Source organism: Euleptes europaea, chromosome 16 (assembly GCF_029931775.1).
Source record: "Euleptes europaea isolate rEulEur1 chromosome 16, rEulEur1.hap1, whole genome shotgun sequence".
Taxonomy (NCBI): domain Eukaryota; kingdom Metazoa; phylum Chordata; class Lepidosauria; order Squamata; family Sphaerodactylidae; genus Euleptes; species Euleptes europaea.
Window position 1 is genome coordinate 38,213,732 of NC_079327.1, and position 72,089 is coordinate 38,285,820.

Consider the following 72,089-nt stretch of genomic DNA (forward strand, 5'->3'; position numbering starts at 1 on the left):
AGGTGCCAACAGGATTAATGCCAGTCTGGTACGACTGGCCATTTCCTCCTTCCTTTGCTTTTAAAGGGACATTGATGGCCTTTCAGCTGCCTGACAGCTCGGCAGTTAATCAGCATCTCTGGTCCCTTTAAGTTTTATGGGGCAATCATTTTATATGAGAGTAGATCTGGCCTACGGAACACCTAAAATGTAAAGGGACCAGAGACCCCACCTAACAGATGTTTGCCCAGGGCCACCTTCCTCTTTCTCCCTCTGCACTCCTGGTCTCCAGAAATGCTCTTGAAATTCCAGGAGATACTGTAGTTACCAGAATGCACTAGGATATACTAGGATATCTTAGAATGCACCAGGTATTATGGAATGGAGGAAGGTATCAGGCAAAGTTTAATTTATTGTTGTTAACGGTCACAGACCGCAAGTTGCAAGCCCATTACCATAATATTATCTATTTTGGCATGTCAGAAATAGAATTGTTTTATTAATAGATCATGAGGTTATATAAACAGGATCATGGGATGTGTGTGGTTTTAAAGATTTGTACCAGGGCCAAAGGAATAATGCTTGGGCCCCACACAGAGATATTGTGAGGATAAAATGTCAGGTACACTGCCTTCAGCTCCTTGGATGAAAGGTGGGTGGGAAAACAATGTGATAACTAAAGATATCCTGAGCTGTATACATCTGAATAACATTAATAGTTTTAATTTAAACCTGTGGTGATAGGCAATCTATTGTAAGATTAGCTCTGCTGACATGAGAGCTTTATTTTCATTTTTGGTATGCTATGGTCCATTTCCTCTTTGCGGCATTTTAATATGGTGCACACTATGGAAGCATTACTTCATTCTGAAGTTGCTGCCACTAACTTGTCTGAACTGTCTTGAAGAGGCAAGGCACAGATGGAGGATTTCCTGGTCAAATAAAGAAACCTGAGCCCTCTGGATGTCACTAAATGTTAGCCCGAGGGGCATCAGTGTAGCAAACATTTCCAGAGTAAATGAAGAACAACGAAGTCCTGATCTCCCTAAAGTATACCACACAATGAGAAAAACATAACTGGGATAGGAGCAACACAGGGCAATTTAGTTATTAAGCCATACCATGTGGTTTTCGAAGAGTATTACTTACTCTTCTGGACAGTGAAGAAAGCTGATAGGAAGAAAATCGATTCCTTTGAAATGTGGTGATGGAGGAGAGTGTTACGGATTCCGTGGACTGCCAAAAAAACAAATCAGAGGGTTATAGATCAAATCAAGCCTGAACTGACCCTAGAAGCTAAAATGACTCAACTGAGGCTGTCGTATTTTGGTCACGTCATGAGACGACAAGAGTCACTGGAAAAGACAGTCATGCTAGGAAAAGTTGAGGGCAGCAGGAAAAGAGGAAGACCCAACAAGAGATGGATTGACTCAATAAAGGAAGCCACAGCCTTCAATTTGCAAGATCTGAGCAAGGCTGTCAAAGATAGGACATTTTGGAGGACTTTCATTCATAGGGTCGCCATGAGTCGGAAGCGACTTGACAGCACTTAGCACACACACACATTACTTACCACAATACAGTTATTGTTAGAAAAAATATGCAAAAGAAAAAGTTGGGATAGCACGTGTTTTGAGAATCATGGACTGTTTCCCCTGACTTTTGAAGCTTTTGTCTTTTCAGTCATTTCAAAGCGTGCCAAGAAATTTTAAAGGTGTTATTAATGGACTGGATTTCCCTACAATTTTAAAAGAAACAGCGTAAGAAAAAAGGTTGGTAGCTGATATTTTTCTTCTTTGGTTTTTTCGATGAATGAAGGAAATTAGTTGACCATTTTGCAGTAAAAATGTTTGCGCACATTGATACTAACTTTACTAGATGTGAAGTTTGAATAGGGTTATGTGATAGTTGGGCTTAAAATTGGGGAACACTGTACCACTTCTGAATATTTTACTCTCTGTGTGTGTGCTGTAAAGTCACAGCTGACTTATGGCAACCCCATAGGGTTTTCAAGGCAAGAGACATTCAGAGGTGGTTTGCCATGGCCTACCTCTGCGTGAGCTGAGAGAGTTCTGAGAGAACAGTGACTGGCCCTTGTGGAGGAGTGGGGAATCAAACCTGGTTCTCCAGAATTCAGTCTGCTGCTCTAAACCACTATTCCATGCTGGGTCAATATTTTTTTACCAGATTAATTTCCTGGACTGTAATTAAAGCTTCTTGGGCCAAGGCCCTTCCACTGATCCATAAATTACGCAAGTATCAATATATCTAATTCTCAACATAGCTTAATCTGTAGATGCTTAAATCCAGACACTAGAGCCATGGACAGAGCTTTCTACAAACCTGAGAAATCCTCCAGGTTTGCAGAAAAATGTGAAATCTAAAAAAGAATACATTGGGAGGATTAAAAAACTTACAATACTGGCAATACTTACAGTTGCAAAATCTGTTGGTATCTAAATATGGCTGCTCAGCCTTAAGTGTCTCAGAATCCCCTTTGCTCCTGGAAGCTCTAACTGAATCAAGGCAGAAAATAAAACCTACAATGTTTTTTTTTAATAAAAATGTGATGTCAATTAATAAATATGATAAGCAAAATCTCAGGAATGAATGAAATAAGGAGCTAGATTGCTCTGCTCTGCCAAAGCAATGGGCTATGGCCTTAACGCTTATACCTACTCTCTCCATGTATCTTAAGCTGAGACTGGACAGTTCCATATGTCATCCCTGCTACAAGATGTCAACTCAGATATAACGTATTCAGTTGCTAGATTCTGTGTCGCTGCAATTGACATACGACGGAGGAGGGGCTGTGCTAACCAGCAGTCTTGAAAATGAAGGCAAACAGTTATATTATATGTGCTCTCCTTTCGTACCATGTTGTTCATTCATTATACTAACTAATGAACCAGCATGTTTTATTTAGATGTTTTTTTAGATGACTGTAAATTGGTATCTTACCTGTTTTACTTGTGCTGGTCATGGACTGTAATAAAATGTCTATATATATATATGCCGCTTTTTTCCCGTTTAAATTTGCCCGTTTGCCCTCTGACGAAGAAATGACCAGTCCATAATTTTAATGGTAGGTTTATTGTAGCTGTGAGAGACAGAATAACAACTGGAAAAACCCCAGAAACCCAGAAGACAAAAGTCAGAGATTGATGTGCATTATAATGAGTGAAATAACTATTTGATCCCCTATCAACCAGCCAGATTAGGGTTAGGGTTCTGCTGTCGACAGAAGCAATCAATCCATCAGATTCCAAACTAGCCACCATGACCAAGACCAAAGAGCTGTCCAAGGATGTCAGGGACAAGATTGTAGACCTGCACAAGGCTGGAATGGGCTACAAGACTATTGCCAAACAGCTTGGTGAGAAGGTGACAACCCTAACCCTAACTGTCAACCTCCCTCGGTCTGGGGCTCCATGCAAGATCTCATCTCATGAAGTTGCAATGATCATGAGAACGGTGATGAAGCAGCCCAGAACTACACGGGGGGAACTTGTCATTGATCTCAGGGCAGCTGGGACCATCGTCGCCATGAAAACAGTTGGTAATACACTACACCATGAAGGACTGAGATCTTGCAGAGCCCGCAAGGTCCCCTTGCTCAAGACAGCACATGTACAGGCCCGTCTGCAGTTCGCCAATGCACATCTGAATGACCCAGAGCAGAACTGGGTGAAAGTGTTGTGGTCAGATGAGACCAAAATCGAGCTCTTTGGCATCAACTCAACTCGACGTGTTTGGAGGAGGAGGAATGCTGCCTACGACCCCAAGAACACCATCCCCACCATCAAACATGGAGGGGGACATTCTGCTTTGGGTGTGTTTTTCTGCTAAGGGGACAGGGCACCTTCACCGCATCGAAGGGACGGTGGACGAAACCATGTATCGTCAAATCTTGGGTGAGCACCTCCTTCCCTCAGCCAGGGCATTGAGCATGACAATGACCCAAAACACACGGCCAAGGCAACAAAGGAGTGGCTCAAGAAGAAGCACATTAAGGTCCTGGAGTGGCCTAGCCAGTCTCCAGACCTTAATCCCATCGAAAATCTGTGGAGGGAGCTGAAGGTTCAAGTAGCTACACATCAGCCTCGAAATCTTACTGACTTGGAGAGGATCTGCAAAGAGGAGTGGGACAAAATACCTCCTGAGATGTGTGCAAACCTGGTGGCCACCTACAAGAAACGTCTGACCTCTGTAATTGCCAACAAGGGTTTTGCCACCAAGTACTAAGTCATCTTTTGCAAAGGGATCAAATGCTTATTTCACTCATTATAATGCACATCAATCTCTGACTTTTGTCTTCTGGGTTTCTGGGGTTTTTCCTGTTGTTACTCTGTCTCTCACAGCTACAATAGACCTACCAATAAAATTATGGACTGGTCATTTCTTCGTCAGAGGGCAAACGGGCAAATTTAGCAGGGGATCAAATACTTTTTTCCCTCACTGTACCTTGAAGATATGCCAAAAGTTGTAACCAAGTTATGCCTAAATGCTCATCTGCATACAGCTCTTTTTGCACTGGATTGGAACTTACAGATGTTCATCTTGCCTCATGAACCTTGCCCATTTTGAATAAATTGATTTGATGGTAGAGAAGAGCAAGAGTCCAGTAGCACCTTAAAGACTAACAAAAATATTTTCTGGCAGGGTATGAGTTTTCGTGAGCCATACCCTGCCGGAAAATATTTGTGTTAGTCGTTAAGGTGCTACTGGACTCTTGCTCTTTTCTACTGCTGCAGACAGACTAACACGGCTACCCACTGTGATTTGATGGTATAAAACATGTCACTTCAAGGATCAGCTTCTTTCTCCGCACATACTGAGGGTAAAATCCTGTAGCAGAATACTTCTTCAGATATGAAGGGTAAGAATGGGTTGCCAATTGCTTCTGTTCTAATTATAAGCGCTACATAAAACATTAAAACTACTTCCTTTTACTCCTGCTTTCTCTTAAAGAGTAATTCATCAATCAGTGGTGATAGAAACTCTTATGATTACAAAGATACAACACATTCTTCTCCCATGGCTCATTTTATCCATCATTTTGAAATTATATGAAACAGAAAGGAAAGCCAGTTCTTGGCTGCTTCACTTGTGGAGCATTTTTTAAAAGGTGACATTTTGATGTGAGCATCATAATTTGCCATGAGGTACTTTAAAATTTGGGCTGGGATCTTCCAGGGCCATAACTATTCCTGGCCTTCGACCATATGTGTTGCTGACAGATTAAAATAAATTCAAAGTGAGGTTTTAAATAACTTCCAGCGTGCCTGTGTCAAAGCTATGTGCACTCCTCTGGCATCTCTCATCCAAGGCTTCTTTTGATGTCATTCCACAGCCTGGGAGAATACCCATTATCTCTTTCTGTTCTCTCAGAGGTACTGTAACAGGGTTATTTTTAGCAAAGGTCACACTATACATAAAGACAGCATCAACATCAGAAATGGTGTGTTATGGGAGCCAAGTATCTTTGGAAAGGTTTAGACTATTTTACCCACTGGAATTCCACATATCATCATGAATATATCTAATTTTCAACATGGCTCTATCTGCAGATTCTTAAATCTGCGCATTGGGGCCATTTAAAGAGAGAAAACAGATATTTCTACAAACATGGGGTATCCCTAAGATCGCAAAAAACAAAAAACCTAACTGTAAAAATAGAAAGTGGGTTTTAAATGCCCCCAAACAGAGCAGCATTGTCTGTTCTTGAGCAAACAACATGCTTTCACTGGCCTGCCATCATCTGTGGTGGGCACATGTGGGGAATCAGCAAGAGGAGACAATGGGGCTGCAGGATGATGGGGAAGGGGAGGGGACAGTAGGAGCTGCTGCTGCCTGCAATGACTGGTGGGCAGGCAGGCAGAGGCAGTGAGGTGAGAAGGGATGACCAAGCTTCTCTCTCCCCATGAATTTCTCATGGGTCCCTGCTGGTGTGTGGAGTGTGTGAGGTGGGTGGGTGAGTGGGCAGAATGGGTAAAGGAAGAAGGAAAGGATGGGATTCCCCCTGGCAGCTGCCTCCCCCACTACTGAGGTGATGCTGCAGGTGGGCAGGGGTGGAGGAGAAGGGCAGGCAAGGAAAGCTGGGAGGCTCAAGAGCCAGTGCGGTGGCTGCTGTTGAACACCAAGTGAGCAGCTGGGCCTAGGTGAGTCATGGAAGTCAAATTGTATCAAGTCACCAAGTGGTTGCTGCTTTTTACAAACAACAAAAAAAGGACAGTGTCCAAACTCCCTGATCTAGAATCACAAAATCGCTAAGAAAAAGCGATTTAAAAACCTGCCTGCTGTGCATTTAATCTGGCCATGGGAAAAAATCTCTATATTTGGGGACATGTAAAAATTTACAATACACAGGTAGGATCTTTGGAATGGGGAGGCCCAAATAGTACAAGGAGCATACCCTGCTGCTCCTCAGCCAGTGATCCATTTGTCAAGGTGGAACACTCTAGATCTAACCAGTTTACATGCAGAGGGATATTCCATTCCTCAAGAGACAAATTCAGTCTCTGCAATCTATCATCAACTAATCTTTGTCATGAACTCTGAAAGCTATCTTTAGCAAGTAAATGCAAATAGCATTTACTTGAAGAATAAAGAATTTTAAATGTAAAGATAAATGTTGCAACCCAAACTTTAGCTTCCAAAGATGGTACCAAATGAATTGCTGGACCAGAAATACATGTTGGCAAGTTGGACATGGAGAGTAAAAAAGAAATTAAGCAGAAGAAGGGCGACCTGAATCAGCAAGTTGCGTGTTGTGGCCTCCCGGGGGGCTCCTGGAGGGGAAAAGAAGTCTTACGGGAGGGGCGGGTCTCGCGGGGGGGGAGGTCTTGGCCTCACCCTTCTTGCGAGATCTTCAGTCCCCGCAGCACAAGAGACCGTGCAGAGAGAGGACATCGGGGCGATGGGGTTCAGACGCCCCTCCTGCGTGTATTTAAGGGGGCCGCCTCTTTCGTGACCGGATGTTTGTATATGCCAGGAACCAAATTTTTTGGTCTCAATTATTGGAACGGCGGGTGAGGCGGAATGCAGAGGTACCGGGCAGGGTTGACGTTGCTAGGAGGAAGGTGTGCAGGGTAATCAGTTGCTTCGTAGAATCGATCGGGGGCATGGTGATCCGCCACCCGGACATCTCCTTCCAGTATGCTCAGCTGTTTCGCCCAGACGGGTTTCACCTGTCCGACGGGGGGGGGGGGGGGCAGGAATTGTGGCTTCAGGATATCAAGGGCTCCTTACTTTGTTGGTTGCAGCAGTAGGAGTGTTGGCGGGAGCAGGGCTGCAGCCCTTGCTCTTTGGCGGTTTGGCATGTGGACTGATCCAGATGGGAAGAGGTGCTTTTCCTTCCCATTGTTGGGGGATTCCCACAAGGGATCTTGGGAGGGAGCACATCATCGTTGCCCAGCTCAGGAGCTGGCTTTGGGTGCTGCACTCCCAGGTAGCATGGGCCTCGGACAGGATCTGTGTCCTGGCGGGGTCTTTTTAGAGCTACTCCAGTGCTTTCCAAATCAATGGGATTTGGGGTTTCTTGATGCTTTTGATCATCGGACAACAGGGTGGTTTTCTGATCCCTGGATCCGCCCCCATGTTCCGCCAATGCTCTGTTCTGTTGTAATCAATAAAGCGGTGTCCATTAATTACCCAAAAAGAATGTGGTATGAGTTTTCATTGGGTTAGTCTTCCCCGGGGGAGCCTTAGCCCGTGGGACCACAAATCATACTTTGCATTAACTTTGGCAATAAGCAAAGTTACACCAAAAATAATGGGGCTAAAAAAAATGGAATACTTCATGAATTTGTGTGAAGCTTTCTCCATTGTGCTTGCTTTCTATTTGCACCATCTTTTTATAGGAGGGAGGATTCTAAGCTAGAATCTGCCACCTGCAATGGTACAGTTCATTCTACCTTCTTTTTCTCATGCATGTGTAAATCAAGCCTATATCTTTGGCACAGAATTAAATTGTAGACAGCCAACAGGGACAGCTGGACTGTCACTAAATAAATCACATTAACTGGGGAAGGATAGTGACCTGGAAGATGCCTCACCTTTTGCAGTCCATTCAGACTATCAGCCAAAGACCTCACGTAATTAATTGGTGTGCCTTTATCTGCTAGAACCTGTCATTCTTAGCACTTCCATTCCTTAACACACAATCCATGCACATGTACCTCATATAACACACAATCCATGCACATATACAGGTAAGCCTACATTTAATTTCCTGCCTTAAACTATTTGTCCAGCACATCCAATTTGTACAATTGAAATTGAAATTGTCTGTCAAGATCTCACTTTGCTAGCCAGGATAAGACTATCCCAGAATGCCTCCCTCCTTCCCTCTCTCTTTCTGATACCTAATCTGTAATTCCCTTGCTCTGCCCGCTCAGTCAAGATACACACTTGAGCTTCCACTGGTCTTTGAGTCCACAAGTAATTTTTCTGCCACTTGTCTTGTCCTGTATCTGGATTAAACCACTGCACTTTGGTTCAGTACTTTTTCCCAAAGTGATGGCACTGCCATAGTCACAAAGATCCTATATTACTGGCATGTGAGTCACTGGTGTGGAGTGAAAGGAAATAGTTGGGAGATATCTTTAGATATTTAACAACAGCGACAAGAATCATTTGGGCAAAGAAAATGGAGAACAGAAGTACCACCCACATTGCATGAATGGCATCAGAAAGTTATGGAGTTGGCCAAAATAGCCAAGTTAAGTAAATATATAGTAGCTGGGTTTCAGACTTTAATATAAATTGGAAGGTATGGTCAATATATATAAATCAGTATTTTAGGGATAGAAAAATGACCCTAGGTTTTAGAACCTAAACTTACTAAACTGTAGACTAAGATGAAAATAGTTCAATAATAATTAAAGTAAAAGCAGATAAAATTAAAGTGTTATTCACAAAAGAAATAATATATATAATATTCTGTTCTGTATGAGGAGTTAGAAGTCGGTTCATGAATTGTTTTATATTTCACTTTTTCTTCCCCCCCCCTTTCACTTTCTTTCTTTTTGAGAACTATGTTTTGTTTATATATTTGTATATTTTGGTATATTCTGTAATATTTTGCATATTTCAATAAAACTATTTTTTTTTAAAAAAGAAAGGAAAGTAACTTCCTTTTACTTTTGCTTGGTGTGGATTTTAGTTCAAATTGAAAAGCAGGCCATATACACCCATGTTATACCTACACCTCATTGGATAATGTGTTGTTGTTGCACTACAGCAATTATTCACATCCTGAATTGCCTTGTCCACACAGGCAAATCCAGTTGCAAATGATTGCTACAGCACGATAGTACAATATTCAACAATGAGCAGCCTTAGACATCTGATTAGGGTACTTATGTCTTCTGATCACATAGTTAACTTTACATCAAAATTAACATTACTCAATATCACACTTGTGCTCAACAGTGCCTCAGGGGCAGGGACACACATCACATGGTGTTCCCTTTTTTTTTTTTGCCTGCCTTCATCATCAGCTGCCAAGAGCCCTTTTATTCTGTTTTTACACACACCTAAGGCGTACTGTTTCTTTAGAGAGTCCTAAAATATCTGACAATAGTGATCTCCCAAAAACGTTCTTAAAATGAGTACTATTTTGTGATTTTATGAGAAATTGTATAGGCCCATTGTTATATCAATTTGCTGTAGACTTTATGAGATATGTGTACTTTATTGGTTTGGTATCTTGTTCTTTTTTTAATTCTGTCATGTAATATTGGGTTGTCATTCTGTCATGTTATATTGGGTTGATAGTCAGCTTGGTGTAGTGGTTAAGAGTGGTGGTTTGGAGTGGTGGAGTCTGATCTGGAGAACCGGGTTTGATTTCCCACTCCTCCACATGAGCGGCGGAGGCTAATCTGGTGAATTGGATTTGTTTCCCCACGCCTACACATGAAGCCAGCTGGGTGACCTTGTGTGAGTCACAATCTCTCAGCCCCACCTACCTCACAGGGTGTCTGTTGTGGGGAGGGGAAGGGAAGGTGATTGTAAGCAGGTTTGATTCTGCCTTAAGTGGTAGAGAAAGTCGGCATATAAAAACAAACTCCTCTTCTTCTTGTTGTCTGTTTTGATCTGCTCTGATGTATTGGTTTAATGCTCAAGACCTTTGGTCATATGAGCTTAATAGTAAAATGAAAGGAATTAGAGTCCTCAGTCCCTTCCTTAGGTTTGGAGCTTTGGTTGCTGGCCCTGCCTCACCTAGGGAGCAGCTCTGCCTGGTGCTGCTTTCTACTGCCTGGTCCTCTTTGTTTCCAGTGCCAAAGCTTCTTCCTCCATTGAGAGTCATCTCCACACCTTCCTTGAACAAGCTGCCTGTAGGTAAGTATTCCCCTGGTCTTCCCTCAGCAACCTCCCTTCCTTGCAGCCTTTCCTCCCCTCTCCCAGCTGGGTCCACTTTTTTTTTTTAGATTTTTTAAATTGTTTTTATTACAAGACATGGAAAAGGAAAACAGGGAAAGGGATTATCAATCTTTGTTCATATTACATTTCTATTGCGCCGGCGTACAAACACTTCTGGGTCATTATCTCTATCATAGTCTTACTTTCTCTTCTTTTACTATGGTAACATTCATATAGCAATTCTCTATTTGATATCTCTATTACCTTTTGATCAGTTACGAAAAACAATCACTTGTCATAATGTCTTCTGAAATATGTACTTATGAACTGTCATATTTATCATAAAAGGATTGCCATTTCTGTTTATGCTCCTCAAACATTTCATGATGTAGCAAGGTAGAGTTTTGACATCATCGCATATTCATGCATTTTTGTAATCCACATGTTTAAATCTGTTATCTTCTTATCTTTCCATCTTTGCGCCAATGACAGTCTCGCCGCTGTTGTAGCATATTGATACAGCTCTCTCTGATTAGGTGGGATTTGAGGTGGAATAATACCCAGTAAGAAGTATTTAGCTTCTGGTTGAAAATTGGTGTTAAGTCTTGTATTTCCTTGTGTATTTCCCCCCCCCCCAAAGTTTGTACTTTCTTGCATGTCCGCCATTGGTGGAAATATGTCCCCTCTGTATCTGAACATTTCCAGCAGTTTGCCTGATTTGATTTGTACATCTTCTGTAAATCTTTCGGTGCATAGTGCCATCTGTAAAACATCTTATACCAGTTCTCTTTTACAGCCTGTGATCTAGTAAACTTAATGTCTATATTCCAAAGTTTCTCCCAAGTTTGCATCGGGGTCATCTCCCCTAAGTTCTGCATCCACTTCACCATGCATGTTTTTACTTGCTCGGGTGCAGTTTCTGTAATCAGCAATAATTTGTAGATTTTTGACAGGAGATGATCTTGTGTTTTGGTAATCAAAGTTTCAAATTCTGTTAACTTCCTTTGTTTACCTTCTTGTTCGTAGTCTTTTCTGAGAGCATATATGATTTGGTGATATACAAACCAAGAAATCTTAATGTTCTCTCCTTGAAGTTCCTGTAATGTTTTCACTTGGTCATCTTTCTTGATACAATCAGTATAAGTGAATAAATCGTTATTTATTCACCCCCCCAGCTGGGTCCACCTTTTTATCAGGTTCCAACTTGGGGGAGAGGAGGCCACCCCACTGTTTTTAAACTTGGCCAGAGAAGGGGAAGCACAAGGTCGACACACAACTCTTGTGACCCTCTTCCCTCACACTCAACAAGAAAATTATTTTTAACAGCAGTGGTGTACAGGTATTAAGCAGATGTAAAACCCTGGAGGCCAGTCTCTTGCAATGGTGTAGTGGCTAAGAGTGGTGAACTCTAATCTTGACAACCAGGTTTGATTCCCCCCTCCTCCACATGAAGCCTTCTGGGTGATCTTGGGACAGTCACAATTTTCTCAGAACTCTCTCAGCCCACATAAAGGCAGGCAATGACAAACCACCTTTAAACATCTCATGCCTTGAAACCCCTATGGGGTTGCCATAGGTCAGCTGTGACTTGACAGCACACGCACAAAGACACAGAGGGCGAAAACACATGGCCGCTTTAGCCTCCTTTAATCCCTGTTTCAGCCAGGATTCAGCCAAGATCGAACACATGCGTTTCACCAAACGTGCATTCGATTTTGGCTGAATCCTGGCTGAAACCAGGATTAAAGGAGGCTAAAGCGACCATGCGTTTTTGCCCAGTCTCTTTCCAAAGAAAAAGCCAAACGAAAATCCAAAATACTATGCAAGTAATTGCATGCTTGTCCAAATCATTCAGTTCACAATTTGATGTTTTATATGTATTTCTTAATAACATTGTAATATTTTTTTTTAATTCCAGTTGTTCGGTATCATTTTTTATTGTAATGCCTTTTATATTGGGCCTACTCTTGAAGACTATTCATGGTTACCACCACTAGTGACAGCATCATGCAAAGTTTGGGAAATCAAACACAATCGGATAGTGTAGGAATTTCACTTGCAACTCTTTGGTTCCCAATCAAGGTTTTGGTATGGCCTTAAAACATTCATGACTTCAACCTGTATGTTGCAGAACCAGTTTTGCTGTACAAACTTCATTGCTGCCACTCAACATGTTTTCTAATGAAAGCAAATTGGGGGTGGGGGCAGCACAACCATGAGCTTCCCAGCAGGAACAGAGGCACTCTGGTGACCAATTTCACGAGAAAATGCATCAGTGTACTTCCTAACTGAAACACACAGCACACATGAGACTATTGGCCTGATAAAGGCTTGAGATTTAAAACAGTTATTTTCTCCACTGGGAGGAGGTACAGACATCTTTTCTTCATGGAAACCCATTATACTCCACAATTATAATGCAAAATTGAATGATTCTAGAAGCCAGAGTTATTTTATAAATCAAACAGCAAATGCATTTTTGAACTAAGTTTTATTTACAGATCACAGTGATTTTCATTGTGCAATGAGGACTGACATATATTTGTACAGTATTTATACACATTAAAACTAGCAAGCAACTTCTCAGACTTCCAAGGCTGACTTACAGATGTCAATGTAACAAATTTGGTTTTGTACACAGATGCAAATATCCCTTACTTTCTGTACAGCAGGATATTTATAAAGCTGTCATGTTTGCCATAGAAAAGTGCAAAACAGGAAATCTGTACACAGTACAGTACAAAGGAATCATGCTACAGTTCTTGAAAGCTGAAAAATTCTGTAACGTAGGAAGCTCAACTCTCCTGTATGGCAAGAAGATTGCTTAATTTTTTACCACTACTTATTTTCTTTCCAAAACTTGCTCATCCCGTTAAACATTGTTAAATAGCTCTTCTATAGCAGACCACTTTGGTTAAAACTCAGTGAAACTTTCCTTTCAGTCAAGGGTGTTTAGAGGACAATCTATGGCATGTTCTCCATTTACAGTGTATCATAGTTACAATTATGCTAATTATCCAAGTTATAACAAGGGCTTAACTTGGTTTTGTCTATTGATCCAGTACAAAAGTTTGACAGTTACAAAAAAGTTGTGTTAGAAGTTCCTTAAAGAATCCTACTGTTATAGAAAGAGCTACCTAGTAATAAAGATCAGTTCTAGTAAAAACGATATATAAAAAATCAGGGGCTACGTTGTTTACTTTTAAACATTTGCACGCATGCTTTCATGAACATTATGCAAGGATGTATTTGTAAGATTTTGCAAGCACATTTTATTCCCTCAAAATAGTCTACTCTGGTGGAAATGCATAATGATTTTATTATTAAAGTAGCAGCACATTTGTAATGAAATGTAGGTATATTGTCCTCATCCAAATGCTTATTTGCTAATTGTTTAGTGGCAACTGATTCACAGGTCTGTGTAGTATATAATTAGGCCATCAGTTCTGCATGTAACCTTTTGGTGACATCCCCCCCCATTGTTCCAAGATAAAATCGTACAAATCAGGTGCTCATATGGTAGAGGAAGGAATGCCTGTACATTATGCCAGTCTAGGCATCTTTGAGCTTGGCTCAAGTATGTCTGACAATCTCCTTATTGGCTGTTAAAAGAACCTAAAGAATTTAAAAAGAAATCTCACACAGCACAATTATCACTCCAATACCAAACAGAGAAACAAGTGTATTTATACCTGTAAAAGTAAAGGTAGTCTCCTGTGCAAGCACTGGGTCATTACTGACTCATGGAGCGATGTCACATCACTACATTTAGTAGGCAGACTTTGCCATTGCCTTCACAGTCATCTACACTACGTACTCATTTTACCAAGCTTGGAAGGATGGAAGGCTGAGTCCACCTTGAGCCGGCTACATGAAACTGACTTCCGCCGGGATCAAACTTAGGTCATGAGTAGAACTTTGAGTGCAATACTGCAGCTTACCACTCAGGGGGAAATGATATTCAAAGTCCAAAAGATTAATTATTAAACATGCATTTCCCAAAGCTTTGAGTTGGGAAGTTCATATCAGAAAGGCATAATATTCTAAAAAATAATTAGTAAAAATCAATCACAGGAAGGACCAGCATTTAAAATAATCTTTGAACTGTTCTAGAAATGGTAGAAAGTTGTAATAAGGCTTTCCCCCCATGTAATTTTGTTTTTATCATTTTAAGATGTAAGTGTCTCAGGGTGCCTATTGCTCATAAAAATAGTGGGTCTGACCGCTATTAAATATCATACCCTGACACTTACAAGCCATCCTGAAACTGTGCCGGTCCTTATGCTAATTGGTGCCTGTCCAAACTGACTGAGAATCATGATCAATGCGATGACCGAAGCATTCCTTGGTATCCCACTTCATTGAGTGACCTTTTGTCCAGCATAAAGCCAAAGAGCAAAATTAACTGTAGGAGAAGCTTCAGGCTTCAGTATACTCAGTATTGTTTAGCATTATTAATATCTTGTGAAGTGACGTGTCAACGACACCTTTCTGTTGTATTATGCTAAGAGAAATTACCTTCACTCATGCAGCTTGAATCTTTTTAAAGAATTTAATGCACCAAATGAAAGCCACAACTCTGGTCTATTTTTTATAGCTACATAATAATCTTTTCAACAACTGGATACTTACAGTTGAAATATAACTGAAGTGAGAAGCAGTACAATTTCAGTGGCTTGGCAACCAAGTGAATGCTTGAATTTATTATATGGTATACTATGTTATTAAACGTGCAAGGTCAGTTTCCAACAGCTATCAATGATTCCCAATAGTAATACAAAGGTTAAATTGAACAATGAAGGCAAAGAAGGATAACCACCACATTAGCTCATCTATTAGAGCCAGTTAAATCAACACTGGGATTCTTCAGACTCAACATACTTTGAAATAAAATTACTTCTATCCTTAATATTCCATTCTCTAAAATGTTACCTGCAAACGTTATTGGGAGCACTATTATTTTTAAAGTCCAATATTACAGAAGTAGAAGATTTATGGAAGAGTTTAGTACTGGTTTACTGCATCCATTCTCTTGCTTATGGCATTTCCAATAGTTAACAGCTGGAGAGCAGATATGAACAGGAAGTACAACGTATCCTATTAGAAAGAACCTTCATTTACCACAAGTCAAACGGCAAGGTTCTGCAACCAGGAATGCCAACTTTGGCAGATTCACACTGAAAAGAACAGTGTAAGTCACACAACTGCGGTGTGTTCAGAATCAGCAGAAATAGTAACACTGCTGCTTGTTCCCAGAGAAGTACTCTATGTACTGATATCAAATAGCATATAACAATACAGAAGAAAGAGGAACAGAACTCATGTGGATTCTGGGTAGGGGAGCATTGAAATATAAGTATTTTATCTACTGCTAATTGGAAGACCCATCCAGAGACCACCTCTGACTGATAAGGCCTATGCACAATGTGGCTTCGAAAGATGTTCTTGCCACCAAAAGTGACAACTGAAATATTGGAGAAGTCTCAGGCCTCTGAATGTCTCTTGCCTTGAAAACCCTATGGGGTCACCATATGTTGGCTGCAACTTGACAGCACTTTCCACCACCACCACTCTGGCTCAACAGATCAGTGTGGTGTACTGGTTAGAAGTTGCAGACTCTAATTTGGAGATTTGATTCCCCGCTCCTCCACATGAGTGACGGACTCTAATCTGGTGAACTGGGTTTGTTTCCCCACTCCTACACATGAAGTCTGCTGGGTGACTTTGGGCTAGTCACAGTTCTCTCTGAACTCTCTCAGCCCCACCTACCTCACAAGGTGTCTGTTGTGGGGAGGGGAAGGGAAGGAGATTGTAAGCTGTTTTGAGACTCCTTAGAGGTAGAGAAAAGCAGGGTATAAAAAACCAACTCTTCTTCATCATCGTCACATCTCTGATCTATGAAGATACCTGATCAAGTGGACTAGAAACCTGGACAAACCTTTAACTTTATAAATTAAATATATGTGAGGCTCTTAACAGTACATATTTACAAAATGAAAAGAAGTAATTTTGGATAAAATAAATTAAGGTGTACAATGGATGGCACCTTCAGTACCAGATTGCAGATGTTATATCCTTTTTTTTTTTTTTTTTGAGAAAGCTTCAAACATAAACAGAAATACTTTGAATTTAGATCTGCTGGAATGTTATTCTTCAACATATGCCAGTTCAAAGTAAAACTTAGAAAATTTAAGTATTGAAACATCCTAAAATTAGTTCTAATTTTAAACAGCCCTGTTTAATAAAATAATTTTAAACAGCCCTGTTTAATAAAATAAAATAAAACATTTTCAAGGTAACTCCAGGATATGGTAAATGCATCTTACCACTGTTCATATTTTATATTGCCTGGTTTATCCCAAAAGTACATGATGTAAATTTATGAGACAGGAGATCAGTTGATGTACAGAAGATTCTGTTTTGGAGTTACATATGCATGCACATAACTTGATGACTCAAAAGACTAAACTGTACTGAGCCTGAGATGATGTCAGATAACATTAAAGCTTTAATTGTGCTGCCCAGTTATGACTTTTTCCAGACGCCATCTCTTAATGCTGTAGTCACCAAATGATAAACATTGGTATGTGATTTCAAATTTAAGGTTGAAGATTAAATGATGTTTAGGCGCCTGCAAATGCAATAAATTTAAGTTAACTTACAGTGCAACCTTAAGCAATGTTATACTTTTCCGAGCCCATTGACTGCATTGGACTTAGAAGGGTGTAACCCTGCTTAGGACTGCACTGCTAAAGTCAGAAAAGAGATTTCCACACTATCAGCAAAAGGTGCTGCAACAGATGACTTGCCATGATTTCATATATTTAAGAAAAACAGAAAAACACATTTTACATAATCTGTAGTTTAGAAGAATAATGATGTGCAAACACATCATTGTAACTGAACTTTGAAGAAAACATTGTGATGCAATCTAAAGTGAAAAATAAATAAAGCAAGGCCCTTTTATCTTTCAGCTTTCAAGTATTATGGCTGCAACTGTGAAGCACTGGAAATTTTTGATTTCTGCAAAACGTATTTGTATATTTCTTTTTACAAAGAATTATAAAACGTATATAAGATGCTGAAAAATCTATTTATCATTTTAAGTTTTTTTTTACTTCTAGAGAGCATCTTGAAAAAACATTTAAGAATAAAAACCATAGACTCTGTAAAGTACAAAAATTTACATTTCTGCACAGCTTCTGTGCTTTAGCTGTCTTGATTTCTTTATATACATATATAATAATTTGTGCTTCGAATGACAACTTTAGTCAAACTTATAAAATTAGTCTATGATATAACTATGCAAAAACATTTGGGCATAGCAAGGTCAAACTAAAAAATAAACTTTAATTTAAAAAAACCTATAGCAATTTTCAACGAGGCTACATCAGGGTTGGTGCTTCAGTATTTGAGTTTACCGAACTAATGCCAAATCTGAACTAAAAATGATAATCATCAATTCTTCCAAATCTTAAAATTATTCCTTTAAAGACTGTGCATAATGTAGTAATATTCACTCATTTCAAATAAATTCTTCATTAATATTTTCAGTTCTTCTTTGTGAGTTCCCAGCTATGACGATCTTCCAGTTTCTGGCAAACAAACAAACAAACACATACACGGGCTTAATTTATGGATTACTAAATTTACATGTAGTACATATCTGAATCCACTTACTATTTATTTTACCCTGATCTGGATGGCCCAGGCTAACCTGATCTCATCAGATCTACAAAACTAAGCAGGGTCAGCCCTAGTTTGTATTTGGATGGGAGACCACCAGGGAAGTCTAAAGTTGCTACACAGAGGCAGGCAGTGGCAAACCATCTCTGCTCACCTCTTGCCTTGAAAACCCTAAAGGGTTGCTATAAACTGGCTAGAACATCACAGCAGTTTCCACTTCCACTACTTATTTATTTCATTTATACCCTGCCTTTCTCACTGAGACTCAGGGTAGATTACAACTTTAAAAAATGCAGTAGGAACCGAAATACATGCAACCAACAAATTAGAGAACAATGCAAAAATGCAGACTTCAGTTTAAAAAAAAAAAAGCCAACCAATTTAGCCCGCTGGATGACTGTGCATATCTTTGATTTGTATGGTAGCCAATAAACAATACATGGAAATGTGCTTTATTAATACTTAATTAAACCATTGCCAGTAAGTTTATGCTCTCTTTCTCCAAGGCAGTCAAAAGATGCAAGAAAATTATTTTAAAATGCCTATCTTGCCTGTCAGCCAAAGAGGATCTCAAATACACTTACATGGGGGGGGGGGGAAGAAAAACAATATGATTGTATAAAATATCACAGTAGATGTTTTGAAACACTGGTTTGTGTCTTATTCCAAGACACTGAAAGACTGGACAATTCTACCAACTATTTTGTCAGATTGCACAGAGAAGCCATTGAAATCCATAAACAATCAGCACAACTTTAACAGAAAAGAAGAGAGTTTAAGAATGAATAAGGCTTGGCTTCCTGCCCTGAAAAACCTCCAGACTAACAAAGGCTACAGTCAACAATAGCCATGCAGATTAGCTTTGGATTTCACACATTACCAGATCACTTCAGGATACAATGCTTCCATATTAACATACCACACTCTCATTAGTACATTATCTTGATACTTACAGGACAATGATTAGAACATTACTTCGGCAGGACAGTACTCAGCTCAAACTCAACCCATCTCTGACTCTTCCTACACACTTGACACTGAGAGACACTGTCCTTCAGTGTTACTACTCTGAAGATGCCTGCCACAGCTGCTGGCGAAACGTCAGGAAAGAAAATTCCAAGACCATGGTTACACAGCCCGGATAACCTACAAGAACCACTGGTTTGTGTGTTGTGATGGGCTAAGCCTTCTCAGGCTTGCTTGCAAACTGGACTCAGATAAACGGAGTGTTGATGGCACATGTCTTGTATCACCCTAAACCTGATTATAAGCACCTAAGGTGGCTTGGAGGAGCCCCGTGGTGCAGAGTGTTAAGCTGCAGTACTGCAGTCAAAAGCTCTGCTCACGACCTGAGTTCGATCCCGACGGAAGTCAGTTTCAGGTAGCCGGCTCAAGGTTGACTCAGCCTTCCATCCTTCCGAGGTCGGTCAAATGAGTACCCAGCTTGCTGGGGGTAAAGGGAAGATGACTGGGGAAAGCACTGGCAAACCACCCCGCAAACAAAGTCTGCCTAGAAAACGTCGGGATGTGATGTCTCCCCATGGGTCAGGAATGACCCGGTGCTTGCACAGGGGACCTTTACCTTTAAGGTGGCTTGGAAGTCCCTGACTTGAAAAGAGTTTTTGTTACTCAACATACTGGCTAGGGGAAGAAGAGCCTTTCTCCCTGTTTCCCTCTCCCTGTAGTTCCCAGGGTACTTGGCATTAGGATTTCAGATGCCCTGAGAACTACAGCACCCAGTATGTAATGGGTGCCTCAGCCACAGATGAACAGTGCAATACATTATTTCTTCCACCCAGGCATCCACCAAGATACAGTGAGGGAAAAAATTGATCCCCTGCTGAATTTGCCCGTTTGCCCTCTGACGAAGAAATGACCAGTCCATAATTTTAATGGTAGGTCTATTGTAGCTGTGAGAGACAGAATAACAACAGGAAAAACCCCAGAAACCCAGAAGACAAAAATCAGAGATTGATGTGCATTATAATGAGTGAAATGAATATTTGATCCCTTTGCAAAAGATGACTTAGTATTGGTGGCAAAACCCTTGTTGGCAATTACAGAGGTCAGATGTTTCTTGTAGGTGACCACCAGGTTTGCACACATCTCAGGAGGTATTTTGTCCCACTCCTCTTTGCAGATCCTCTCCAAGTCAGTAAGATTTCGAGGCTGATGTGTAGCTACTCGAACCTTCAGCTCCCTCCACAGATTTTCGATGGGATTAAGGTCTGGAGACTGGCTAGGCCACTCCAGGACCTTAATGTGCTTCTTCTTGAGCCACTCCTTTGTTGCCTTGGCCGTGTGTTTTGGGTCATTGTCATGCTGGAATACCCATCCTCGACCCTTTTTCAATGTCCTGGCTGAGGGAAGGAGGTGCTCACCCAAGATTTGACGATACATGGTCCCGTCCACCGTCCCTTCGATGCGGTGAAGGTTCCCTGTCCCCTTAGCAGAAAAACACCCCCAAAGCATAATATGTCCCCCTCCATGTTTGACGGTGGGGATGGTGTTCTTGGGGTCGTAGGCAGCATTCCTCCTCCTCCAAACACGGCGAGTTGAGTTAATGCCAAAGAGCTCGATTTTGGTCTCATCTGACCACAACACTTTCACCCAGTTCTCCTCTGGGTCATTCAGATGTGCATTGGCAAACTGCAGACGGGCCTGTACATGTGCTGTCTTGAGCAAGGGGACCTTGCAGGCTCTGCAAGATCTCAGTCCTTCACGGCATAGTGTGTTACCAACTGTTTTCATGGCGACTATGGTCCCAGCTGCCCTGAGATCATTGACAAGTTCCCCCCGTGTAGTTCTGGGCTGCTTCATCACTGTTCTCATGATCATTGCAACTCCACGAGATGAGATCTTGCATGGAGCCCCAGACTGAGGGAGGTTGACAGTTAGGGTTATCACCTTCTCACCAAACTGCTTGGCAATAGTCTTGTAGCCCAGTCCAGCCTTGTGCAGATCTACAATCTTGTCCCTGACATCCTTGGACAGCTCTTTGGTCTTGGTCATGGTGGCTAGTTTGGAATCTGATGGATTGATTGCTTCTGTCAACAGCAGAACCCCAACCCTAACCTGGCTGGTTGATAGAGGATCAAATACTTATTTCACTCATTAAAATGCACATCAATCTCTGACTTTTGTCTTCTGGGTTCCTGGGGTTTTTCCTGTTGTTATTCTGTCTCTCACAGCTACAATAAACCTACCATTAAAATTATGGACTGGTCATTTCTTCGTCAGAGGGCAAACGGGCAAATTTAGCAGGGGATCAAATACTTTTTCCCCTCCCTGTAGCAGCAAGTAAATGGGGATGGGGGAGGGGAGGAGGTGGTGAGGAAAGAAATCTTCTTTGGTTCAGGCTGTTGCACTCACTTTGCAGTGGAGATGAGCATTAACAAGCTGCTAAAATTCAAACTGATGCCCAGGGAGTGCAAACTTTAGCAGGCTCTTTAATTGTAGCCAAAAAACTCTGTTAAGAAAGTAACAACTAGGGTTGTTTCACAGATTCTTTTTCAATAGCTTGCACAGAGGTTCATGCAGTGCTGCAACAGACGGCTTCTATTGCCATTCATAATTCTAATTGACCAAGAGGTTATACAAGCTTTCACAAGATTTTGTGTAAGCAAAAGAACATTACTGGACTTCGTTTCATTTTTGTGAAGCAACACTCTAACAAGAATTCTTCTGACTGGAAGGTATCAGCTACGTGTGAAGTACCATTTTAAAAAATGTATTTATTTACTTCATTTGAACCCCGCCTTTCCCCCCAATGGGGACCCATGGCAGCTTACATCATTCTCCTCTCCTCCATTTTACCCTCACAACAACCCTGTGTGGTAGGGTAGGCTGAGAGTGTGTGACTGGCCCAAGGTCACCCAGCAAGCTTCCATGGCACGAGTAGGGATTTGATACCTCCCAGATTTGATATCTCCCAGATACTAGTCTGACACTCTCAGCCACTACACTACACTGGCTGGAACCAATTCATTCTCAGGTCATCATGCTCATCCTTCAAGTGACAAGAAAGAAAATTTTACATCAAGCTTATCATGTAAGTTTGAATAATATCTTAAAAAAACCAAATATACAATACCTTAAATAAGCTCTGTGCCCCCACACTTAAAAGTTTTTGAAAATTTCTAAGTCTCTAGCAGATACAGGAGGTGTTTTGTTCCAGTCATCTTCAGGATAAGCTTCAAAATTAGAGGTATCACCGTCATTTGATACCTTCGGCACTATAGGAGGCTGAATAAGAAAAAAAAATCAACCTTGAGATAAATGCACTTAAAACTTTGCTGTGAGGCTTACCCAAGACATTTTTCCATAGTACATTTTCCTATAGTATAGTACATTAGCTCAAGCTGTTTTGATTTGGCTTCAGATGTACTAGTATCAGATTTCTGAATCTGTTCTGTCCCTCACTTCCTGCCAAACACTAACATAAATAAAATGGAATTTGCAGCAATTCATTGAGGATGATCCTGGTTTTAATGTAAGCAACTGGACTGAATTTGCCTGTAACAACTTAATGACTATCTTCACAAGCCTATATGACTATCTTCATATAGCATTAAAATATGATAAATGAGATGTCTAAAATTATATAAATCATAGCAAAAAGGCTCAAATAAAAAAAAAATCAGTTCACCTTTAATTTTCTTTGTGGTACAGCATCCCAGTCTATAGACCTGAACCATCGGTGCCTCTTCACATCATCTGCTCCATTCTTTCATGAAAATACATATATGGATTTATTTATATACCAGGAAGTTCCAATTTATATCATTACACCAATAAACTACGCTCCTATAAACCTTGATGACTCAATCTGATTTCTTCATCTGCGAACAATGGACTTTTGTGTTCGTATTCAAATTCATCCAGTTTTTTTGGTATTACCTTGAATATCTGATTTCCCAGTGGTGTCTCTGTTCCAAAGATAGATTCCATTTATTTCAAGGTACATTGGCCAAAACCCAGATTATTTTTGTCTAAAAAGCTCAAGTAATATAACCATGTAAGAATTGGAAGATACTTCTACTGCTGGACAAGCACCCCTGAGTTCAATACCAAACCAATCGACACTTGAAAATACCTGATAGGCACTGGGATTGATTGGGAAGGCTGATAAAATTAATTGAAACCACCCCCAGTAGGAGTCATGCTTGGATAGTCATAAACAGTAATGGGTGAGAAAGATAAACGTGTCTTCTATTTAAAGAGTAATCCTCTATGGCTGATTACCATCTCCCTGTCTTTTAACTTAAGGGTTGTGACTTGGAAGAGAACTGGGTAGTGGCAGCAGGCATTTTTGTAAGCCATTTTGAGTTGGGTATAGATTAATTACAGGAATGTTAATATTGAGCTGCTCTAGCTTCTGGTGTTGTGAACTCCTCTCTCAAGATCAAGTCATATGTCAAGATCCTGCTTCCTCAGGAAAAGCAAGCAATAATTCAAACTTGAATTTTATTTTTGTAGCCAAATAAAAGTACTTCTAGAAATTCCAAAATATTATTCAAGGAGGCCATGCCACTGCAATTTGAATTCACCAGACTAAATGAATTCTACCCACTGAAAATATGGTATTGCTAAACCTTTTATTAGATCCAAAGGTCATTTATTAAGAGTTCAGATTACAAATACCACATATTTCCTATTATTTGAAGGATATATAACAGCAAATACATATGTTTTTTGTGAACCCTAATATATTAGATTTTGGTCTTAAAATCATTTGACAGACTAAAAGAAAACCATGCATGTCTGTAATGGTTTGAATAGAAAGGTGAATTTCTGTCTTTAATATTTAAAACTTACCTTCATGTTTCCTAGCCGTCTTGTTCTGTCAACCACAAGCAACTTTTTAATAAGGTCCCTATACAAATGGGAAAAATATTAGTTGTATTTCATATTGAATACATTTAATGTAGTCACCTGATTTTGCCTTGAGAGAAACTGTAACACTAGAACACAGTGTACTGCTTTTTTTCCTTCAAAGGCCAAGTTTACTGGAATTTTAAAGACAACAATGACCAAGGGGTGAAGGAGGAGAGCCATGAGCAATGTTTGGACACTGAACTACAAACTCTTGCTAGTCTTGCCAAAAAATCTTGTTCTCTCTTGAATTATGAAATTCTCCTAACCACTGGTCGACTGGCTTCTTATTTGTCTACCCTACATACCCCACAAATACGCAGAGCATTTGCACTAGCTAGGTGCAATGCTCTTCCTTCAGCTATTATTTTTGGCAGATATAACCAAACCAGATACTCAGCGAGGCTTTGTCCTTGTAATTCAAATTCAATCGAGTCGGTTTCCCATATCCTTCTTCACTGTCCTCAGTATAATGTCATCCGCTCCAATTTTCTCGATTGTATCTTAGCTAATATATCAGGCCACTCGGAAGCCCTGAAAATCTATCATCTCCTTAATGATTTATAACCCGAAACAACTGGAAAAGTAGCTGTTTTCTTAAGCTTAATAATCAAAGACAGATTGGATAAGGTTTAACGATTGATGGCTTTTTAATATGTTTTTGTTTCCTCTGACCGTTTATTATCTGTATGGACAATCTGTTGTATTAAATCATATGCCAATAAAGGTAATTGTATTGTATTGTGAGCAATGATCACCTTTCAGCTTTGCAATATATAATTGAATTTCAACCACATGACTTAACATGATCTAAATTCTTCACAAATCTATGCAAACCACTTCATCAACAATCTAATTTAATTAACTGACACACTAGCTGCACTCAGATGTTATAGTAAGCCACACCACAGTTTATAAAATATCCTATATTCTAATAGTGAAGTCGCCAAATCTTTGGATACTTCAATCCAGTGACTGGAGCTGTAAACAGGCAAGACAGATCTTTCTACAAACCTGAAAAGCGGCCCAGGTTTGCTGAAAAATCAGAAATCTTCAACAGAAACACACAACATAGTTTTGCTACATTGCCACTAGAGTGCGGAGAACTCTGGTTAGCATATCAAAATTGTAATTCTGACTCTGTACTGATCAATTTTAACAATGTTTATCTGCTGGTCAAATGACCGTAAATAAATCAACTGAAACTTAACTGAAACCATGGTTTGCATTGGGTTTGTTAACTCTGGTTATAGTAATTGTAGTTTATCATGACATTTCATAGCAGAAGTCAGGTTGGTTCAGTAGCATCATCTCTCTAAGGGATGGATCCAATCAGCTTTTCCAGTCTTCAGCATACAGGTAAGGACATACAAAACAACAGAAAAGTCTGCAGCTGCAGACAACTTGCTGGGGGTATTTTCTCAGGACTCTGCTTCCTACCACTTTTTTTCCATGACCCAACTACCTCCCCCTAGTGATGATTTAAAAAAAAATTAAGAGATGTTCAGGAAGTCAGTGAAACAACTATTTTAATTTACAAATTTTATAGACAGATAAGAGGAGAGATGATACTTAGTGAAGAACAAGGAGGAACAGATCATGTAATTCTCATGTGGTAGAAACAACAGGGTTTGTGCAAATGCGGTTTAAACAAACCAGGTTATTGTACTGTACTGTACATTACTGTACATTACTGTACTGTAATGGAAAGCAATATTACAGTTAAAAACTGTTTCTACTATTTATTTTATACAATAAGATATATCATTTTTCAGCGACACACAATTGTAAGTTATCGTTTTCATCCCCCCCCCCATTTTTTTTTTAAAAAGCAGCTGAATAAACACAGGACTAAAGGAGCTAAGCAATGCCCCTGAGCTTGTTGACCAAGCTTGAAGAAGCTCCTCGATCCAAGTGAGCTAAAGCTTCGACAGAATTTCCTTATATACGCTCTGTAAGACTTTTATTCACGCCAATGCACTTACTTAACGTATAAATCCAAATGTCTTGGGAAATCTATTTTGCCAGCAAGTATCTTCTGATATATCCCAAACGGGTTATCATCGAAGAATGGAGGAAATCTGTTCAGAGGGGAACACAACAAAATACAGCTGTTAGTTTAAAAAGAGTCTGAGAAGCACAATACAAGGAACATAACAAAGTATTTTCTATCTTCAAGTATTAGGCTTTTTCATGCAGCTCTACACCACCTAAAAGTCAGTGATGTGAACTTACTAAATATTTCACCTGTTCCACAGAAACAGAGGAATAACCTTCCTAAAACAATCTTTCAACAGATATAAAATTGCTTTGTGAAATGATTATCTAGGTCCTCAGAACTTCACCAAGATAATTTATACAAATATTTTCTGTCTGCTCTACTCTTCTGGCTTACTCTACTTAGCTGCTTGCCAAACCAGCTCCCTTGTTGACTTCAATGTATTTCCTTCCAAATATGGGCTCTGCAGTCACTTACTCTGCAGCTGCAAAGCAAAGGTAAGGGGAAAGACATTGTGGAAGAACCACTGCTAGGTGGTCACACTACTATTTTTTTTTAATTTTCTTTTAAATGTATAATTTAAACATTATGCATAAGTTGTTCAGAGCCTTGAGAATAGAGTAGGACAATCTGCAAGGACTTATAAGGGGCGGCTCATTTCCCCTCCCCCACTATTTCCTCTTTCTCTTCCCTAAAAGACCCCACAGCCTTTCCCTGCTTCCTTCTCTCTGTCCCACCCACCAGATAACCTACCTTTTATCCCCCCCATTATCAGCTACATTTGTTAAAATTTATACCCCACTTTTCTCCCCAATGGGGACCCAAAGCAACTTTCATAATTTTCCTCTCCTCCATCTTATCTTCACAGCCACCCTGTGATGTAGGTTAGGCTGAGAGAGAATAACTGGCCCAGGGTTACCCAGTGAGGTTCCATGGTAGAGTGGGGATTCAAACTTGGGTTTGAAACTCTAACCACCATTATGGCTCACTGACTTTCATTGAGTGGCTGCTGGGCAGCATACCCAGCAGCCACTCAATGTGCCACCTGAAAAACAGCAGAAAGGTCTTCCAACCCAATTCCGGATGTTTCCTATGTTTATTGGGAGTGAAATATTCAAATCAGGAAACATTGGGTGAGCCTTTCACAGTATTGCATTGCTGATCCAAGACAATCCCAGAAATATTGGGCATTTTATAGGGTCAACAATATCCATTTGCATAACCCTAACTTTGACCCAAAGAACCCCGTTAGCATTGCAGCTAAAGGACTGTATAGGGTTTTGATTCAATGTTGTTCAGCTGCAGCTCACTCTACTGTCAACTTGCCTGAATGGAAGGAGACTTTAAATAATACAATGTGTGTGGAACCCACATTGTTGTCCTTTGAAGTAGGCCCTACATCTTCAGTCATAGAAACAGCAACTTCCAAATGTAACAGAAATTTCTGAACTAACACATAAATATGTTTGTTCAAACTATCAATTCATAATACAACATTGGGATGAATCAGCACACAGTACTCAACAGTTACAAATTAAGAGTTCTTATCTGTAAGGCTTCTACAAACTACCTTCAAAAATGGATAAAGATCAAAAGTAGCCTAAGTATCAACTGCTATTTGGTATCAACGCTATGTATCAATGCTATGTGGCGTTCCAAGTTCCTAAAACAGGTTTTCATATGCACCTGAAAATGCTGTTAGAATTCTTTATACTCCTATCTTAAAAATATTTGTATTGGTGTTATTAGTTAAAGTAACAGCGTCATGACACAGGGCATTCTATTACTGCAGGAGTTGAAATGTGCCATCTTGTGTGTTAAAATAGCACATTTTATAACCAGTTTCCTATTTATATTGACACTCAGTTGCCATTCATAATTAGATAGTGATCCAAATATCAGGCATATTTCTCAAACAGATGGCCTACAGCTTGTGGGAGGCACTCTTTATGCAGAGTGTTTACTAAGGCAAACTGTTCCCTGATTGCCTTTCACAGCCTTAGCAGCCTGTACAAACCACAGGTCCAGCCTTTCCATGAAGCAAGGTTAAGAGAACTGTTTCAGGAAGCAGGCGGCAGAGAACAGCAGACTGAATATTGCCAAGAAACCAGAAACAAAAATCAAATTCAGTATTATTTTTCTCTCTCTATGCACACATGAATAGGGCACAAGCAACTGCTATATGACAAGTTTGAAATGCTTGCACATGCCCAGACAATCACATTTCTGAGACAGACAGAGACAGGGTCTTGTTGAAGGTGCCACCACGGAGAGTGGCTCACTGTCACCACTTGTCCCACTGCTCAGACTAAGTGTCAGTGACATGCTCCCACACGGCCTCATACCTATAGACATCATGGCTGAAAGCCAAGCACAATACCATTTAAAAAATAGAGATTAGAAAATAATCACATATCTTGAATAAGTAGTAAATAAAGATAAATTTCTTGAGTATAAACACTCATTCTTGCAAATTCAATTAACAATAAGATATCGCTTGAATGAACCAGCTTAAAGAAGCCTATAGTACAATATTTTTCAGAAAGCCAATCCCTTTAAACAAATCAAGACAAAAAAACTCTGTCCTGGAAACTGATTCAGATTTTCTATAGCTGATTTTATAGCAGTTTTGTAGGAATGTTTTTAGAGGAAGCACTTGGACAGGAAGCATAAGACTATATGTAAAAGTTCAGTTTTTGTCTAAAAGGGGGGCCCCATCAGAAAGCAAAAGAAACATTTAAAACTAAGACTGCCGTCTGATGTGCCCAAGTACTCAACTTTAGAATGATGACTACAGTATAACATTTAACTAGACTGAACACATATTACTCTGTGGACATTAGTACATATTTAAGGCCCGACAGAATTTTCTGTTTGTATTATACCGTATTTTTCGCTCCATAGGACACACCTGACCACAAGACGCACCTAGTTTTTAGAGGAGGAAAACAAGAAAAAATCTTGTTTTCCTCCTGTAAAAACTTGTCTTATGGAGTGAATGCCGGCTGGGCGCGTGCGCGTCGGGATGGCGCGAACCGGAGTTCCCCGCCCCGACGGCAAGCTGGGAGGCAGGCGGGGCCGCACAGAGCCGGCTGGGCGCGTGCGCATCGGGAGGCACGAGCCGGCGCACGCGCCCAGCCGGCTCTGTGCGCCCCGCCCACCTCCCAGCTGGCCATTGGGGCGGGGAACGCCAGCTCGGGCCTCCCGATGCGCACGCACCCAGCCGGCATTCACTCCATAAGACGCACATACATTTCCCCTCACTTCTGAGGTTGAAAAAAGTGCGTCTTATGGAGCGAAAAATACGGTAATTTGGGAGGTTTCTAATATTAAATTTGTAGCCATTGTCAATTATATCTCTTCTTCATAACTAGAATCGATCTGATCCTAGTATCAGATTAGTGCACTTTACAGGTGCAGGAAGAACAAAATTTACTAAAATATATGCTTTGGTAAACACATTTATATGAGAAGAAATAAAGTAGTATCTGCAGTAACTTAAAGCACGCTGAGTGATGGCATGCAGAACTTCTGTCTGCAGTGATGATGAGCATTCAAGTGTAATTTTGGATGTATTTCAACCAGAACAACAGAAAGACATCAGAATAGGAGCTGCACATTATTATACAAAGTGGCTCCTAGTCTGAAAAGGGATGAAAAGTAATAAATGCTCCTGGTTTCCATATATTTTATTTAAACATATGCTGATAGTTTTGAAAGCAATGCTTTAGAATAGTATAAACTGCTGCAATAACCCCTCAGTTAAATACAGGAAAATGAAATAAATTTCATATTATTGTGAATAGATGTAGTCAAAAGGGAACATATATTTTAGAGTTTTAGAAGATAGCATATAAGCTATCATTCTTGCTCATGTAATTATCAAGAAAATATTAGGGAAGGCCTTTGACTGAAAATCTCAGCTAATAATTGGGCAGGTTTGTATTTTGTACTCAAGCATTTATTTGTACAATTAATTTAATGCAGGTCTTCTAGCGACAAAGCAAATCAGAACAGATTACATTATTCTGAGAATGCTGCCATCTACTGGATTCAAAATATTTTCCAAAATTAGGCTTATGGGACAGAAAGAATCAAGTCACAGTCATATACACACACACAAAAAAAAAATTAAGGCAAAAAAATCTTATAGCTAGTGTGTAAAACATGGCTTTAATTTCAAAGTGAACAAGAAATGCTAATAAAACCAACCATCAAGAATTTATTACTCTCTGTATATGAGCCTAATGTGACAGGGAGACAGTATGTTTCATTAGAAACACACTGGTGTAAGTACACTCCAGTGGGGAAGTCTTCTCCCAATATTCTTCCTGAAAGGTGGTGGAATGGGATTAGGATATTTTTGTCTTTCCACTAGTGGAAATAAAATTTAGCAGGTAGTGTACAAATCTGAATACAGCTTTCACAACTTGTACTAAAACAAATAAAACACACAACAACAATGGAACCAACCACCTAGAGCAGCTCTCCTTCACTGGAGAATTTCAAGCCAAGGCTGGACACCTATCTGCCAGGGATGCTCTTTTGTTTGAGTTCTGCACTGAGCAGGGAATGGACAAGATGGCATCTTCCAATTCTATGATTCTATCAGTATCATCCTAAACACAGTTATTCCCTTCTAAGTCCACTGAAGTAAATGTCTTCCAGCTGCATGATTAGGAATTCCTAGGAACCTTCACATATATTAGAAAGTTTACTAAAGCTAGTTGTTTTCAACAGAACTTTTGCTTTGATTAAAAGAAACACAATTACCAATCATTAATGAATGCACACACATATGTGGTATAAAAACGTATACCACAAGACACAATAATTTATGTGTGTATGTTGCGTGCATGCTTGTTTGCAGGACACATGATCATGTACAGTTAGTAATGTGATCCAAACTGACTTTATTGTTGAATACAATTAAATTTCATTTAGCTTCATTTAAACACATTACAAAATCTATTTGCATCAGTGATACAGTTAAGTAATTTTAGAGTCTGGATTTAAGGATATTATGGGGACTCCCTTCAGATGATTACTTTAGATGCAAAGCTATAGCCTGGTTTGAGGCTCCACTGCTGAGCGTTTAAGCTGGGCCCTTGGAGCTCTTCCCCAAAGTCCAGCCCTGGTGGCACCACTGTATCCCCCTCTCCCCACAAAAAAATACATCCTTTTTTGTGTGTCTGGGTTAAGGTTAATGACACTTAAAAAAATAAAAGTAAACAAGGCACAATTTAAAACTTTCTTCAACAACATTGGCAAATTAATTCAAAAAATTACTTAGTCACATGGGCAGTGCTTCCTATGTAATCAGTACTCTATTGGGAGAGAGAGCAATTATTTTGTACAAAAAAAACAAAACTCAGGACATAAGCCCATCCACACATTGCTAGGCCTTTTAAGCCAAGCCTCCAGTCATGTGGGAACCAGTTATAGGTCAGCAACACCTATGATGCTGTTTCAAGGGCACCATTTTAAATGTTTCAAGGGTACCATTTTCATACAACGAAATTAGTTTTTTATCAATTCTTCTAATCTTTAAAGGGCAGGCATTCAGCTTGGTTACATTCTCTGATAACGTTATAAAACATTAACTCTCACTTTCTTCCTTCAGTACATAGTACAAAGGAACTGAGACAGTTAGCTACAGAATTGATTTCCTCATCCCATTTTTCTCCAAACAATGAAAAAATGACAGAATTTGTACTTATGTTCCCCTTTCCTTCTCTTGAACTTACCCAGATAACATTTCAAATATTAGAATTCCCAGGGCCCACCAGTCTACTGCTCTTCCATGACCTTTACTCTGTATGACCTCTGGGGCAAGGTATTCTGGGGTCCCACACAGTGTCCACGTCCTAAGGAAAGAAACCAGAAGAAACCTACGATTAACACAGTTGTTCTTATTTTTAAGGACTGAATTTCAATCCAAATCTGGCTGTGCAAGACATAAAGCAAACAGCAACCGCCAGAAATGGTGTTGGACATCTCAAAATTTACGAAAATTACAGCTATACATTAACAAAGGAATTGCTTGGATATTTTATGAAGACGGCAATTCTCAGTGAATGCAGTTTATGTTTTCCTACATATAAGAGAAGTATCTGCATTCATGGGACTTTGAAATATGCTTCACATTGTATGTGATAACCATTTATAGGTTAACACTAGCATCCTCTTTAAAGAGCTCATATGAAGTAGGAAATAAAAAAAGTTAAATCTCCTTAGGCCACAGATACATAGGAAAGGGAATTCCAAATCATCTCAATGACTACATTGGTTTGATCCTTGTGACTGTGTAAATGGCAGGTAAGATTGTCCAACCCTGCATTTGAGCCATTTATAACTAGATGATAGAAATCAAATAGCTTTCAATTCTGTTGAAAAGCAAGTACTGAATAATTTAACCCAGCCCTCAACAAATTCCAGGCACCTGGCCACAAAGGCGACCACAAGTTTGCTCCTGGCAACTGGACCTGCAAACTAGCGATCCCCTGCTGCTGTCAAAGGAATAGGGAGGGTCCCAGCCAGGGCAGCCCAGCTTGTCTCCGACCGGCATCACTCTGCCTCTCATGCTTCCATCTTGCTCTCTCTCACATACATACTTCTGGACTTGTGGCCAAGGCCCTGGTTGCTCTAGTTTTGGTGGGAGACAAAGAGGAAGCTGGTTGCCTGGTGACAGCCAGGCACTCACATCCTCCATTATAACTTCTTGAGTTTCTGGCCACTGTGAAGGGGTGAGAAGGAGCAGGTGAGAGGAGCTTGGTGCACAGCTCCAAGGGAAACAGAACCACTTAGAGGAGTGGGAAAGCACTGACACAGGCGTAGAGAAGGGCACTGATAGGAAGGAGTGAAGGGAAATCAGTGCCCAGTGTTCACCTTGAAGATTAACAGCATTTATTCCAGTATGAGCTTTCAAGAGTCAAAGATTCCTTCCTCAGATGCAAAGGAGCAAAAACAGACTCTAATTTTTCTGTGTTGTGTTTAGTGATGGGATCAAAGCCTGCTAATAGGCTCCCAAAGAGTAGTCTGTTTAATTAAGAAGACTTTTAAAAGAATATGAGACTGTCCTCCACATTCCGCAATGCAGGCAGTCAAAATTATGTAAATGTAAATACAGCACACATTTAATAACTGTGTTTTTCACCCACCCTTTAGGCAAGGAGTTCAGGATAGCATATAGGGATCTCTTCATCCCTACTGTATCCTTGCGAAATCAGTTAAGCTAAGACTGATCCAAGTCAACCAAGATTCAAGTTTTATAATGGATGGGTTTGTTTTGTTTACCAAAGTAGAATCATAGAATCGTAGAATCACAGAGTTGGAAGGGACCACCAGGGTTATCTAGTCCAACCCCCTGCACAATGCAGGAAATTCATAACTACCCCCCATACCCCCAGTGACCCCTACTCCATGCCCAGAAGATGGCCAAGATGCCCTCCCTCTCATCATCTGCCTAAGGTCATAGAATCAGCATTGCTGACAGACGGCCATCTAGCTTCTGCTTACAAACCTCCAGGGAAGGAGAGCTCACCATCTCCCAAGAAGCCTGTTCCACTGAGGAACTGCTCTAACTGTTAGGAAGTTCTTCCTAATGTGGAAACTCTTTTGATTTAATTTCAACCCATTGGTTCTGGTTCGACCTTTTGGGGCAGCAGAAAACAACTCGGCACCCTCCTCTAGATGACAGCCCTTCAAGTACTTGAAGATGGTTATCATATCCCCTTGTCAAGGCCTGACTTAACCCATTTTTTTGTGCTTGCTAAAAAAACTGATACATTAACTCAGTGCAATGGGAAAATATATTACATTGGGATGCAAGCTATAATTAACTACAACATACTTTCAAGTACCACATGCTAAATAAACAATTAGCTAGCATTATAACCTCCTCCACCCCAAAAAACAAGCACAATTCCATGCAACAAAAACAACTTTAATTGGAGGATAATACTATCAAACGATCAGATGGCGGGGGAGGGCTGTGGCTCAGTGATATAGTGTCTGCGTGGCAAGCAAAAGTCCCTGTTTCAATCCTTGGCATCTCTAGTTAAAAGGACTAAGCAGTAGGTGATGTGAAATACCTCTACCTAAGTCCCTGAAAAGCTGCTGCCAGTCTGAGTAGACAATACTGATCTTGATGGACCAAGGGTCTGATTCAGTATAAGGCAGCGTCATGTGTGTTCATGTGATGGAAATCCCTGTACTATGTAAATATTACAGTATCTTTTTTAAAAGTCAAGAACAAAAGTCCTATATCTCCCGGTGAAGAATTATATTTTCCTGAAGTTAAACAGCGAATAACAAAGATACTTGCATCTCACAATAACTCCACTTCTGAAATATACAACATTCTCCGTTTTTAACATTATTGCAACTGAAATATTAACAAAAATGCAGAATTTAATGTAGTTCCTTAGACATGTACCAGAACACATTAACATACAAGAAGACAGAGACAACATGTGTTGCATTGCATACAAATACACTGATGCAATCTTACAGATCAGGATGTTTCTATAATTACCTTCTGAAAAAAAACCAACCACTAATCTGAACCTAATTTCCTTCTTTTTCTAGTAACAGGAAGAAACTATAGTTGTTTATGAAGTCATCCTTACCAGGCAATAGTTAATAGAACAGCACTGTGGCTGCATTTCGCTGAAAAGGCCATAATTTTTGAAGTTGGAAAAAAAAAACTATTTTTTTTCTTAAATAGAAATCAGCATGTGTTAAAAACGGTGAAAAAGCTGGCTACTGTAAATTTTCAGTTTATGAAACCTTTCCCCCTCTGCAACCAAAACAGAGCACTCTAGCACCATCTAGCAGCAGTTAAGGATAACATTAAATCTACTTTTAAAACCATAATATCAGCTCTTTGTAAGCTCCTGCAGTAGTCAACCTGATATCACCCCTCACCCTCATTAAGACGTGCACATTAACATGTGACACAGAAGACTTTTAGCACATTAATGTTTCTGTGCATTCCATGTGTTTAAAAAAAGAAGTGTTATCGTGATGTTTGAATCTGTTCCATCAAGGGCCACTCTACTGATTACAACAGCTACATAGCAATCACTTTACATCATTTCACATGGAGACATTACATGCTAATCTGATCATATGAACTGGATAATGTTTATCCTAAAACACAAGATGATTAAAAAAATCTTCTTGGATATTAAAAGCATAATATTAAGCACAAAGAACATTCTATGCACTTGAACAAGCAGTCAGAGCAGAAGAGTTTACTTCCTTAAAATGGTGGATTGGATCCAACCAGCTTTTCCTATAGAGAATATAAGATTCTCCCTTTGACGGATTTATGTTGGAAATGTGGAAAGGAAAGAGGTACCTTTATGCATGCATGGTGGACTTGTAAAAAAATTAAAAAAATTTGGAAAAAAGTTGTTAGGGAAACTAACAACTTGATTAATACTACCGTGAAAAGAAAACCGGCATTTTGTTTAATGGGAATCCCACAAGGAAATTTGAATAATAATGATAGAATTATATGTCAATATAGTTTTGCTGCTGCAAGAATTGTAATCGCAAAAATTTGGAAGCAAGTGAATAAACCTTTAATAAATGATTGGAAAGAGAAATTATGGACATATATGAGGATGGCCAAATTAACAGAATTCCTTCATGGAAAGGACATGGAAGAATTTAAAAACATGTGGAAAAAGGCCGCCTCATATTGGGATAAACTGGCAAAAACGGATTTTATTAAATTACTTAGTGAGTTATAGAAATTAGCATTTTTAAAATATTTTTATATTTTATAGTAACAAATAAGTTTGAAACTGTCATAGCACTTCTTCGGAAGTCAGGTGAAGGGTCACAAAGGGTGGTGGGTGGTGGGAAAAGGGGTATCTTAATAGATTTAATAATGATACTTTTAATTGTATTAGTGAATATATATGGATACTCCTGGTTTCTTATTGTTACTTTGGTTATTATATTTTCTTCTTGTTGTTATTTTTCTTTTCTTTTTTTTCTTTTCTTTTTATGTTATAAAAATTAATAAAAAATTTATATATATATATAAAAAAAAGATTCTCCCTTTGACCACGAAAAAGCCTATGCTGGAAATCATGGGAGCTGCGTGGACTGAAGGCATTTTGGATGGCATTTGTAGTAAGGAGGGGAATTAGGTAAGAATGAATGAGAAAGCTTGTTGGGTCCAACCCAATAGTTTCAAGCAAGAGAAACCCAAGAATTCAGAACCCATGTATGTGCTGGCCAATGGTACGTAAATAAAAGGTAGGGAACCCAAAAGGTCCTACTGAATGATGCATTCTGCCACTCAACACTTCTCTGCTTGAGTTTATCCAGAACTGAAGCCAATTTAATCAGAAGGTGATTACCCTGCAGAACTGTTACTGAATACATGTGGGAATTTCATGCAAGCACTTTTGAGAGTTGTTCACATGGCTACAATTGTATGGCTTTGAAGAAGGACAAATGTTCTTTCAAAAAATATGTGCTGATGGTCACATTTAGCTATTGTGGTTGCTATGTGATAGCAGAGCAAGTTTGTCACCTTGTTTTCCTCTTAGTTTTGTTCCCATGTGAGTCCACTTTGCCTGGAACAAAATGGTACTTGTGGTCATCAAACCCATATTCAATTTGATTCTGTAATAAAACGAGTGATGACAGAAGACTGACAGAGGGACCACAAATCTACTTGGGTGGTGGTGGTGGTGGTGTGTTTGTGAAAATGATCACTGTTCTAGGAAAGCTACTGACTGGACACAGGATCCATAAATAGAATGCTTGTTCCTTTTTCTAGCTTTGTATTGTTTTCCTTCAGCCTTCATGCTTTTACAAAATGATTTTACCTGGAACATTTATAACAAATTGCTCCAAAGGCTAGACACTGTCTGGGATTTGCGTGCAGCTTCCCATTTATTGCAATTCTTGTTTATGCTTGCCAGGACAGCTGCTTGCATAGGAAATTATGCTGGGAGTTTGTCTTCTTTGTGCAGGGAGGTGGGGTAGTTACACATTTGCTGAATTGCAGGCAATGCTGCTTCTGCAGACATGGTTCTATCCTGAGCATTGGTAAAATCTTTCGTTCTGCAAATATTCATAGCCTACTTAAGGGTGAGTACAGGTTTTTCTAAAGGTTTTTCCTGAAAGTTGCGATCAGTTATGCTGAACACAATCTTGTCCCTTAGTATAAAGTCCTCAGATGGGCCAGACTTGCAATGCTGGGCTTTTTTTTTTCTTTTTTCCTTAGCTTGGTAAGAAAATAATCTATTCCAGCAACCTCATTATGTTGCAATTGTCAGAACTGAAATGCTCAAACACAGGGTTTTTCCTGGGTTTACAATAAGATTTGAAGACAGTTAAAAACTCTGTTAAAGTTTTATTGTCAGGATCCAAAAACACCCCTTGCATATTATTATAAATCTCAAGGGCTTTTCTGCTATGCAGTGAAGCAAGAGTGCAGTTTTATAATCCTCAGATTCTTCTTGGTAACAGCTAGGTACATTTTTAATTTCTGTCCCCATCATCTCTAGTTCTCTCCTGAATTCCCTACAAAGGATAATTCTAATGGAGGCTGGCAATGCTCCATTATTGAATAATCTGGAATCTTATATAGTGCTGGAGACCCAAAAAAAGTAACAAGACAATTTCTGACCCCTTGTGATGTTCCCTTTTGCTTGCAAATCAGGAATAGGGTTCCTGCTCTTAGGTGCACACAGCAGAGGTGGGTACGTTCAAAACAACATCTATTTATTAGCAAGAAGATACAGGGATGGGAGCAACTGGCTTCAGGGCAAGGGAGTTCATGCAATCTATAATTCTAACTAGCAAGCAGAACTAAGGAGAAAGGACTCCACCCCATGAGACTAAACCAACACGGACAAGTGTTTGAAAGGAAAGCAGAAATTTCCACTGTAATGTATACTATATATACATACACATACATACATATATACACACACACCACAGTGTTACTGGGGAAGGAGGAAACAACAGTCAGGACTGTGCTTTGAATAGTGAGGCTGTGGGCCTATATTGCTCAAAGTCTTGTTTGACCAAATTCCTGGCCTGAGGTCTTCAAGTGAAAATGGAGCTAACTTAGGCTCAGCTCCCAGCTAGACCAACCAACTACAAATCAGGGCAAGCAAGATTGTAAGAGATTCACTCCATGAGATCAGCTAAGATTTTTTTTAGCACTTAGGGATCCTGTTGCGGCATCTGCAGAGCATGACTTTTCTTGTAATGCTTGATCATCAAGCCTTATGACTACCATTCAGCATGGAGCAGTGCTTTAGGTTTACACTCAGAGGCAGCATACAGGCATGGGGATGATTCCCAGACTGGCCCAACTTTAAGGCAGTAGGAATACTAGTGAAGTTCATGGGGAGCACTGTGTGGGCGACAATTTGTCCCCATTTTTTGGGAAAAGGGTGTTCTAGGCTACTGTACCTCTGCTCTACTGGTGATGGCAGCTTTCTCATTAAGAAATTTATTATGACCCATATTCTTGATTCTACAGCATCCAAGACTTTACCCTTCCCCTCTAGATTTACAGAAGCAAATCCTCTTCCTTTAAGGCCCAGGGCACATGCTCAGTAATGCTTCAGTCTCATACACTACAGCAACATGAATGCAGGCACAAAGGGCTCTTTGCAATCCATCTACATCAAGCGATAAGAAATCCCATTCTATAGTAGCAGAAGTCACCACTTGAAGTCACAACACCTGCCAACCAATATCCTCTCATGCTTGTGCAGATTCAGTTAGATCACAAATATGTAGTCTACTATCATGGGCAGACACTGAAAGTACCAAGCCTTAAAGACATGAATCACATGAAAATGAGATCTACATTTGTGCATCATAAAAACAATTCTCTCCTACTACAGATTAAGAAGTCAAAATGGGTGTGGGTTTATTTATTTTATACCCAGCTTTCAACCGAAATTGTTCCCCAGCTTTATAACACCCCCCCCCCCCAAGTAATCCCCATTCCTTTATCCTGGGAAAGAGACAACTACTAACTGAAAGGGAGACACCAACAGAAATGTATTAAAACTTAAGAGGTCTGAACCTATGGCTGGAGGCAGACACACTGCCGAAAGTCCTCCTTCACGAGAAAACAGTCACATATTAGTATTGCTTCCTAATACCTCTTCCACATCACTATTTATATCTCAGGATGCTATATGTCATGCACACAGCCAAAGGACTTTAACTTTTCTCAGTCAAAAGAGGTGCTGGCAGTACTGGGTAAACAAACAAAGAAGAACAAGGAAGGTGTATGATGATTCCATTGAGAAAGTGGATGCGAGCCCTCTTTTTATGTTATACCTGTCTACAGAAATTTTGAGAAGAAGCTCCAAAATAACCAAATATAAATTTAGTCTGCAAAGCAGCTGGTTAAATATCATACTGGATGGATGATAGTTCAGGTGAAGACAGCCCAACTTTGCCAGGCCATCCTCAGTGCATCCTCATACATCCTCTGGTGGATGGCATTTTGCATACATCGTAGCAGAAAACACAAAAAAGGCTTTTCAGTTGCTGTCAATACTGTGGCATTTATAGCCTTAAAAATTCTCTCATTGCCACAATCTGTCCTCCTCAGCATGAGTCAAACACCAACTGCTCTCTAGTCAACTACTGTCCTGTTTCGTTCCCTTCAGCTGTCATGGAAAGTAGAGGAACCTGCAGTGAGAAATAAGGGGTTTGCCCAAGAGATACCATGTCAATAGCCCTGCTCAAACGGCTATTCCACAAAAGGTAAGAATACATTCTAACAAATAATCCAGAGGCCCTAACCTTATAAAAAATGGATGTACTTTATTTTTATATACTAGCTGTCAATTGCTTCTTTCTGTTGCATAGTAACAGAAAGTTCTGAAATGTGGACTTGCTACTTCTTTCCACTTGCTTGTATTGCAACAAATCTCCAGTTTCATTAAGCTGGAAAAGTGTATTGTAGAAAGTCAGTTAAATAAACAGTATTTCTGTGATTCATCTCACAATCTTTCTATTGGAGTAGAGTTGCAGAACGTCTTGTTCGCTAATTATGGCCCTGCACGAAATGAGAGCGTGCCCTAATGCAGGGGTGGGGAACGTCAGGCCCGGGGGCCGTATAAGGCCCACCAAATCATTTGGTCTGGCTCTCCATGGGTCCTGGCTTATCTCTAGCTCAGAAGGATGCTGCCCTGCCTGAATCTCTTGGGCCCAGCTGGGGACGGCAGAACTCAAAAGCAAGTTGCTCTACCTGGCAGACACTTCGAACCATCTCCGGCTGTGCCTCTTGGCTAAATGTTTGACCAAATATAGAAGGCTAATTTTTAAGCTGATAATTTTGTATGGCCCGCAAATGATGTCATAAATATCCAAATGCCCTTGGCAGAAAAAAGGTTCCCTACCCCTGCCCTAGTGCAACCATTAGGGCTGGGCTGTGGGTCAGTGGTAGAGCCTGTGCTTTGCATGCAGAAGGTCCCAGGTTCAATCCCCGGCATCTCCAGTTAAAAGGACTAGGCAAGTAGGTGATGTGAAAGACCGCTGCCTGAGACCCTGGAGAGCCGCTGCTGGTCTGAGTAGACAACACTGACTTTGATGGACCAAGGGTATAAGGCAGCTTCATGTGTTCATAACTCCTCTGAACATTACAGGATAAGATAGGCAATGGTGGACACACTATTTTGAGGAGGAGTGCCAGTTATTACTAATCTTTTCAATAGGAAAAGCCCCATAGTTCCCTAGAACAGTTTCAAAACTACTGAACCCCAGGAAATTTTAATGAAAGACATTGGTCAGGATCCAAAGACTTCCCTCTGCTTAATGAGAGTCTTCCTTCATAACTAGTATGGATATTCTCACTTTCCCAGAACTAGACCATTTCATCACAGGCAGAGGAGAAAGCTGCCTGGACCCAAGCTGATTTGAGAACTGCCTTACTCCAGCCTCTACATTTCAGAGTGAAGGCCAGCAGGAAGGAAGGCATCTGCCAGACACCTCTCTACATTGTGCCTGCACAAAGGAAGAAAAACCATTGTGGATTAGGGAGAAAGCAGTGAACATCTGCTTACTTACTCTGTGTATGTGTGTGTGGTGCTAAACTGCTATATTTTGATGCACTTTTTAAGCCACCTTTGAGGATCATGTAATGGTAGAAAGGTGGAGTAAGTATCTGTCAAATAAATAAACAATCATGTGAGTGCATGTATGATCAGCCTTTGGGGAAAGAAAAGGGAATAGAAGACAGACAAAAAGAGAAAGGGAGAATATAGGAAGAGATCATGAAATACCTAAGCTTCAAGACGAACACACTGACAAAACTGGAGACATTATCATCACAACTGCCAACACAGTCTAAGATCAAATCAAAAGTGAAGCATATCAGTCCCAGTGATTAGGCAAAGGTCCCCTGTGCAAGCACCGGGTCATTCCTGACCCATTGGGTGACGTCACATCCCGACATTTACTAGGCAGACTTTGTTTACGGGGTGGTTTGCCAGTGCCTTCCCCAGTCATCTTCCCTTTACCCCCAGCAAGCTGGGTACTCATTTTACCGACCTTGGAAGGATGGAAGGATGAGTCAACCTTGAGCCGGCTACCTGAAACCAACTTCTGTTGGGATCGAACTCAGGTCGTGAGCAGAGCTTGGACTGCAGTACTGCAGCTTACCACTCTGCACCATGGGGCTCCTGTGCCCAGTGATTAAGCATACACTTAATTCTCACTGAAAACAAGTGTTTTTAAAATGTGCAACTTTGGCTGCATTACATCCACTGCATAACTTACTGCTAGGCCAGTGTTCTTTGTTTTGTTTTCACAAACAAAACTTGCTCTCCAAAGATGTTTTGATGAAGTTTAATAATGGCACAATCATTTTACTGTAAAAGTTGGCTAGCTGAATCTCATCAGATCTCAGAAGCTAAGCAGGGTCAGCCCTGATTAGTACTTGGATGGGAGACCCCCAAGGAAGTCTAGGGTTGCAAATGGAGACAGGAAATGGCAAAGTTCCTCTTTTCACCTCGGCACACAAGGGATTATCAGCAATTTATGAAGTTCATATTCTTGGAAAAAGGGACTACTTACACAACAAACACAAGGTTTGTGCTATGTTCACTGAGGGTAAAAGCAAAACTGACTTCATCCTTTCATCATAATCTTGTCATAGTTACTGAGACAAGCCTTATAATAACCAGTAAAGCAGTTTGATTAAGAACGGGATTAGCAATTTTTTCTTGCTAGTAACTATAAAGCTCAAATCCAAATTTTTCAATGAGACTGTGGTATTAATTGCTGTACAGAAGTCATAATTTAATTAAACACAAACATTAATAGACTGTGCAACATCAGGGGCAACTTCAGAGTTACGAACAGACGTATAAAGATGCTGAATCTTTCTTACAAGAAGGACTAGTATATGTATTTAATCTATACAGCAAACATATGCATGCACAGGTGCACACACACACACTCATTTTGTAAACAGGAGTATTTTTTATCCTGCTTTGAAATTATCTGGCAAAAGAAATTATCTGGCCAAAGGGGAGGGTTGGGGTCACTGGGGATGTGGGGGTAGTTGTTAATTTCCTGCATTGCGCAGGGGGTTGGACTAGATGACCCTGGTGGTCCCTTCCAACTTTATGATCCTAACACCACAAAAAATGCTAATTCTGTAACAGGTATGCATTTAAGGCAATCACACTTTTTTCAAGGAGAAGAGAAGATGCCAGTTTATACCAATGTTCTCCAGTGTATCTGTAGAAGAATGTAGCTGAGTATCAAAAATTCAGAATATTTTCTACTCTGTAAAGAATGGTCTTCTTTCTAAGAGTTTTCATATTTTAGCTCAGCCTCCTTCAAAGTCCTCTAAGCACATCTTCAAGAGTGTACAAGATATATAACTATAACCAGTTAATAAGTAAGTTAAAACTGAGAAAGAACCAATTTCACAGCTAACACCACTAGCTCAATACAGTTTCCCCATATGTACTCCCCCAACCTTCTTCACTACCAAAAGTAAATACCTTTATCTTACCTATCAACCAGTTTTTTAGCAAATCCAAAATCTGTAAGCTTGATATGCCCCTCTTTGTCTAATAAAATATTTTCAGGCTTTAAGTCTCTGTAAACAATTTCTTTTGAGTGGATATATTCTATTGCACAAATAATCTCTGCAGAATAAAACAGTCCAGTACTATTATTGAAGCGTCCCATGTTGCGCAGATAACTAAACAGTTCTCCTCCAGGTACATATTCCATCAACATATATAGAAAGCGTTCATCATGGTGAGTCCAATATCTGTAATAAAAGATAAACAGAACAGTTCCTTAGTAAATCATAAAAGATCTGAGCATTTATTTACAGACTGAATATACAGCAAATTTTCTGTTCACACACCTAATGGTCTCTCAGAATAATTTCCCCACTTACTATGACAAGACCACTAGACCAAGGTTTGTTCATTAGGTGGCTGAAGGATAGACAGAACTATCACAGCTGGAAAGTGAAGAGGAACTCCTGACAACCAAAGCAAATGGAGCAGGAGAATTGGGGCAAATACTCACGCACAGCAGCTTGGTGAACTAGGCCAGTCAAGGCAGATATCAACTAGAAGAACAATGGGATAGTCCTCTGGGCCTGCACTGCTTGGCAATTCATATGAAAATCCAGAGAAAAGCAGAAAGAGCTACCCAAAACTCAAGGCTGTTGAGTAGGGCAGAGCGCCATGGGAAGACTGGTGTAGCTCCATGACCAAAAGAGCAAAGACAGTCAAGCTCACACACATACCCCCCTCTCTTAGAGATGGGGGGGTACCTCTATATATTTCCAGTATGCTGTTCTCTGAGTATATCTTTGAAGTATCAAGGGCTGCTGTCTAGAAAATGGGATACTGCACCTGAAGAATTTCAATTTCATGAAACTTCAGGATGTAGGGTGTGACAGGACAAAAAGATTATCCAAATTTTGTACTAACGCAAGACCCATTACGCCCAAACAGTTTGAGATAACTGGATTGTAGATTGTAACAAGTCAAACGTTATTTATAGTCTTCACAGATTTGCTTGTTATAGCTACTGTGACAATGTTAGCAAGTTCTTCGTGGAAGAGAACAAACTCCAAATTCTAGGGGCAATGTCTATCCCTATCATCAAGATCATTTGAGGTTATTTACTCTTGATATATCTGATATTCTACAGAGGAAACATTAGTAAATGTTCATTTGCACCATATTATAAAAGAACTTCTTGGAGAAGTCATTCTACTCAATAATTATGTACCATGGATCCAATTGTCTAAGAAGTGTTTTGAGGTTTAAAACCTGAACTGAAAAAAGGAAAATGAAACAGGGTGTAAAACAGCACTTTCAGTAAAGTATACTAGAGCTTGAGTCTGTTTTCTGAAAGGGGAATACCTTTCTTTAAAAAGTGACTCTTAACTCTAGATCAGTGATATACACTCCACTGGGTTGCAGAGATGGACATTCATAATTACAAGCAGCAACAAGAGCCACTTTTTACTTCCTTCTGTGACACAAGACCTGTACATCAGGGGGGCTCACAACTTTTCTGTTCCTCCAGCAGCAGTTTTTTTCAAGCCAACCACAATCCCCACCAGGCAAGGGCCTTGCTTGAATCATAGTGGGGTGCCACAATGGGGAATGCTGCTCAGAAGAGCTACAGGCGGCGTGTTAAAGAGCCATATGTGATACCCAAAACACTGAGTATCAACTGTTCTAGGTACAACTCAAATGGTAGCTTTCGACTCATAAAATAATGGTTAAAGTAGGTAAGTTGCAAGGAGATCCATGAAATCGTCATACAAGGTTTTTCCCTCTCAAAAGTTAAAAACAGCAAAGGAATCCCCTAAGTTAGATATGGGTCACAGTGCACCTCCTTTTGGAGATGTTAGTTAACTGTTTTACACTTCACAGTGCACCTTTCTTGATTAGACTCTATGTTTGCCCTTTTCTAAAAGTTAGGAATGCTTATCACCCACAGTGGATTTTGATCAGATCTTTCTGCACCTGTATCTCAAGAGGCTCGAACATCTGACCTCTCTTATTCTTAAGTGTCACAACCACATCTGCTCCAGTCCTTTATACAGACTCTCACGCCTGAATGATATACAACAGGATTTAGAACAGGTCTCCCTCTACCACAACACCCCCCTCCCGTGATCTTGGATAAACATCTCTAAAAGATTATTCACTCCTACGCATATGAAGATGAGAGGTTTGATTCAGAAAAGTTACTGCTGAAATAAACTTTTTTTTTAGTGTTTAGGGTGTCACTTGACTCTAGCTTTACATGTCTGGGAAGGAAGGGGGTTAACCCTTTGTCCTGCATGCTTGCTCCTCTATGGAACATTTTCCTCTCAAAACAAATAAAACTCTGGAGGCAATGTGCACTGGGAAATCAACCCTCAAGGACAGAGGAACCTTCAATCCCAGTGACATGGCCATAATGAACTGAGGTCAGCAATGGCTGGTTTAGCCTTTTTAAAAAAAAGCTTTTTTGTACCTACAGATCCAGTGAGTATCTTTGAAGTCCCAGTACTACTCTGTATCTGCTTTCTGTTTTGTCACTATATCTTTCAAGAACAATCTCATCCTTTCATTCCAAAAAATAAGTTGCTATGAAAAAACTAGCTAAGAGATTAATGGACTTCTTATAACATACAGAATATATGTTTGTTCTACTAATTTTGTCCTCATACTAATTAGGGAGAAGACTGTGTTTTACGATCAGATAGAAAGGGTTATTTTTACTATGCCTGGTTTATTCTTGCTCACTACTTCCTCTTCCCTATATCAGATGCAATCTTATTATGTCGAAATCACTCTTGCAATCTGTACACACACCTACTCTATTTTTTCTTGTCAGCATTTCACATTTCCGGTGGTGTCCATTACTCCACCACAAGATACTCAAAGCAACCATAAAGCACATAGAGGAACAGATTTTCATGCACTTTCAATCTCAGGAATAGGCATAAATGGCCATTAAAAATAATTAATGCTTCCTCCAAGAGAAGAGCCACTTCTTATGCTGGAGGAAGGCTTTAAAAACAAACAAACCATGAAACAAATGTGAACAGGGCCCTCAGAAGTATTCTCCACCAAAAAAACGAACATATAATATTAGCTACCAAAAAAATCTACATTTATTCAGATAAAACTGAAAAACTAATCCACAGAAACAGAAAAGAGAAAAAAAGGCTTACAGTCTGATCAGAAATGGATGATTCAATTCTTTCAAGACTGATTTTTCATTGTGCACATGCTGTTCTTGTTTTAGTCGAATGACATCTGGGATGCTCATTACTTTCAATGCGAAGTAACATTTGGCCGATTTTTCTTTCACCAGATGAACCCGCCCAAAAGTACCTGTCCCTAAAAATGAAAAAAAAGTGTGTCAAATGAGAAGGACATTTTGTATTTATAATGCAAGAAGGAATACAGAAAAGTGATGTATTAACCTGACAAACAAGACTTATGCATTCTTGGCCCTTATACACCTTGCTATTTTTAACAGAAGCCATATTTTCAAATAAGCAAGCAACTCAGCTGCTCACTATCATTTCTCTGTATTGTTTGCTTGTGGACAGAACCGAGCATGTGCATAGGGCTGCCAACCTCCAGAAGGTAGCTGAAGATCGCTCACTATTACAACTGATCTCTGGTGACAGAGATCTCTGGTGACAGAGATCAATTCGCCTGGAGAAAATGGCTGCTTTGGAAGGTAGACTCTATGGTATTATATCCCATTGAAGTTTCTCCCCTTCCCAAACCCCCCCTCCTCAGCCCTTCCCCAATTCTCCAGGTATTTCCCAGGTATTGGGAAGCCGTATCCAAGCTATATTGTAGGGGGAGAGGGGGTATGGAAACCTATGTAGGCCTCATAGAGCACCTCAGGGTTATCTCGGCTCCATCTTTTAAAAATTCAGAAAAGTATTTAGAATGCACTGCATTATCATTCCTAGATAAAAAGTGATGCACTATCAGTAGACACTGAAAAAAGGATAGGCTATTTTGTGTCATTTATATAGCCTGCCTTGATCTCTTAGAGGTGCAGAAAATTGCACATTTTATATTCCTTATCTTTAAAATACATTTTATGAGTACATAATATTGTTACGATGGAGTCATTCCTTAAGTGTGTTTATTTTTAAAGTAAACGCAAAAACATTTCACCCTGACCTGGATGGCTAGCCTGATCCTGTCAGATCTTGGAAGTTAAGCAGGGTCAGCCCTGGTTAGTATTTGGATGGGAGACAACCAAGGAAGTCCACCTCTGAATGTCTCTTGCCTTGAAAGCCCTATGGGTTTGCCATAAATCAGCAGTGACTTGAAGGCACTTTCTTCCACCAAAAATATCTCAGCTCAGTTCAACAGTATGCAAGAAATCTCAGGTCTGGAGAAAAGAATTACCCCCATGGATTCTGGTGTATGCAAAGCTACTTTACAAGTTGGTTCTTGTAGGTTATCCGGGCTGTGTGACCGTGGTCTTGGTATTTTCTTTCCTGACGTTTTGCCAGCTGTGGCAGGCATCTTCAGAGGAGTAACACTGAAGGACAGTGTCTCTCAGTGTCAAGTGTGCAGGAAGAGTAATATGTAGTCAGAAAGGGGTTGGGTTTGAGCTGAATCATTGTCCTGCAAAAAGTATCAAAGGTAATGTGCTAATCAGCTGGGGGCGAAACGTCAGGAAAGAAAATACCAAGACCACGGTCACACAACCCGGATAACCTACAAGAACCAATGAACTCTGACAGTGAAAGCCTTCGACAATACTTTACAAGTTGTTTATATTTCTCACACTTTACAAGAAGCTGAATAGTAACTGCCAGAAAACCACTTGTGTATTACATTATCATGTTGTAGACAATGATACATACATGCACATGGAGACACAAGACTGAATTTTAATTATGTACACATTTGTACACATTGATAAGATGGTTCAAGGATCCCATTTTCCTTGGTGACTGTCAGTTTTGGTATTCAATTTATGTTATAGTGCACCAGAAAATCATGCAGCTACTTAAATAGTTTTTTTTAAAGATAAACCTTAATAGAGGACTGTACAGAAAAAGGATATAAATCCTACCCAATAGCCAACTACCAAAAGTATTTCATATTTTACAATACACTGCCAATTATGCAATCATCATTTCGACAGCAGAGAACACAGCAACAAATTACTACTGTCTGGATCCTTAGGAAATTTCCTGGCTCTATACCTGTCCCAATGCAAAGCACTGTTTCATTTTTCATATCGATATGGGAAGGCAGTTAATAGAATTTGTTTTTTTAAGAACACTATCAAGAGGAAGATTTAACTGTTAAAATGTAAAGCATTTCCAATTCCTGTTCTCCAACATAAAATACGTCAAATTAATAAGGAGAGAAGCTTCCCTGAGGCAAACTTGTGTCAAGATTTTAATAAAATCACTCCTCTTCTATGCCAACCATACATTATTTGTGAAAAAATACATAATCAATGGTAATTAACCACAGATATGCTGTACAAAGAGACACACATGTATGTGAAACTACACAAACAGTACTGATCTGAACTTCATTGTATTTTTAGCCCAGTGGACAAAACTCCACCTTCTAAGATGCAAGTCAAATGTACTGTGATTAAAGTTTACAGACGAAAAAAAAAAAAAACCTCTTGAAGTTGGGGCAAACATCTCTCAGTAAATTATTGTACTTAATGCATTAAAAAAACTCTTTAGCTATTATATTTTAAAGGTTCCAATGAAGTATAAATGCTTAAAATAAGACTATTCTCTACATTTCTTAGGAAGTTAAATAAGCATCATGCAATCAAAATACAAACACCAAAAACAAGTCATTACTGATCCTGTATGATTATTCAAAACATAGCTTCATATTTGTCTATGCACTGCTAAAGAGGTATTTCTCTCACTAACAAAAACATTAAACAAGAGAAAATATTTTAATAGGTGAAGTGATAAATTCTAAATAAAACTGATTTTAACAGTAATTGCTTGAAATACAATACTTTAAGCAGTAAAATTTAAACACAGTTCATAAGAAGCTTCTTAATATATTCACTTGTGTCATCTGCTATCCTGGGAAATTTAACATGAGATTAAATCCCTTAACACTACTATCATTGCATGAATATATCAGTAAACAACTTAGCTTTCATGGTAGCTTAAAACAAGATCCAACTGTATCCTGCACAATACAACTCAATCAATGATCTTTGTCTCCTGGCCATGGATAAACTAAGCATTTAGTAGTAGCGTATTTTTTTAAAGGTAAGATACTCATAAAGCAGTTTTCAGAAGGCAGTATGTTGTTAATTTAATTATTTTATGCTGTTTTTATGATTTTTTATGATTAAGCTACGTTAAGCAGGTCTTAGGAGAGGTGACACAGAATAAACAAACAAACAAACAAATGTTTCAGTTATGACAACCATGAGAAGAACACTTGTTATCGCTCTAGACACTTTCTTCCTGTTGCATTCCATGCAAAATGAGGACCATCGGGTTTTGTGGGAAGTAGACTGATAAAAGGCAGGACCCTGATGAATGTCAGAAAATACAGACCTGACTATCGGTGCAATCCTAAACAGATTTACGCCAGTCTAAACCCACTGAAATCAATGGGCTTAGACTGGAGTAACTCTGCTTAGGACTGTAATATATATGTGGATATTTAGGAACATCTGAATATTTAGAATATCTATAACAAAAATCACATGGCATGAATTTTTACATTTGCTGCTAATGTATACAAACTATTAAGGCTGAAAGCGCAAAGCTCTAATACCCTGTAATTAATCAAAATGGCTTTGCTATTTATAAAGCTCAAGAAACAATCTGACAGGTTATTCCAGATGTGTGGCAAACATCTTGCTTTCAATGCTCCAGGGAAAAACAGTAGCCTAGACCCATTAAAGAATATATTACTTCCCTAAGCAACTTTCTGCCTTGGCTAAGGGAGACCAAACAAGGTCATATTCGTGAAAACAAACCTATTACTGCTGTAGTAGACGATTAAGAACTGTTAGTGTCTGAGCTGACATTAATGTAGAAAAGAATCTCACAAAGAAGTCCCTGTGTTAATAATTCTCTTGAACAGTTTTCTTAACTACCTTGAAGCATATTTCCATCCAAGGGAAATATATACAAGTTATTAAATCTGCCTATAGCAAAGTTACTATTATAATGACACACAGGAAGACAACAGTGGTCACTTACCTTTTGAAACTCCAGTTTTAATTATATGATTGTTGACAACCTCAAGCATTAATACCATTTTTGCATTTAGCAGAGAATGCTGCACTTAATTAAATATACAGCAACATTTTTAGATTATAGAATATTAGTACAGGAACATACCAAAATGCACTAACCATTTATTGCTCTTTCCATAAAGCACGGATACCATCCAATTACCTACACTTTCCACCCCCAGCGCCCTAAGGTCCCTTCTGAAGCCAAGGAACTCACATTTAAAAATAAGACTGCGAATTATGTGGAAAAGCACACACCAACTATTTATTTAGCATTGTCATCTCTGTGGTTTATTAATCTGATGACCAGTTCCTTTGACATGGATTTAAGTGCTACCCTTCTCTTTTTGTAGAATAGAATAAAAGTTTTATTGTATAGTCATAGGCCGTCACAATATTCAATACAAAACAATAAAATGATAAAACACAGATAACTTTCACTTCTCTTTTTGTAAGTCAATCATTTGTATAATGTAGGAGTGATTTGGAACAGTGACCAAGTTGTCGTTGCACATTATGCAAATTACAGTGTAGCATCTGGAAAACAGAGCATGTGCTAACAACAGGTGGAAAGATTGTCGAATTATATGATGTCATCACTCTATAGTAAAAATTTGATTGCTGAGTGGGCGAATCACTGTGATGCATAAATACATATTTGCACTGACAAACAAACCATCATGCATACTGGCAAAATACACAACTGGAAAACAAGATAATAAAAAACCTACAGATGTATATGGCCAAGCTCAAAGCTGCAGTGTGGGAAGATGTACACACAGACGAACCACATGAGCACAGATCATGTTAGATCAAAAGGTCCCATAGTGGAAGAAAGTATAGAACACTTAAAAAAATGCATACATACATAAAACTGTTATTAGTTATCAGGTTTCAAACTCTGATTTGCATAACACAGCAACTGTGGTCATTTATGCATGGGTACTTTCACTCATGTTCACCCTCCCCCATCTGTCTTAGTTGTTCCTTGGACTTATGCATGAGTTTTCCCTCCATGAGAGATGACCTCGCTGCCAGCCCTCACAAATCCTGGACCTTCCTGTTCCTTCGTTAACCCGATTCTTCCCTCTCTCCTGAGCTCAGCCTGGGTGAAATCAACATGCATAAGGCAAAGTGAGGGACATGCAAGCTTAGTTTCGCTCACAGCCAATTACAAAGCAGCATGTCCAGAGGCAGGGATTCAAATACTTCCTCAGAGCTCTTTCTGAGCAGAAGAAAGGCTTTTTAAAACCGAGGCTTGGATTTCTCCCCCCCCACACACACACTTTTTTTTCAGATTGCCTCATTTTTTGTTCTTAAAATGCTTTTTTATGCAGCAATTGGGTCACTCCCTCCAACCCATTAGTGGCTGCCTGCTGCCCTGACTGCCCCTTTCACCCCGGCGTGGCAGCACCAGAGTCTAGCTCCCAATATTTTTATTTTTTATGCTGCTATACTGGCCATCATGGAGCAAAATACTTAGGAGGCAGCTCAGCTGTGCTGTTGCTATGCCATCCCTGGCCACTGCGCAACTACCCCCGCCCCAGGATCGAGCTGCCCCTGTGTCATGTGAAGACTTATGCTTTGCTTCAGTTCTGGCTTTAGATTTCTGATTGGTGCTACAACCCTAATCCTATTGCATTGTTTATTGAATACCCCATCCTGGCAATTCTATTGACTCACTCTGTGTAATATGCCTTGATTCCATGTGAGAAAGGCAGACTATAAATGTCACAATAAATAAATAAATACCATTTTGAAGATTTATGCACTCTAATTTAGGATATCCCAGTATAATTTATTTTTCTTTTTTTAAAGGTTATGTATTATCTTTATTTTCTTAGAGTTTTGTTGTTCTCTTTAAAAATAACAAAATAAGCTTCCAGCACACTACTAAAATAAGTTTTGGTAAAAAAAAAAAAACTTGCATTTTTCAAATGTTTTTGCTTTAAGTAACTTTTGAAGTGCTAACAACTTTATCATTATCATGTGTTTTACTATAAACGCCCAGCTATAAATCTAGTAAAATAGCAGAATGGAAGCATTTTCTCATTTGAGATTCAAGATGCATGAACAATCCTAAAGGAAAGATGTAGGCCTTCAAGTTCAGACATCAGCATTCTTGAAACCAAACGCACATTGACCTAGACCACCATTCACACATTCTCATCAAAATAATCATATGGCAGAGGAAACTATTTGCACACAAGATTGTAATTCTGATTAGATTTCATTAAAAAGCCATTTGGCTTAGCCCAGAACAGACATCTCTTAATTATGTTTTAGTGTAACAGGGTGATCATGATACACACTATCAAACACAGGCAATAATCAAAAGTGGATTATTTGACATTGATCTTAAATGTATAAAATGAATAGAAATTATGAGTAATAAGCAATAATAAGGAAAATTTTAATAGAACTATCTATTGCCTTGACATGGAGACACTAAAATTAAGGATTTATCTTTTTAAAAGGTCTGGGCAGCCTCAATAGCCCAGCCTAGCCCGAGCTCATCAGAGCTTGGAAGCTAAACATGGCTGGCCATGGTTAGAACTTGGAAGACCTGGGTTGCTATGCAGATGAATGCAATGGTAAACCACGTCTGCTCATTTCTTGCCTTGAAGACTTCAGCTTTCCCAGAGGGATGTCTCTGGCACAAACCTCAGGACAACATTCAAAGGGCTCTTAGCTTATAGCTTACAGCTTGTCGTTCTGTGTGGAACATGCTGGCAAAACCAGAACTGAACTCAGGATTATCCTCATGGCTTATCAACTTGATTAGGAGCATGTTAGGATACAGATTTTTGTTTACATTTTTATTAATTGTGCATTTTATGTTGTAAGCTGTTCCGGGTCTCCAATGAACAAGTTTTAGTCATTTGATTAGCTAAGATGTGGACAACTGACTGATCATCTACTGACAGATAAAGTCAAGTATTTTTAACATGTTACCTTTATAAAATATTTTTGTTAAGAATCAGTGGATTTCAATAATAAACTCCATGTATGCTAACTACAAAACCAAATTGTTTTGAAACAATGAAATTAAATTGAACAATGATTTCATAATTCAATTGATTAACATTGGTATGCCTAGGATTTTCCTACTTGACACCTGTGTCCCTGCTTCTCTTTGCCTTTAATTATAGCTGTTGTCCAACAGGAGACAATCTGCAATGCTGTCAAGGTTTGCCTCTGACTGGTATAGAACACTAGGGAGCAAGCACTCCTGCCTTTACTGCATGTGACACAATCTTGAAATATAAAGGTGAGCTAGTACCTATGTGCATTGATCTGGATAGGCCAAGCTAGATCTTCGTTGGGAGACCACTAAGGAAGTCTAGGATGGCTACGGAGAGGCAGGCAATGGCAAACCACATCTGAACATTTCTTGCCTTGAAAACCCTGTGACTTGATGGCAAAAAAAGTACCTACACAGTGGCTTCATTGTACATTTGACCCCATTGGGCCATGTTCACTTGACTGATAAGCTAAACTATGCCCCTCCCCAGGACATCAGACCAATCCCTTCGCAACACTGATGTTTAATATATTTAAATGGTGACAGAATTCAAGACACTGTAAACTATGGGCCCTCCCCTACTTCATTTTTATTCTCCAAGTAGGATTTGATTTCATTTTCACTCTGTTATAAGGGTGAGTTACAACATTATCAATATAGCTAATTCTCAATGTGGCCCCACCTGTGGATTCTTAAATATAGAGATTAGGGCTATGGACAGACAAGATAGATCTTTCTACTAACCTGACAAAAGTCCTAAATTTGCAAAAAAAAAGAAAAAAATCTATAATCTGAAAAAAACCCTAAAACTGGGGGGTTAACCCCCTAAAAATTATAAAAGGAGCACCTATTGTTAAACTAAATGGATGCCTTCAGTGGCTGTTGCTGGGCAACCACTACAATACTGCCAGCCTTCAAGTCTTGTTTTTGTCAAGAAAAGGCAGGGAGAGGGGTCATGGCCCTTTCCAGGGCTTTGGGGGCATTTGAAGAAGGAGTAATTGTGGCCAGGCCAAGCAGAAACCACCAGGTTACTTGATTTCCCTTGACTCACCTAGGCCTGGCTGCTTGCTACTGTTCTGTAGCCAACCCATGAAAGCCAAGTGTGGTGTAGTGGTTACATATTCAGACTAGAATCTGGGAGTCCCAGGTACATATCCCCAACTCTGCTGTGGAAGCTCACTGGATGACTTTAGCTCCGTCACACACTCTCAGCCTAACCTACCTATCCTAACTAACAAGGTGGAACAGAGAATGATGTAAGCTGGATAGGTAGGATATAAACAAAGCAAATAATAAACATAGCTGAATATGGGTGGGATATAAAAGATAGGTTGATCGGTGGTGGGAAGACAAGGAAGCAGTATTCTCAGGGAAAGGCTGCCAGGGAGAAGGAAGGAGGGAAAGCTGACTATGTGGGGGGGGAATGAAGTTAGTTTGGCTGGTGGGTGGGAAGGGGAGAAGGAATTGGGAAAAGGGAAGAGACTATGGGGATTGTCCTTGCTGATTCTGCACTTCTTGTTCTCTAATCCATAAAACAAACCATTAAAGGTATCTTAGGCAAAGACTTATTTATTTGTTGAAAATATGTATATTTCCACCTTTCTCCCAGGCTTTCCATGACCCAAAGCAGGTTAACAGCGTAAAAATAATATACAGCAAACACAAACTAAAAACCACTTATGACCACAACTAGAAGATAATCCCCCCTTTTCCAAGGCTGCCCCAAAAGCTCTCTGGAGCAGCTCTACTTTGCAGCCTTACCACAAAGTTGGAGAGTAGAAGCCTCCACCGACCTCTTCCAGAAGGCTATTCCAGAGGCATGGGACAACTATTGGGGGGTGGGGACCCAAGCACAGACTATGTCCAATGCATTCTGATGAATTGCACAGAACTAGACTTTTGAATGTTGGTTTCCCACATCCCCAACAAGAATACCATCTATAATAACAAGTATACACTATTTTGATTCTCTAATACGGCAATCCTAACAGATCTACTCAGAAGTCTAGTCATTGGGGCTTACTCCCAGGAAAGTGTTCTTAGGACACTGCACTATAAGTGTCACAAATAGACACCCAGAAGTTTTCTAGTATATTTCCCTTAAGTCTCAAGGCGCACAATACAGAGTCAAATAAGGTTTTTTCCTCATGCCAAAGAATATGCAAAATGGAGTGAATTGGGGTGGTGCCTGTCTGTCAAGGTCCTTATACATGTATTAGGTGCTATCAAGTTGCAGCTGACTTATGGCGACCCATAGGGTTTTCAAGGCAAGAGACTAACAGAGTTGGTTTGCCATTGCTGCTTCTGCATAGCAACCCTAGTATTCTTTGGTGGTCTCCCATCCAAATACTAACCAGGGTCGACCCCGTTTAGCTTCCAAGATTTGACGAGATCAGGCAGCCTGGGTCGTCCAGGTCATGGGCCCTACAGCACTCAACAAATTGGGGGAGAATGTAACACTAACTTGGAAATTTGATACAGCTGTTCACTTTACAGATTTTCCGTAATATATTTACTGCAAATTTGATTAACTGCAAATTAAATGAACCAGTGTGAATTGGAAGGCAAGCCTTTACTTTAAAAGTAATGTAAAAGCTATTTTTGCACAACAAGACTGTCTGACCTAATAATCTAAACTGGGCCTTTCAAAAAAAGCAAACAATTTTTGCAAGGTGCAAAGGTTTTCCATTGTAGTTGGAGAGCAATAAAAAGCCACTTTGTATTATACTAGAGCAATTTCCTGCTTTGGTAGTATTATTCAGAAGCTCAGCTATGCAAAAGATTTAAGTATATCTTGATATAATCATACATTGGGGGTGGGAGGAAGACAAATGAACTAAATTGTGTTAACAAATGTAACTTCAATTTAATGCTTAATGATGAGCTACTGGCATGTCAAGTTTCATTTTAAATTGTAGAAGTTTGACAGCTCTCGTGCACTTCAGTGATATCTAACAATGTCATTTACTTATGTACTTGAAACCAACCCCCGTCACTGTTCAAACATTTCAGATACATAAATAGCCAGCACTATTTACACTGAAGTGCTCAGAATTAGCTTCACTACAATCTGTTCAATCTTCATACAGGTCTTGCAGTTACAGCAGTGAACATTTGTGGGGGGAAATCACTGAGCTCACAGTTCTCCAAAAGACACACAGTTAAAGCACGCACATGTTAAACTAGCTGAAAGATCACTACAGCTCATAGAAGAGCCACATCCAGCAAGTTTTTTCCACACAAAGCAATGCCACAAAGGTAAGATAATTGTTACTTTGCAGATACAATTTTAAAAATCACTACGTGGTTGAGATAGTTTAGATTTAAAATATGGGCACTGATTTCAACTGATGGACACTGAAAAGGACACCTTGACCATTTATGCATGAATAGTTACCTACATGATCACCGTTGGACTATTTTGGGTCTTTACTGGAATTATACATTTTTTTCTGACCTTCAGAAGTTACCTCGCTCTCCTCTCACATTTTCAGGATGCTGTTTTACCATGAATTTAAAGTCTGCCTCAATCCCAAATTGAAAGCCGGCCCTATGCATACTTCTCATTTTGGGTTTTTGGGACTAGATGGACTACTGGTCTGGATCAGCAGGGCCCTCCTTATGTAGTTTTTGACAAAAAAAAAAATCACAAATCTATCCAGTACTTGAAAGGGAGTTGAAAGTGCCATACTCTGTGCTACCTTACCATATGTTTCTTCAGTTTTGCAAAGCAAAAGGTATGGGGGGGGGGGGAGTTGAAATTTTTTAAAAATATAGCAAACAGTTGGGCAGAAACAGTCTCACATATTCACAACAGGACTAGCACCATATTTGAATATTGTTAAACTTTCTAACATTAATTTATTTACTTTATTTACAAAATTTATATCTTGCCTTTCTGCTCTCACAAGGGCTGCCAAGGGAGCTAACAATTTAAAACATATGATAAAATTACGTTATAAAATCATTAAAATCAACCCCTCCCAGACATACATGATTAAAACAACTTTTAAAAGAGTTTTAAAAGAGTTGAAATATGTACAAAACATAACAACATTGGTTAGGAAGGAGGGATCAATGAAGGAATGCCAAATGAAACAAACAAAAAAAGTATTCCCCCTCTTGTGGACGACAACAGAAGGGGACAGATGAAACTCCATGAGGACAGCGTTCCAGAGCTTTGGTGCTATGACAGAAAAGGCCCTCTCCCAGGTTGCCACCCACCTAATCTCAGAAGGCAGGGGAACCTGAAGGGGGGGGGCTCCAAAGAGGACTGTGATGGTAGGTTGGGCTCATAAGGGATTAGATAGTCCTTCAGGTATGCTGATCCCAAACCATATTGGGCTTTAGGGCTTTGAATGCCAAGGCCGGCACCTTGAATAGTGTCCAGAAACAAATTAGAAGCCAGTGTAGATAGGCCAAGACTGGAGTGGTATGGTCCCTACGACTCACTTCAGTCAACATCCTGACTGCAGAGTTTTGCACCAATTGAGGTTTCCAAACATTTTTCAAGGGCAGCCCCACAGAGCACACTGCAGTAATCTAATGTAGATGTAACCAGGGCATGCACCACAGTGGCCAGATCCTTTCTGTCCAGGAAAGGCCGCAGCTGGTTAACCAGTCGAAGGCACTCTTGGCCACAGCTGCCATCTGTTTATCTAGCAGTAGGCCTGGGTCCAAGAGAACCCCTAGACTACGGACCTGTTCCTTCAAGAGGAATGCAACCCCATCCAGAATGGGAGGTACCTTAAATCCCAGCTCAGACCTTCTGCTCACTAATAGCACCTTTGTCTTGTTGGGATTAAGCTTTAGATTATTAGCCCACATCCATTCCAAAACAGCCTTCAGATACCAGTTCAGGGTTTCTGCAGCCTCCCTGGAATCAGCTGGAAGTGTGAGACAGAGCTGAGTGTCATTTGCATATTGGTGACACCCCAGTCCAAATCTCCAGATGACTTCATCTGGCAGTTTCATGTAGCTGATAAAGAACATAGGGGACAAGATGGAACTTTTTGGGACCCCACAGACCAAAGGTGAAGGGACTGAACAGCAGTCCCCCAGAACCACCTTCTGAAACCTACTCTTCAGGTAGGACTGAAACCACCACAGAATGGGCCTCCCAATCCCAGTTCAGATAGGTGGTCCAGAAGGATATCGTGATTGATAATATCAAAAATCACTGAAAGTTCCAGTAGAATCAACAGAGTCATACTCCCTCTGTCAATATCCCGCCACTAGTCATCCACCAGGGCAACCAAGGCTGTTTCAGTCCGATAACCAGGCCTGAAACCAGACTGGAAGGGATCTAAACAATTTGCCTCAACTTGGAGTTGTCCAGCCACCGCCCATTCAACTACCCAGCTCAAGAATGAACTATTTGTGACTGGTCAATAATTACTGAGATCTCCTGGGTCCAGGGTAGACTTCTTTAGATGTGGATGCACCACACCCTGTTTCAAAGCTGGGGCAACCACCTCCTCTCTTAAGAAACACTAACTACTTCTTTAACCCAGTCAGCCACCCCCTGACCTTGGAAGTTTTATGTAACCAGTACTCTGCAAATTACTGAGCAAAATAGTCAAAGAGTGCCTCTGACAAGTTCACATCCTCATGCAGGTCAGATCCCAACAGGCCTCTTACCACCTGGAACAACTCTGCTGGCCTACACTGTGCAGATGCAATGGTGGTGGGGAAATAGTGTTTCTTAGCTGCCAGCACCACCACGGAGTATGCTTTAAAATGAAATTTTGTTTCTGTTCTATTGGATTTGACCTGAGTCTTCTTCCACTGTCACTCTAGCTGTCTCCCTTGTCTTTCCATTGCCCGCATCCTCTCAGTAAACCAAGGGGCTACCTGAGCTTGAACACTTGAGAGAGGATACCTGGGAGCAATTGTGTCAACTGCCTAGGTCATTTCCTCATTCCAGAGATCAACCAGTGTGTTGACAGCACACCAACCATATCAACAGGAAAATCCCCAAGAGCCATCAGAAAGTAATTTGGATCCATCTGGCTCTGGGGGTAGATGATCATAATAGATCCCACACCCCTGCAGAGTCTTGGTATCCCTGTAGGTCACAACCCAAGCAGGTAGTTATCTGTCCATGACAAAGGGACTGTCATCAATTCCTCCACCCTCAGATCACATTCCAGCTGCCCAGACCAAAACACCAGCTCAACAGTGTGACCTGCACAATGTGTGGAACCAGTTATTACCTGAGACAGGTCCATGATTGTCATGGAGGCTATGAAATCATGAGCTGCTCCTGACAAGATAGCTTTGGTATGAATGTTGAAGTGACCCAGGACTTCACTGAAAACACAGAAATCTTTTATAATGTATTCTCAAGGACAATATAGAATATTAATAGTTGCCAAAATTATTCACATTTCAACAGTAAACATACCCTTGAAATATGCTGTATGTGGTTGTTTTCACAGAAAAACACCCCTACAGTGCCAGCAGCAGCAAGTGGAACTGAGATGCATGGAGCTGCTGGCATCACCCCTCCTCACCTTTTGCTCATCATATTGGTACAGAAGCACCAACCTAAAGACAATCTTGTCAGACACTCCCACACAGCCCCCAAACACTGAATCTCAGCTGAGTTTTTGAAATTAAAAAGCTGTTAGGTGTGTGTGTTTGGGGGGGGGGGGCAGAACCAGAGCTGAGCATCACTATCTTGAAGGTGGAGCTAAAATTGATCCCCAATCTGGATGGGATGCAGAGCTTTCACATATGTTTTTAAGAATATCTGAAAATACGCAGAATTATCAATGGTGATAATAGTTAAAAAGTGAAGACATTTTCATATTACCAGTTATATCATCACCACAGAATCAAGTCAGAATAAAAAAGGTTATCATTAATAATTCTGTATATTTCTTATGTGTGTTTAACTAGTTAGATTAATTGTGCTGCACGCTAGTATATTGTGAGCTGGCTTTCTTGCTATTTTTAAGATTGTATTACTGTTTTCTTTTTTAGACTTTAAAAGGTTGTCTGACTGGAGGGGAGATAATGCTTAAGCCTTTAAGGAAGGCCTTAATGTGGGGATGTTTGTGTGTGTGTTAAGTGCCGTCAAGTTGCTTCCGACTCATGGCTACCCTATGAATGAAAGTCCTCCAAAATGTCCTCTCTTTGACAGCATTGCTCAGATCTTGCAAATTGAAGGCTGTGGCTTCTTTTATGTTTAGTTATTCTATATCCCGCTACTCTAGGAACTATTGTGGCTATTGAAGCCAGTTGCCTGCGAAGTGTGGAAGGAGACAGGCCTAGGTTTTGCCCTTCGTGAAGAAAGGATAACACTCCTGCTGTTCTAGGTTTAAGTGGGTTGATTGCTTTACGCCTGCACCATCTAGTAAATGCTTTCTAGGATGAATTATATATCCTCTGAGTAGAAGGCCTTCGAGCTGCCTGAATGGTTTGAATTATGTCAGCCGTATAACCTAAGGCTGAGAGTCTGCTCCGTTCAATTCCCATACGGTCATTTTGAACCATCCTGGATTGGGATGGCAGACCGGCCCCTGTACCAGAAGGTCTTTCCTGACTGGGAGTCTCCAGAGATGGTTGTTTGCCATCTGAACTAGGGTGGCAAACCAAGGGCACCTGGGCCAAAATGGGGCTATGAATAGAAAGTGTGCTTTCAGTTGTCGAATCCTTCTCAGTACTCTCGGGATGAGAGGGAGCGGAGGGAATGCATAGAGAAGGCCCCTGGGCCACTGGGCGACAAGAGCATCTACTTGTTCTGCTCCAGTCTGAGAGTACCTGGAGAAGAACCTCTTTATTTGGTGGTTGCTGCTGGAGGCAAACAGGTCCACCAGAGGGGTGTCGAATTTCTGAGTTATCGAGCGGAACACCTCTGGGTGAAGGGACCATTCCGCCTCTCTGATTGTCTCCCTGCTGAGCCAATCCACCTGAACATTTACAGACCCCTGAATATGCTCCGCTGCAATCAATGACAAGTTGTGCTCGGCCCACATCAGAATTGTTAGAGCTTCTTTGTGCAGGGCCGACGATCTTGATCCCCCCTGTTTGTTCAAATGCGCCTTTGCGGCGACGTTGTCGGTTCTGATTAACACATCCTTGCCCTTTGAATTTGTTTTTTGAATCTGGGGAGATGACCAACCTGTCAGGCAGAATGTGAGAGAATTCCAGACTGTATCCCTGTGTGATGATGTTTTCTACTTACTGGTCTGGATGGAAAGCTAACCACTGAGGTATGAAAAGACTGAGTCTTCCCCCACAGGCTGAGACCTGGCGTTATTGTTTAGATTGGCGACTGGGTTTATCCCCTTTGCTGCCTTGAAAGGAAGGAAACTTGGGAGACCTGTTGAATCTGCCTCCTCTACGAAAGGAGCTACGGTTTTGGCTCCACTGAGCCCTGCGCTGCTCTGGTCTGAACCTTTGGAGGGTGTGATACGATCTAAAGGTAGTAGATTATGAAAAACCCCTACACTCCTTAGGGAGGCTCTTAGGTAAGGCTTTTTTTCTTATCCTTAGTTTCAATGAGTATTGGGTCCAATTTATCCCCAAATAACCTCTTCCCTTGGTAAGGGAATCCCATGAGTACCGATTTTGAGCGGTGTTCTATCTGCCATGGGCACAGCCAGAGAGCTCTTCTGGCCACAGAAGCAGTAGCTAGAGCTCTAGCTGCGAAGGACATAGTATCTAGAGTAGAATCCGCTAGGAATGATACAGCTCTCAATATCCTTGATACCCCTTCACAAGCCTGTTTCTCTTCCTGTGGGATAATTTGAGCAAGTTTTCTGGCCCAAATAATAACCACTCTGGAAACTAGAGCAGAGGTGATTGAAGCGCTGACTGCTAAGGCAGAAGCCTCGTGCACCTTTTTACATGCTAGCTCTGCTTTTCTATCAGCCGGATCCTTAATCATAGTATGGCCCTCTTCAGTGACAATATCAGAGGTGTGCAGCGCAGTTACCGGGGCTTCCACTGGGGGAACCTTAAGAAGTTCTGAGGTATTTTGGTCTAAGTTATAAAACTTCTTGGCAGCAATTGGGAATTGTTTGGAGGCCATGGATTTCTCCCATTCTGACCTCATAAATGACAAGAAGTAGTCGGGCACTGGGATAACCCTTTCCGGTGTGTCATGCATATGAAAAAATTCTCCAGAGCCTTTTATTCTTTGAGAATGAGTGGGCTCTGAATCCTCAGCTAAGTCAAGAGCTGCGAGGGTCTTAGATAACAATAGAGGGAATTCCTCTGCACTGAAAACCCTAGATTGCTTAGGTTGCTCAATAAGAACCTCTCCATCAGAACTGAATTCGCCCTCCTCTTTTTCCTCAGCTTCATCTCCTGAGAAGGCTGGGGAGTTACCTCCCTGAAACTGAAATGCTTGTGTCCCAGAAGGATCTTTCAAGGCCGCCTTAGTGGGCCATCTACCTTCAGAGTAGGTATCTGCCCCAGCCCTGTGGGCAACTCTGGGGCCCGTGATATGCTCAGCTTGGGAGGAGCCGGACTGGGAGGAGGGGGAAGGAGGGTGGTAGGGCCACCCTTAGTCCTTCAAAGAAGGCTTCCTTAATCAGGTTGGAAAGCTCTGCCTTTAAAAAGGCAAACTCACCATCATGCGGAGGGGGAAGAACAATCCTACCAGCTGATGGAGGATCTGGAGTCCCGTCCCTGACCTGGAGGCGAGCCGCCTGCGGACGGAAGATCAGGAGGCAAAGGCGAGCCGCCTGCCTCAGTGCCCTGTGCCTTTTCAGGCTGCACAGGAGAAGCAGCTGCCGCTGCTGTGGACTCCCTGCCACAAGCTGGCGCGGAGCGGACCCCGCTCTTGGTCGGCGCGGCTGCAGAGCGCGCGGCGGCGAGAATGCGCTTGGCGTACTTGTTACTGTTGGCCGAGCCGGCTCTCTTTCTCTTGCTGGTGCCGCTTGAACCTCCTTTATTTTTTGCTTTCGCTTTTGTTTCCCCTGCATAGCTGCATGAGGGAAGGTTAGGATCCTGAGGCGAGCTCCTTGGAGCTGCCGTGAGGAGGCTGGGGTCTAAATCACTCTGCAAATAAATGCGTCGTCATGCCTGGCTGCCATCTTGTGGAGCAGCGCAAAAGGCTAACTTCTCCCTCCTTTCACTTTCCCAGAAAGAAGAAAACTAGAAAATAGAAAAATAGAGAAGGACAGTGATCGAAGAAAACAGAAGTAGATCCAGGAGAAAAAGGAATAAGAACAGTAAGGCTGGTTATCTATCCCTATAGAGCTAAGAGCTGAGAGAAAGCTGCTCTCCCGATAAAGGCAGGAAATAGAATGACTATAGGGGGTGTTTACCACAGTAGGCTGGGAAGGGGAAAAAAATTGAAAAATTGAGTTAAGAGGAAACGGAAATACCCACTCTGAAGATGCCCTTCTGGCCCTCTGAGCGAGAATGCATCTTGTGCAAAGACACAGTATCAGCGTCACCGGCAGGAGAGATGTTGCCACAAACATACACCTGCTTCTCTTCCGCTGCAAATCATCTAGCTGGGCAGCAGATACATTTGCTACAAAGAGACTACACTTTGGCTCTCTGAAGCAGGATATGAAAAAGCAAATACTCCGTTATTAGAAACAATGGCTGGCTACCAGTCAAACTTGTGGCTCCTTTGTTTTAATTTTCTATACCTTCGTGCATTCACTTGTATATAATATAGTGCCCTTACTTGGATAGCTCAGGTTAGGCTGATCTCATTAGATCTTGGAAGCTAAGCAGGAGTAGCCCTGATTAGTATCTGATTTAATTTTTTTAAAAACAAACAGATTTTTGATTTCCCCCCAAAATCATTTATTTTTATCCATCCTGCTTATGGTGACCCCGTAGGGTTTTCAAGGCAAGAGGCGTCCGGAGGTGGTTTGCCATTGCCTGTGCCTCCGTGACATGACCCTGGTATTCCTTGAAGGTCTCCCATCCAAATACTAGCCAGGGTGAGGGCTGAGAGTATGTGACTGGCTGAAGGTCACCCAGCAAACTTCCATGGCGCAAGTGGTGATTCCTTAACTGCTACACCACTCTGTAATAAATGCACAGGGAAACATTATGGAACTCTACATCACCCCATATGATGGAGGAGCAGTTCTTTGGTAAATCTTGATGGATCCTGGCCAGCAAATACAAGCGAAATCACAATAAAGTGTAGCCACTCCAATACATAAGCCACCAGACAGTCCAGAAAGACAATGCAACCAAAGACATCAAACGATATAGAGATCTAGCAAAAGGAAGAAAGAGACATGCCTCTTTCTATATTCTGGTGCAGATCATCCAGTTTTAATTCCAAAGCTACAGCGCTAGCCAGATTAACTAGACTCATCCCAATATAGCATTTTATCATAGCCATAAAGCAGTAGACAAAAGCATTAAAAATTCTTAATAAATAATGAGGGGGAAAGCCCTAGGAATGTAATGAACATTAGACAACAATAGACCTGTTTGCTAGGGCTTTTCAGAGGGTTTAAACAGCAGGTATCTTTTAGGGGGAGGATTTGGGCTTAATATTTTACCGTTGGTTTTAGATGGGGATGTTTGAATTGTTATTGTAAGCCCTCTTGAACTAAGAGGAAAGGTGCAATATAAATAATTTAATAAATAAGGAAGTCAACACATTTAGCAGTAGAATAGGTTTCAGAACTTACCAGATTTGAGGAGAAAAGTTGACTGAATACATAAGGCTGATATTTACTTAAACCAATGGTTCACTCTAGAGGTCAGGACCCTCAGGTTCATTGCAGATTCTCATCTGCTAGGAAATGAACTTTTAGAGAGTAATCTTTTTTTTAAGCTGCTTTTTAAAGGTATGAATGTACAGAGCACAAGGGTACCATGCCTTCTGCCTTTCTTTGGATCTTTGCTCAGAGGAGAAGCAGGACAATGAGGAGTGGTCACTTAGTGATGAAGTGGATTCAGGTCCTGGTGCTGTGCTTGGCTTTCCTGTTCCCATCAGTCTGTTGAGACTAGTCCTGGTCTTGACACCAGTGAGGTCATAATTCTGACTGTGACATCACATAACACCCTCTCATGAGTTTGCAGCCGGTTTTGTGCTTCATCTTGCTGCTAAAGGTGGGTCCCAGCTCTGGGGAAACCATTTCAGTCTTTGATTTAACACAATTCCTGAGCAAGCGGGGAGGATGCATATAAGCATTATGATCACATCACTTCTTGTTTACCAGTACAAGGCAGATTAGCAGGAATGAACTGCAGGATTACTCAATGTGTTTATAGGAGTGTGGTTTTCATACACATATCATGATGAACAAAACAGGTTGTTACACTGGAACTGGGTCAGAGTGCTTTAAATATGAAAGCACCCTAAATGCTTGAAAATTTGAAGATATGTCATTAACCAGGTGAAAGCAAACCAGTTTATCCTTTCATGCTAGATCACTGTAACTTAGTATTTCCACTAAAATGTGTACTAGATTAATTCACTATGTTAAGGCTGCTAGAATTCAGTTTGTAAAAGAAATATTAGATATAACTGGTTCAACCAGATGGCAAAAGTTTATCGGCATCTTTTGAAATCTGATATTGTGGGCATTGCACAAAGGAGTTATTGAGGCTAAAAGAACCCTCTGTGTGTGTGCACGCATGTGTGTATTTCAGTAATTTTATTATATAGGAGTACACTGAGTTGTTATTTTGAGAAAAAGGATTACTTGCTGAAAACATTGTCAAAACATGTTTAGCCCTATGTCATATTCTGAAACCGGAATAGAACACATCTTTACTTTGCGATACTGTTGTCTGTTCATTAAAAGTCATTTTTGTGATACTGTTGTTTGTTTATTAAAAGTAATTTTTTTCGTGAATAGATTTACTTATACCCTTTTTCCTTCCTGTTTTTTTTTTTTTTTTTTTGCTTTCTCAGGCTAATCCGATGTCACAAAAGTTTACAAATATTTTAAACAAGTTTGTTTAAAACACTCCAACTCCTGCATGGAAAATTAAAATTAAAGTTAATAATCAGGGTGGCTGGAAATAAGCATTGCACAGGAAGAGTTCTAGATAGAAGTGCTGATCCATTCCCAGTGGGCTTTGAGAACAACTGTTGCAGTTACAGCTGTGCTTGTGGTAGTCCTGACCCTTTAAAAATACCAGGAGAGCCACTTAACTGTCAGTGAAAGAAGAGGGTATAGTCTTGCTACAGGGAGAAAGAATGTGTTAATCCAACCTTTTGAAAAGCAAATGGAAGGTGTGTGATCAGAGAAGATGATGTAGATGTGCTCATATTCAGTACTATAGTCTCTTTAAGAAGATTATATGAAGTCCTATATAGTATAACAAAGCAGTATTCACCTTGGCAGGAAAAAATGCATCAGTGACACAGACAGTTATGGTGGTGGAAAGTACTGTCAAGCTGCAGCCGACTTATGGCAACCCCATAGAATTTTCAAGGCAAGAGACTTTCAGAGGTGGTTTGCCATTGCCTGTTTCTGTGCAGCAAACCTGGACTTCCTTGGTGGTCTCCCATCCAAATACTAGCCAAGGCCAACTCTGCTTACAGCCAAGATCTAACAAGATTGGGCTATCCTGGGCTATCCAGATCAGGGAAGTGAGACAGACAGTCCTTTAAAAATGCTTTAAAAATACAGGCCTTGGGAGGGCAGCTGGTGACTTGTCATGGATGCCATGGGCATTGTAGGTGCTATTGAGACACAGTTCACAAATGCCAGAAGCAAATGGGTATGCTAACATTGATTCTACTCCTAGCACAACAAAGACACCATTTTTAAGTCAACCTGGATGAAGCATATGTACCATTTTCCATCATCAGTGGCCTCACCTATCCTGGCATCTCACATCTAGAAGTAGAATTCTCCACAATGATCCTAAAATTTTAAAGCAACTGTGCTTTACTTTTTAATATATTTTTAAACAACATAACGAGATCAACGCACTTCTATTTTAAACAGAAATTTAAAGTTCTTGTCCAATCCCATATAGGAACCCCATGGCATAGAGTGGTAAGCTGCAGTACTGCAGTCCAAGCTCTGCTCAGGACCTGAGTTCGATCCCAACGGAAGTCAGTTTCAGGTAGCCGGCTCAAGGTTGACTCAGCCTTCCATCCTTCCGAGATCGGTAAAATGAGTACCTAGCTTGCTGGGGGTAAAGGGAAGATGACTGGGGAAGGCACTGGCAAACCACCCCATAAACAAAAGTCTGCCTAGTAAACATTATTCCCGTGTGACACTTATGAGCTGCTTTCTGGAGAGTTGCAGAAATGGTAAAAGATCTGTTCCACAAGCAACAACTCCGTTTATGGTTGTCTGCATCCATATAATAAGCAAACTATCACTTTATGGCTCCCAAACTCAAATGCCCACAATTTTCCAAATCTAAATTGAATCTTAGTCACGTATTTAATTAGGCAAAGTAAACAAACAGCTGAAATTTTGCATATCTCATTCAGAATGCAAAAACTGTTCATCCTAGATTTGGTACATAGTAATTGTATTTGGATCACACGGTTAATATTTTTATTCTGTCCATTATAGCTATTACACCTATTTAGATTCTTTTATTTTTCCTGTTATTTATTCATTTCCATTTCTTTCAAAGGGAGACGTTTCAATGTAGGGGTGTGCATATCGATACACTCAATTTAAAATGAACCAAAAATACCTTTTCAGTAATTTGGGGGGGGGGGAGTGTTTTTACCAGCAAAAAAAGGGGGGGTGAAAAAGCGGACCCAAATAATGCCAAATTTATTTGGCATTATACAAGCCGCTTCAGCCCTCCCTTCCCTACCCCCTTATGTACCTGTTTGCTGACTCAGATCCACGCTGCTGGATAGGAATGCCCTGCTCCCTCTTCAAGATGGAGGCCTGATCTGGCATGCAGCTTAGAGAAGGAGGTGGGAGCTTTCCTACTAGCCCTGCTGCCTGTGGGCTCCATGGAGTAGGAGCCTGCAGGCAGTGGAGCTAAGAACACACCCCCTTGCTGAATTTTTTTTGGTATTTTTCGAGGTTAAGTTTTCCGGATTTTTTGAAAAATTTCAGGTTTAATAAACTCAAACCTGAAAAATACTGGGGGGGGGGAATCAGTGCACACCCCTATTTCAATGTACAACTTTGTTTCTAATTCAATTGAGGAGGAAATTCTCAGGACGCTAATGTCATCCCAGATAAATTTCTGGCAGATACAAGAAAGCATCCACATTTTAAAGTGAAAAATGTCCACTTGTACGATGTCGAGTTTTTCCTTCTGTTCCAGGATTCTCAAGCAGAGGCTGTAGAATGCACATGTGCACACATGCACTTATTTTTAATCAAATGCAGAGTGTGCCAGTCAAGGGGAACTGAATCTCCCCCACCCCGCCCAGCACCAGAACTCACTTCTGTGCATATACTTCCGCTAGCCTTGCTTTCTTCTGAAATGAGAGCCTGACCAGAAGAAATAAAATACTGCAAGCACCCACATAAGGCACACTATGGCACAGAGATATGCTCTCCTCACTTCTATGATCTGTGTGTTGGAAGTGCCATCAAGTTGCAGCCGACTTGTGGCAGCCCAGTAGGGGTTTCAAAGCTTCTATGATCTAGTTTTATTTAAAAATAATCTCTCAGACCCATTTTTCTTTAGGTATGAAAAGGACAGGTGTTGCTTGCTGGGGCTAACTGAGCGGTGTGCGGAGGGGTGAATTTATGTTTGCTTTGCACTTTAACATGAATTTACAGACACTGGATGTTCTTAGATCTTGAACCACTACTTCTCAGCTAGGATAAGAAAGGATCAGATTGGGTCTCATTTGGTTTGGTGTGCTTGGCTTTACTGCTGACTAGACATGGGAGGGATAGAAGAGTGATAAATAAATTAAAAAACCTAATCCTACTTCCTAGGGAAGGGAAGCTATTTATTGAGGGACCTCTCTGTCATCTTTTACAGCCATGCCCTGCCTGCCAACTAGAACAAGCAATCTGTTTACCTTCATCAGGAAAAAGGATTGCAAAAGGAAAGTGGGAATGTAGCTTAACTCTTTATATCAATTTTCCCATCCACAGTCTGTGCAGGATTAAAAACCTTCCCTTATTACAACCAAATACAGTTAATATACCTGTTTGCATTATTTATAACTATATTAACAAATGGGATCTGTTTGGGTGAGAGATTGATCATCTAGCACCAGAATGCATCTTCCTACAAAATCTGGCTTTTGAAGAGTAGAGTACCAACATCCCATGTTACAGCAACATGGCGATCATCCACAGATTTGCTACATAATCAGACAATTTGTAACATTGTCCCACTGAATTTTAAGGAAAAATTTTTTTTAGCCAAATCTTAAACTGCATGCACAAGTCACATCCACTAACAAACAGCAATGAAATCTCCATGGCTTTCCGTCTAACAGGATCTCTTGCACTCCAACTGGGTATGTTACATAAGACACAGTATTGGAAGAACAGAGAATTTTGCTGACCACCTATAAAATACATAAATTATTGCAGGCAATGTGTCAAACAACTATGTTACAAGCAGGCAGAGTCTGCTGTATTGTTTTTATTTCACAATGTCTAAAAGTCTTGAAAATTCTCTGAAATACACTTTCAAGAACACATATACAGAACCCTCTAGAAGGAAAATAATGTTCTGTTTGAAAATTAATATTCTAAAAGCTTTTATACCTGTATGGTTGTTTAGCACACACCTATGGATAAACGTCCATCTGTATAAAGTGATGCAGATGCTACCATCTTGCCAAGTACTGGAAATTACCTACAGAATGTCACTGAGCACACGCAAGCCTGTGACACACTATCATCGTTAATGGTCTGGTTCTCTGTGCTCTCTCTCTCTCTTTTTTTTGGTCATCACCTTTACACAGTATTATTATATGATTAAGTTCCAGTTAATGCCCATGTGCATTATTAACCTACTCACTAAATTCTTAATTTTTTAAAAGTCATTAATTTAGTATCTTTCCAGACTATCATTTCTGAGTACAGTAACTGCACAGTTAGAAGAGTAGGTTTTTATACCCCCTTTCCTCTATTTTAAGAAGTCTTAAAGTGGTTTACAATCACATTCCTTTCCTCTCCCTACAACAGGAACCTTGTGTGAGGAAGGTGGAACGGAGAGAGTTCTGAGAGAACTGTGACTGGCCCAAGGTCACCCAGCAGGTTTCATGTGGAGGAGTGGGGAATCAAAGCCGGTTCTCCAGAGTACGCTGCTTATAACCATTACAACATGATTACTCATTTCTTGCATGGTATTCATACTTTCCTTCAAGCTACTGCTTCAGCTTAAGGCTATCACATTCTTGGAGTGCCAATGAAAAAATATTCTTTCACAGATTCCTCTCTGCCACCATTTTGTGTATTCACTTTATTCTATGGGATATATTTTTATTAATGTTACAGTAGCTTCACCAGCAAGAACTGACAAATCCTCCCCTTCTCATGTTTGCATTAATTTTATAAATTTCTTGTTGTTGCTTTTGTTGTTTGAAGGCTCTTTGCTATTTTATTCCACATACTAGCTCCAGCAAGGCAGTATTTATTAAATCCTATTCATAAAACAAACAGCAAAATTTTAATTTCATACTGAGTTGGGTATTCTGGTTCATTTGGAGGCTGTACATTTCACAGCACTTACTTCATTTCGTAAGTTTCACTTTGTACTGTGAAGGAGACCTGTCATTCTCACTTCCTGGTTTTGAAAGCAGATATGAAATGGACAAGGCTCATTCACACTACTGTTTAGGACAGGAGTGAAGAGAAAACACGTTCTCATCCTTCAGCACTGTGTGCACAACTCCCTCCAAAGTAAGGCTGACCCCTCTAAACCAAGGCATACCATATTCCCTCCATCTAGATCGCACTGCTATGTGATACAAAGTCATTAGCGTGCAATGAAAAAAACAAAAAACAAGTGGCTAGGGCACGCTTCACTGGATCACATGGGTAAGGCACAAAGCCACTTACTCCCCACCCTTCCTCCTTAATTGAAACCTGGAAAAACAAGTTTTACAATCTCAAAAATTGCAATCCCACATACTTTAAAGAGTCTTCCAAATTACAACAAGTACTATTATACTTAGTCAATCAACATTTCTCTACTACAAGAACAGATTAGTCATTCAAAGAGAAAAGACGCAGTCCTGTTCTAACCAATGGAATGAAAAGCCTCTGAGTCTCATTCACTGCAACATCATCAGAAGATGTTAAGTCTTTGTTAAGAACACCCCTTTCATGTTTGTAATCTAGGCATCACATCTTTAGCATGAAGTTACACGTGTGCATTAAAATACAGATAAATACGTCCCTGTCACCTCTCTTTTAATTCCAAGTAAAACCCATCACTCGTTCTGCTTCACATCTAAAGGAGATGCGACATGAGGCTGAGCTAAGCAGCACCACTAATTAGTATAGTTCTCTCAAAAACACTGTAGCAAATTCTGAAATACTCACTTCTGTTCTACCCCTTAAATCCATTCACTCTGGCCTATGATCACAGCATATGGAATAAAGCAATGTTCCTCTTTCATTAGGAAAGCATGTATGCTACTGAATACACATTTTATATGCAATGCTGTACAATACTGAGCAAAGTTTAACAGTGTTCAGCTTCACAGAAGGAAGATTTAGGATTTTTCCACAATTGTTTGTTTGGGAACCTGAACCTATTAGGATTAAGATATGCAAAAATATTCCAGATTGACATATTTTATTATTTCAAAGCAAGTTTAGCAACAAAACTTACACTTACTGTAAATTGTTGCTAGATTGACAAAGAGTTATACTTGTAGAACTTATATTTTAAAATGTCTGGAAATGTCTGGAAATGTCTAGAAGCAGGTGGAAAAAAAGAAACTAAAAATGCTTTTCTGTTATTCAAAGCCAAAACAGAAACATAGGGCTATGAGTAATAGGACTATGTTATTTTTTAGGAGTGTTGTGT

General features: G+C 40.2%; 1 protein-coding gene across 1 annotated transcript; it reads right to left on the bottom strand.

Moving 5' to 3' along the window:
* Positions 1–22,129: 22,129 nt before the first annotated feature.
* On the bottom strand, positions 22,130–50,199 carry PRKX (protein kinase cAMP-dependent X-linked catalytic subunit). The gene is made up of 8 exons (XM_056861786.1): positions 50,142–50,199; positions 46,125–46,293; positions 42,936–43,199; positions 31,651–31,770; positions 25,890–25,985; positions 23,848–23,905; positions 22,679–22,756; positions 22,130–22,275 (listed from the first exon to the last, which is right to left on the bottom strand). Exons 1-8 carry the CDS (start codon positions 50,197–50,199, stop codon positions 22,150–22,152), a joined length of 969 nt encoding a protein of 322 aa, XP_056717764.1. The 3' UTR covers positions 22,130–22,149.
* Positions 50,200–72,089: the final 21,890 nt, after the last annotated feature.

Excerpts from the sequence above, each read along its gene's own strand:
- PRKX (XM_056861786.1), bottom strand. The coding sequence starts at position 50,199 with ATGGTATTAATGCTTGAGGTTGTCAACAATCATATAATTAAAACTGGA. Across the intron at positions 31,771-42,935 it reads GCTAAAAAACTGGTTGATAG|GACGTGGACACTGTGTGGGA; the intron begins GTAAGATAAAGG and ends TTCTTTCCTTAG. Across the intron at positions 23,906-25,889 it reads CATTTGGATTTATACGTTAA|GGACCTTATTAAAAAGTTGC; the intron begins GTAAGTGCATTG and ends CCATTTGTATAG.